Below are 72,089 nucleotides of genomic sequence, written 5' to 3'. Positions count from 1 at the left end.
TGTGTGAAGACAGTAGTAAAAAAATGATTTTTTAGTGGTCCAGGATGTGGCACAGTGGATAAAGCACTGGGCTCTCAAGCATAAGGTCCCAAATGCAATCCCAGCAGGACATGTACCAGAGTGATTTCCGGTTCATTCTCTCTCTCCTCCTCTTTTTCATTAATAAATAAATAAAATCTTTTAAAAAATCTGTCATTTAAAAAAATGATTTTTCTCAAGTTTGAAACTGAGATTAGAGGAGGGGTGCACCGATGAGTTTTTAAAGAAAGTTATTATAGGGAGTTGAGTGGTAGCGCAGCAGCTTAAGTGTAGGCTGTGCAAAGCGGCAAGGACCAGCTTAAGGATCCCGGTTCGAGCCCCTGGCTCTGCACTTGCAGGGGAGTCGCTTCACAAGCAGTGAAGCAGGTCTGCAGGTATCTGTCTTTCTCTCCCCCTCTCTGTCTTCCCCTCCTCTCTCCATTTCTCTCTGTCCTATCAAACAATGACGACATCAATAACAACAATAACTACAACAGTAAAACAAAGGCAACAAAAGGGAATAAATAAATAAATAAATATTAAAAAAAAGAAAACTATTACATTTTAAAAGTCCTTTACATACCCCGATGTATCAGTGGAAAGTAGTTCAGGAGAGAGCACACAGAACTGTAAGGCAGAGTTCTACCAAATTCCCTTCCTCTGCCTCTGAATCTCACTCTCACCTTTTGTTTCCTTCAAGTGTCTTTAGTTCCAACAGTATATCTGTCTGTGGCATGCAACCCCATGGAATAGATTTTATTTTTAAATTATTTCATCTTATTTTATTTATTTTATTGGATATAGACAGAGAAATTGAGAGAGGAGTTGGAATGGAGGGAGAAAGAGAGACACCTGCAGCCCTGCTTCATCACTTGTGAAGCTTTTCCCCTGCAAGAGAGGACAAGGGGCTTGAACCCAGGTCCTTGAGCACTGTAATGTGTGCACTTAACCAGGTGTGCCACCACTCAGCCCTGGAAATAGATCGTTACTTTGAGTTTTGTTTCTTTTATTTCAGAAAGAGAAACTGTATCCATGTTTCTGGGTTTTATTTTTAAATAAAACTTTATTTTATAAAATTGTAATACAACATAAATTGTATTTATAAAACCAAAACCTGGGGCTGGGTGGTGGCACACCTGGTTGAATGCATATATTAAAATGCTCAAGGACCTGGGTTCGAGCCCCTGGTCCCCACCTGCAGGGGGAAAGCTTTTTGAGTGACGAAGCAGTGCTGCAGGGGTCTCTCTGTCTCTCTTCCCTCTTGATTTCTGGCTGTCTCTATCCAGTAAATAAAGATAATAAAAAAATTCTTTTAAACCAAAACCTCACATATCCATGATTTCACTCCTCTGGGCTGATGTTTTCATTCAGTTAGAGAAAGAAAGAGAAAAAACAAAGCACATGTTGTGCTGTGTCACAAATACTGTGCGGGGGCTCACAACAGGGTCTTGCTCACTGCAAAACAGATGAGTGTTTTACCTGTTAAACTATCTCTTGGACCCCAGTTGTAAATTTTTAGCAGCTACTTGTATAGAGTTCCTTTTCAACTACTTGCAAAATAGAGATTTATTTGTAAATGTGGTTAAAATTAAAAGCAAGGGTAGGGATATAGATAGCATAATGGCTCTGCAAACAGACTCTCACGACTGAGGTTACAAAGTCCCAGGTTCAATGCCAGAACTGAGGTTCAATGCCAGAGCAGCTACTTGTATAGAGTTCCTTTTCAACTACTTGCAAAATAGAGATTTATTTGTAAATGTGGTTAAAATTAAAAGCAAGGGTAGGGGGATAGATAGCATAATGGCTCTGCAAACAGACTCTCACTACTGAGGTTACAAAGTCCCAGGTTCAATAAACCAGAACTGAGAAGTGCTCTAGTAGAAAAAAAAAATAAAGGCAAGATTTTCTTTAGTGTCTAGTCTGAAAAGCTACGTGGATTGAAATTTCTTTTAGTATAGCATTATTTATTGTTTGAAATAAGTTTTCCTAGATGATACTTTCACCACTTAAATAACCATCCACCTCTGATATAACCTGATTTCTTCAGCAATCATTGCTCCTGAAGATAAACAAAACACCAACAAGCCTTGCATGCTTTTCTTTAGAAAAATTGACATACTGAGAAATAAAAGTATCTGCATAATGATTACCAAATATTTCATTATCAAATGAAATACAGGTGGATATTCCTGGTTTAATTGTGTCTCTCACCAAAAGTGCTGAATTTCTGATACCAACGCTTCAGTGTTTGTTTAAGAAATACAGGGTAAGGGGCCAGGTGGTGGCTCACCTGGTTAAGTACATGTGTTACACTACACAAGGACCCAGGTTCAATCCCCTGGTTTCCACCTGCAGGGGGAAAGCTTCACAAGTGGTGAAGCAGGACTACAGGTGTCTCTCTGTATCTCTACCTCTTACTTCCCCCTCCCTTCTTAATTTCTCTCAGTCTCTCTCCAGTAATAAATAAATAAAAATATTTTTTTAAAAAAGAAAGAAAGGGTCATTGCAGATGTCATCAGCTAAGAAGAACTCATTCTAGATAGAGTAGGGTGGACTCTCATCCAATATAGCCAACATTTCTTATACTTTGTTATTGCCGCTTTTGGAAGTTAATAAAATAGAATATCCAGTGTATGCTTGCTATGTCAATTTATTAACCATAGCAATCTAAAATTACTTTTATGATATCATTAATAGGAGAACAATGAACTGTTAACAAATTCAGAGGATGTCATCATGACTTCAAAAAATCACATTAGATTGTTTTTCTATGAGGGTCTGTCAATTTTGCTTAACAAATCAAGGTGTTTTTGACTAGGAAAAGCCATGAGTATGGATCAAAGGAAATTTCCTATGAAGCTTGTGGGAGGTGTGGGGGGGGAAGTCACTCTAAATTACAGATCTAGGCATTGTTAATACTCTCATATTTTCCTTGCTGACTGGCCCTGACCCTGTTTTCATGGCTGCTTTATCTTGTCTGTATGGTAGCCCTACATCTTTCCACCTACAAGTCCTGAATTCTTGTCCAGCTGCCTGAGGAAGTGCAAATGACTGGGCCCTGCCCCCTTACTAGCTTATCCTGAGAATCTTCTAACCACTGAGAATACTTTTTGTCTGAGTTTTGTGTTTACTCATTGTTCTAGTACCCTGTCAAAGAGTTCATTTAGCTTTTGTTTACTTCTCTTTATTCTATAAAACAAATGAACAGGTTCCCGGAAGATGGCGGACTGAGAAGCTGCTAGTGGCTTGAGCTCTGACCACATCTCCTGGAAATGGTAGGGTTTTCTGCCTTTAGTAGGCCAGTCAATAAGGGGTCCTAGCGGTAACACCAAGGAGGTGACTATAACTTAATTTGGGTTAAGAATTAGAGTAGGAAAAAAGGGGGAAAATTTTTTTTTCCTTTTAATTTTTAAGCATACCTCCTCCCCCTTGCCCCTCCCCTGATAACCAGTCCCTGGGGACCAGCTCCTAGCAGGCTCCCCTGCTAGGAGCTTCTGTCTTTACCAAATTCCTGTCCCACCAGGGAGTATCATTCATTCTAAGTCTATAGCCTTCTGAAACCTCTGGCCTTTTTGCTTTCTAAGTAGCCAACCCCCCTACCTCACCCCGCATAGCTAATTAAATAATTAAAAATGAATAAATTAAAAAAAAACCTTTCCTTTCACTGCTCTTTTATGACTGTTCTTATCTTTTTCTTTTTTCTCACTCTTTATTTTTTTCTTTTTCTCATTCTTGTCATCCTTTCTTCCTTAATCCTACAGCTTCCAAAGCCACAGCCCCCAGCCCCCACATCACCAAACAGTGTGCTTTTTTGAATTCACTGATACACATTTGGGAATTATTTTGGGGAAGAATTCTGACTCAGTGTGGACTCTCACTGCAAGTGTCTCTGCTCAACTTCCCTTCCTCCTTTAGCCACCCCTAGAATATACAGTGGATAGTAGATTTGCATAACTGTCTATTTCAGCTATCCTTGTCTAGTCCTGAAGTTTTTTTTTTTTTTTTCTCATTCTTAACAATCAGCTGCCTCTGATCACAAGGTTTGAGGTAATCTGGGACAGGATTTTTATTTTATTTTACCCTGCTATATTTTAATATTAATATTATATAAAGGCATATATCTTCCCCCCCTTTAGGTTGATCAGAACTAACTCTTAGCATATATTTCATTGCTAGGGTAGTGGGCATCTTATCTATTGTGGGAGGAACTTGTCTCCTTAATCCTACTTCCTCTACAGACTCTTCCCTCCTTCCCCCTCCTAGCTAATCAAAAAAATTAAATTAAATTAAATTAAAAATAAAGTAATCAAAAATAACTTTCCTTTCACTGCTCTTTAATTACAGCTCTTTTTCTTATCTTTTCCCTTTACTCTCTCTTGTCCCTTCATTCTTTTACTTTCTTTTTTTTTTTATCTTGTCATACACTTCTTCCTTCTTCTTTGCCTTTCTGAATTTGTGAGTTATTTTGGGGAAGGAATCTGACTCAGAGTGGACTCTCTATGTGTGTATCTCTGATCTAGTTCCCTTTCCCCTCTTGTTACCCCTAGAATATACAGTGGATAGTAGATTTGCATAACTGTCTATTCTTGCTATCCCTTCTTTCTTTTCTCTTTTATCTTCACTGGGATTTGGTTACTATTTTTTCATGGACTGGAGAAATTGGCTAACTGGTAGTGATTAAACTGCTTCAATACTTGCTTCAGTTGCTACTGTAATTCCTGAGGTTGGTGAGTGCAATTGTCATAAAGGTATTTAGTACAGTGTTGCTTGTACTCAAGACACAACAACTGAGGAACAACAGAGCATATTAAAAAAAAATAAACACATAAATCAAAAAAATGGGTAGATCAAAAACAAATAAAATGGCTACTCCAATGAATGAAGACAAGAGCCCAAAAGAAACTACAAATCAGCCAGAAGTAACCATAGATAAGAAAAGTATGCAAGCAATAATAAACTTATTAATCACAGAAATGAAAACAACATTGGAGGAAAGGAATGGCAGTATTAGGGAAACAACAGTTGAGACCCCCAAGGAAAATACTGATTATCTTGAGGCAATTAGAGAACTGAAAGCTGAAATAGCTGTAATGAAGAAAGAAGCTGAGGCAAGGGAAAGCAGACTAACAGAAGCAGAAAACAGAATTAGTCAGACAGAGGATGAGTTAGAGAAAACGAAGAAAGAGGCGAAAGAGCTTAAAAAGAGATTGAGAGACACTGAAAACAACAACAGAGACATATGGGATGATCTCAAAAGAAGTAACATTAGCATAATTGGCCTGCCAGAGGAAGAAAGAGAGGAAGGGGAAGCAAACATTCTAGAGGAAATAATAGAAGAAAGTTTCCCAGACCCGAATAACAGAAAGGACATCAAGATTCAAGAGGCCCAGAGAGTACCAAACAGAATCAACCCAGACCTGAAGACACCAAGACACATCATAGTCACAATGAGAAGAAGTAAGGATAAAGAAAGGATCCTAAAGGCTGCAAGAGAGAAACAAAAAGTCACATACAAGGGAAAACCCATAAGATTATCTGCTGACTTCTCCACTCAAACTCTAAAAGCCAGAAGGGAATGGCAAGATATCTGTCGAGCCCTGAATGAAAAAGGGTTTCAACCAAGGATACTATATCCTGCTAGACTTTCATTCAGACTAGATGGAGGGATCAAAACCTTCATAGACAAACAACAGTTAAAGGAGGCAACCATCACAAAGCCAGCCCTGAAAGAGGTTCTAAAAGACCTCTTATAAATAATAACATCACTATAATACTTGCAATATATCAGGGCAAACATAAAAAAATTTTTTTTATGAACAATGGCACTACAATACATTAAATCCATAATATCAATAAACGCCAATGGCTTAAACTCACCGATCAAAAGGCACAGGGTGGGGGGATGGATCAGAAAACATAACCCAACCATATGCTGCTTGCAAGAATCCCATCTGTCACAACAAGATAAACACAGACTTAAAGTGAAAGGATGAAAAACTATCATACTGGCTAACAGACCACAAAAAAGGGCAGGAACAGCCATTCTCATCTCATACACGATATATTTTAAATTAAATAAAGTAATAAAAGATAGGCAAGGACATTACATAATGATTAGAGGATCATTCAGCCAAGAAGACTTAACAATTATTAACATCTATGCACCCAATGAGGGACCATCTAAATACATTAAACACCTACTGAATTTCAAAAATACATCAATAGTAATACAATAATAGTGGGAGACTTCAATACCCCACTCTCAAACTTAGACAGATCAACAAAGCAGAGAACCAATAAAGATACAAGAGAATTGAATGAAGAGATTGACAGACTAGACCTCTTGGATATTTTCAGAGTCCTTCACCCCCCAAAACTGGAATACACCTTCTTTTCAAATCCACATAACACATACTCAAGGATAGACCACATGTTAGGACACAAAGACAGCATCAATAAATTCAAGAGCATTGAAATCATCCCAAGTATCTTCTCAGACCACAGTGGAGTAAAACTAACATTTAACAACATACAGAAAATTATTAAAAGTCACAGAATTTGGAAACTAAACAACATACTCCTTAAGACCCACTGGGTCAGAGACTCACTCAAGCAGGAAATTCAAATGTTCCTGGAAACAAATGAAAATGAAGACACAACCTATCAAAATATTTGGGACACAGCTAAAGCAGTACTGAGAGGGAAACTTATAGCCATACAGTCAAATATTAAACAGCAAGAAAAAGCTCAAATGAATGACCTTACTGCACACCTCAAGGACTTAGAGGAAGAGGAACAAAGGAACCCTAAAGTAACCAGAAGGACAGAAATCACTAAAGTTCGAGCAGAAATAAACAACATCGAAAATAAGAGAACCATACAGAAGATCAATGAAGCTAAATGCTGGTTCTTTGAAAGATTAAACAAAATTGACAAACCCCTAGCCAGACTCACCAAACAAAAAAGAGTGAAGACTCAAATTAATAGAATTGTAAATGATTTAGGAGATATCACAACTGACACCATAGAAATCCAGAGAATCCTGCGAAACTTCTATAAAGAACTAGACGCCACCAAGCTAGAGAATCTGGAAGAAATGGAACAATTCCTAGAAGCATATGCCCTTCCAAAACTGAACCAAGAGGAACTACAAAATCTAAATTCACCAATCACAGACAAAGAAATTGAAACTGTTATTAAGAATCTCCCCAACAACAAAAGTCTGGGACCAGATGGCTCCTCAAACAAATTCTACAAAACTTTCAGGAAACAGTACCCATACTTATTAAGCTTTTCCATAAGATTGAAGAAACAGGAACGCTCCCTTCCACCTTCTATGAAGCCAACATCACCCTGATACCAAAAGCTGATAGGGACAGAACAAAAAAGGAAAACTACAGACCAATATCTCTGATGAACATAGATGCCAAAATATTAAACATGATCTTGGCCAACCGGATACAGCAACATATCAAAAAGATTGTTCATCATGACCAAGTGGGATTCATCCCAGGAATGCAAGGCTGGTTCAACATCCGTAAATCAATCAATGTCATTCACCACATCAGTAAAAGCAAAGCCAAAAATCACATGATATTCTCAATAGATGCAGAGAAAGCCTTTGACAAAATCCAACACCCATTCATGCTCAAAACTCTACAAAAAATGGGAATAGATGGGCAATTCCTCAAGATAGTGGAGTCTATATATAGCAAACCTACAGCCAACATCATACTCAATGGACAGAAGCTGAAAGCATTCCCCCTCAGATCAGGGACTAGACAGGGCTGTCCACTGTCACCGTTACTCTTCAACATAGTATTGGAAGTTCTTGCCATAGCAATCAGGCAAGAGAAAGGCATCAAAGGAATACAGATTGGAAGGGAAGAAGTCAAGATCTCACTATTTGCAGTTGATATGATAGTATACATAGAAAAACCTAAAGAATCCAGCAGAAAATTACTGGAAGTTATTAGGCAATATAGCAAGGTATCAGGCTACAAAATCAATGTACAAAAATCAGTGGCATTTCTTTATGCAAACACTAAACCTGAAGAAGAAGACATCCAGAAATCACTCCCATTTACTGTTTCAGCAAAATCAATCAAATACCTAGGAATCAAATTGACCAAAGAAGTGAAAGACTTGTATGCTGAAAACTATGAGTCGCTACTCAAGGAAATAGAAACTGATACCAATAAATGGAAAGATATCCCATGCTTATGGATTGGAAGAATAAATATCATCAAAATGAATATTCTCCCCAGAGCCATATACAAATTTAATGTAATACCCATCAAAGTTCCACCAAGCTTCTTTAAGAGAATAGAACAAACACTACAATCATTTCTCTGGAACCTTAAAACACCTAGAATTGCCAAAACCATCTTGAGGAAAAGAAACATAAATGGAGGCATCACACTCCCAGACTTTAAACTATATTATAAAGCCATAATCATGAAAACAGCCTGGTACTGGAACAAAAATAGGCACACAGACCAGTGGAACAGAATTGAAAGCCCAGAAATAAATCCCCACACCTATGGACATCTAATCTTTGATAAGGGGGACCAAAGGATTAAATGGAAGAAGGAGACTCTCTTCAATAAATGGTGCTGGGAAAACTGGGTTATAACATGCAGAAGAATGAAATTGAACCACACTATCTCACCAGAAACAAAATTCAACTCCAAATGGATCAAAGACCTGGATGTCAGACCAGAAACAATCAAATACTTAGAGGAAAACATTGGTAAAACACTTTCCCACCTACACCTCAAGGACATCTTTGATGAATCAAACCCAATTGCAAGGAAGACTAAAGCAGAAACAAACCAATGGGACTACATCAAATTGAAAAGCTTCTGCACAGCCAAAGAACCTATCACACAAACAAAGAGACCCCTCACAGAATGGGAAAAGATGTTCACATGCCATACATCAGACAAGAAACTAATCACCAAAATACATAAAGAGCTCAGCAAACTTAGCACCAAAAAAGCAAATGACCCCATCCAAAAATGGGCAGAGGAGATGAACAAAACATTCACCTCAGAGGACATCCAAAAGGCTAACAAACATATGAAAAACTGCTCTAGGTCACTGATTGTCAGAGAAATGCAAATTAAGACAACACTAAAATACCACCTTCTCCTGTAAGAATGGCATAAATCAAAAAGGACAGCAGCAACAAATGCTGGAGAGGCTGTGGGAACAGAGCAACCTTCCTGTATTGCTGGTAGGAATGTAAATTGGTCCAGCCTCTCTGGAGAGCAATCTGGAGAACTCTCACAAGGCTAGACATGGACCTTCCATATGATCAGTAATTCCTCTCCTGGGGTTCTACCCCAAGGACTCCATAACACCCAACCAAAAAGAGGTGTGTACTCCTATGTTCATAGCAGCACAATTCATAATAGCTAAAACCTGGAAGCAACCCAGGTGCCCAACAACAGATGAGTGGCTGAGAAAGCTGTGGTATATATACACAATAGAATACTATGCAGCTATCAAGAACAATGAACCCACCTTCTCTGACCCATCTTGGACAGAGCTAGAAGGAATTCTGTTAAGTGAGCTAAGTCAGAAAGATAAAGATGAGAATGAGATGATCCCAATCATCAACAGAAGTTGACTAAGAAGATCTGAAAGGGAAACTAAAAGCAGGACCTGACTAAATTGTAAGTAGGGCACCAAAGTAAAAACCCTGTGGTGTTGGGTAGACATGCAGCTTCCTGGGACAGTGGGGGCTGGCAGTGAATGGGAGGGATGGGGTGGGAGGGCTGGGGTCTTTTAGTGTTTATGTACACTCCTAGTAAAATGTAGTCATATAAATCACTAGTTAATTAATATGAGAGGGGGGAAATTAATTGTATGTCTCGAAGTTTTTTAAAACACAGACTGAGTCTTTTTAATATATAGGCTGTGTATTTGATATGCGGACTCTCTCAAAAGCCTAGACCAAGTAGATCAGAAGCAACCAATAGCACAGCTATATACAAGATACTGGGTACTGTACAGCAAACCCTAACAAAAGGAATTTTCAAAGTTAACCCAATTACCAATAATGTGATGATAACATTAACTATCGATTGTCTTTTGGAACCCTAAGACAGCAGGAACCTCACATCTCCACTATAGAGTCCCTAGTTCCCCCAGTCCTGGAACCCTTGGATAGGGCCCACTTTCCCGTATGCCTCTCCCAATCTATATCAAATAATATTGCATCCGCCGACCACAACCTAACCAACACAACGATTGCCACCTCAACATGCTTCACTTCAGACTGTGTCCAGAGACGTCACGTATGGAATGACAACCCTTCAGCTTCATTACTCGGGTGAGAGCTTTCCTTTCATAGTATACTCTAATTTCCCAAAACCTAGATATACACCAGTTTCTGTGAGAGAGAGCATATGTTCACACGTATCCGTAAACTACTGCAAAATATATACCTGAAAGCAGAAGTACACTAGAGTTTGCAGTGAGTACCTCCCTAATACTTCCTCTCCACTATTCCAAGCTTTGGGTCCATGATTGCTCAACAATTTGTTTGGCTTCCTATGTTAACTCTCTTTTCAGTCACCAGGTTCCAGATGCCATCAGGATGCTGGCCATGCTTCCCTGGATTGGAGACCCCACTAATGTGTCCTGGAGCTCAGCTTCCCCAGAGACACACCCTACTAGGGAAAGAGAGAGGCAGACTGGGAGTATGGACCGACCAGTCAACGCCCATGTTCAGCGGGGAAGCAATTACAGAAGCCAGACCTTCTGCCTTCTGCAACCCACAATGACCCTGGGTCCATGCTCTCAGAGGGATGGAGAATGGGAAAGCTATCAGGGGAGGCTGTGGGATATGGAGATTGGGTAGTGAGAATTGTAAGGAATTGTACCCCTCCTACCCTATGGTTTTGTTAAATAATCCTTTCTTAAATAAATAAAAAAATATATATATATTTTTTAAAAAAAGCAAATGAACAAGAAAAATGTTTCCACTTACATATGAGAGATCTAAGATTTTTGACTTCTCTCACTAACATGGTCCTATTTCTTAATCTCATTAACTAAGTTTGGAATTGTTTTAATTTGACATGACAAAAAATTGTTAAGCAAAGGTGGACCTTGGTTAAAACCACCTACAGGAGTAGTATTTATTTATTTATTTATTTATTTATTTATTTATTTATTTCTAAAGTGAGTTTATAATTAGACTCCAGAATAAATTGATGATACCTCTACTATTTCTTTTGCAGTTCAAGTTTTTATTTTACATCTTAATTATTTTAACTACTTTCCAAAGCAGTTTTTTTTTTTTTTTGGTCTACCCACATTCTTTCTCCCCAGCCACCACATTCTTGCTTGTATTGTTTGCCTAAATAATCCTTTCATCAAATAAGTTCTTTATCAAATGATATTTTGAGTAGGGAATGTTTGCTTTTAGAGCCATTTTAAAATTGGATGACTAACTGTGGAGAAGGAGACACTGTCTTACTGCTGGCTCAGGATTAAGTCAAGAAAAAGTCAATGATTGAATACAAATTTGGGCACTTGCTTCTTAAAATATTCACTACACAATACTGATTTCTAATTGTTTCTTTTCAGACATTAAAATTTATGTATTTCTGTATACTGAACTTTCCATAACTAATATATATCCAACTGTTGTTATATACCTTGATTTCTTGGGAATTTAAGAAATGTTAAGTAAATATTGAAAATATATAGAATTGGTTTTACTCTGCATTTTAATACACTTGATTTCACCCATGGGGGGTGTAGTTGGGGAGCCCAGAGTTCTGCAGCCAAGAGAGTTTAACACTTTGGAAGTGCATTAGATGAGGAAAACATACCTCTAAAACAAACAGTTCTGTAAAACAGGAAAACCTTTTAGAATAACAATGAAAACAGATGAGACGGAAGTTCTTTTTTGTTTGTTTGTTTTTTATTATTTTTTTATTTAACAAAGGAGACATTAACAAAACCATAGAATAAGAGGGGTACAATTCCGTACAATTCCCATAACCCAATCTCCATATCCCATCCCCTCCCCTGATAGCCTTCCCATTCTCTATCTCTCTGGGAGTATGGATCCAGGGTCATTGTGGGTTGCAGAGGTTAGAAGGTCTGGCTTCTGTAATTGCTTCCCCGCTGAACATGGGCATTGACTGGTTGATCCATACTCCCAGCCTGTCTCTCTCTTTCCCCACCCTACTGGAGAAGGAAGTTCTAATGGAGAACAAACAATGGATGTGATGATGAGTAGCATTAGCACTGAAATCAGGGAAGTTGAAAATGAAATACACTTAGATGCAAGTGCTTATGATAGATTGAAAAATGAAATTGGGTAGTGGTTTCTTTTGCTGTGAAGAAGCTTTTTAATTTGATGTAGTCCCATAGGTTTATACTTGCCTTAGTCTTCCTTGTAATTGGATTCGTTTCATTGAAAATGTCTTTAAAATTTATGCGGAAAAAAGTTCTTCCAATATTTTCCTCTAAGTATCTGATAGTTTCTGGTCTAACATCCAAGTCCTTGATCCACTTGGAATTTACTTTTGTATTTGGTGAAATACAGTGATTCAGCTTCATTCTTCTGCATGTTTCAACCCATTGTTTCCAACACCATTTGTTGAAGAGACTCTGCTTTCCCCATGTAATAGTCTGGGCCCCTTTGTCAAAGATTAGATGTCCATAGGTGTGGGGCCTCATTTCTGGGCTTTCAATTCTATTCCACTGGTCAGTGTGTCTGTTCATGTTCCAGTACCAAGCAGTTTTGATGACAATGGCCCTATAATATAGTTTGAGATCTGGCAGTGTGATGCCTCCGGTTCTGTTCTTTTTTCTCAAGATTGTTTTGGCAGTTCTAGGTCTTTTCTGGTTCCAGATAAACATTTGTAGCATTTGTTCTATTCTCCTAAAAAATGTGCTTGGGATCTTGATGGGGATAGCATTAAATTTGTAGATGGCTCTGGGTAATATATTCATTTTGATGATGTTAATTCTTCCAACCCATGAGCATGGAATATCTTTCCACTTCTTTGTGTCTTTTTCAATTTCTTTGAGTAGTGACTCATAATTTTCAGTATACAAGTCTTTCACTTCTTTGGTTAGGTTTATTCCTAGATATTTTATTGTTTTTGTTGCTATAGAAAAAGGAACTGATTTCTGGATTTCAATTTCTTCTAACTTAGTGTTTGCATAGAGGAATGCCACTGACTTTTGAATGTTAATTTTATAGCCTGACACATTACTGTATTGCCTGATGATTTCCAAAAGCTTCTTGCTAGATTCCTTAGGTTTTTCCATGTATACTATCATTTTATCTGCAAATAAGGAGAGTTTGACTTCTTCTCTTCCAATCTGTATTCCTTTAATTCCTTGCTCCTGCCTGATTGCTATGGCAAGAACTTCCAACACTATGTTGAATAGTAATGGTGATAGTGGGCAGCCCTGTCTAGTACCTGATCTGAGTGGAAATGCTTCCAGTTTTTCACCATTGAGTATGATGTTGGCTGTAGGTTTGCTATATATAGACTCCACTATCTTCAGGAATCTTCAGCAAAAGAAACCACTACCCAAATCAAGAGACCCCTCACAGAATGGGAGAAGATCTTTACATGCCATACATCAGATAAGAGTTTAATAACCAACATATATAAAGAGCTTATCAGACTCAACAACAAGACAACAAATAACCCCATCCAAAAATGGGGGGAGGAATTGGACAGAATATTCACCACAGAAGAGATCCAAAAGGCCGAGAAACACATGAAAAAATGCTCCAAGTCTCTGATTGTCAGAGAAATGTAAATCAAGACAACAATGAGATATCACTTCACTCCTGTGAGAATGTCACACATCAGAAAAGGTAACAGCAGCAAATGCTGGAGAGGATGTGGGGTCAAAGGAACCCTCCTGCACTGCTGGTGGGAATGTCAATTGGTCCAACCTCTGTGGAGAACAGTCTGGAGAACTCTCAGAAGGCTAGAAATGGACCTACCCTATGACCCTGCAATTCCCCTCCTGGGGATATATCCTAAGGAACCCAACACATCCATCCAAAAAGATCTGTGTACACATATGTTCTTGGCAGCACAATTTGTAATAGCCAAAACCTGGAAGCAACCCAGGTGTCCAACAACAGATGAGTGGCTGAACAAGTTGTGGTATATATACACAATGGAATACTACGCAGCTGTAAAAAATGGTGACTTCACCGTTTTCAGCCGATCTTGGATGGACCTTGAAAAAATCATGTTGAGTGAAATAAGTCAGAAACAGAAGGATGAATATGGGATGATCTCACTCTCAGGCCGAAGTTGAAAAACAAGATTAGAAAAGAAAACACAAGTCGAACCTAAAATGGAATTGGAGTATTACACCAAAGTAAAAGACTCTGGGGTGGGTGGGTGGGTGGGGAGAATACAGGTCCATGAAAAATGATGAATGAAATAGTGGGGGTTGTATTGCTAAATGGGAATCTGGGGAATGTTATGCATGTAAAAAAAAAAAAAAAGGAAGAAGAAGTAGAAACGCAAAGCAGAAATTGACTGAGTTTGGAGTATGGCACCAAAGTAAGAAAGCAGAAGTATACTAGAGTTTGCAGTGAGTACCTCCCAAATACTTCCTCTCCACTTTTCCAAGCTTTGGGTCCATGATTGCTCAACAATTTGTTTGGCTTTGTATGTTAACTCTCTTTTCAGTCACCAGGTTCCAGGTGTCATCAGGATGCCAGCCAGACTTCCCTGGATTGAAGACACCACCAATGTGTCCTGGAGCTCAGCTTCCCCAGAGACCCATCCTACTAGGGAAAGAGAGAGGCAGACTGGGAGTGTGGACCGACCAGTCAACGCCCATGTTCAGCGAGGAAGCAATTACAGAAGCCAGACCTTCTACCTTCTGCAACCCTCAATGACCCTGGGTCCATGCTCCCAGAGGGATAGAGAATGGGAAAGCTATCGGGGGAGGGGGTGGGATATGGAGATTGGGCGGTGGGAATTGTGTGGAGTTGTACCCCTCCTACCCTATGGTTTTGTTAATTAATCCTTTCTTAAATAAAAATAAATAAATAAATAAATAAAAAAAAAAAGAAAAATGAAATTGTCAAGCGAATGTTCTGCCTTTCTTTGTTTTTTGTTTATGTTGTTGCCTTTCCATTGTGGTATTTTGCTTTGTACAAATGGTTTATATTTGATACTGTCAGGTCTTTGGTTTTATTTATTTAGATCCTATATATAATGTCATCATCCTGAATTTATCTTTCTACTTTTTACTTAGTATCCTTGGTATAAACCCCTCCAGCTTCATACATGTATGTCAAGTTATAGATAATAGCATATACCCTAAGGATATAGGAAAATAGATCATGCTCATGAGTGTGTAGAATCCTTATTTTACAAATAACCATCTTCCACCAAGCACTGATATATTTAATGTAATTCCTGTCATGTTTCTAATGGCATTTCTCTTTTTTCCTCTACAACCATTTGCTGGGGCTCTCAACCTATGCAATACTTTCAAGCCTGGTAGACACTCCCCTCCTTCCTCCCTTTTCTTTTCTTTCTTTCTTACTTTCTTTCTTTCTTTCTTTCTTTCTTTCTTTCTTTCTTTCTTTCTTTCTTCCTCTCTTTTTTTCCCTCATAGAAAATAAGAGACAGAAAGAAAAAGAGAAACATCACTACACTGTTCCACTGTGTTCATGATCCCATTTGGTGGGATCTCATTTGGTGACTGGGGATCAAACTAAGATCCTCTCAGTGGTAAATTGTGCACTTCCCTGCAGTAACATTTCTAAGGAATTGGGACAATAACTAATGGATTTTGTTTGAAGCTTCTAAAGGCCCTGAATTTCTAAAGCAGTTCTGAGAAGAAAGATCAAGAATGGGGACAGCACCTTCTCAAGACTCACTACACTGTGGAGTATAGAAGTCAGTAAAGTGAGGCACTGGAATAAAAATAGATATACAAAGAATGACACAGAATTGAGAGCACAGACTGAAGTCACATATTTATGGACACTCTGTGACAAAAAAGAAGAACATTAAATGGCAGAAAGGAGAGTTTCTTCAATAAATGGTGATGGGAAAACTGAAAAGCCACACTCAAAAAGATGAGACTGTCACTATCTAGCACCACACATTAAAATTCACTGAGTTATGAATCATGTGGAAATGTCATTAAGGAATAGGTTCTGATTCAACATCATGTGGATTCAGATGCTAAACTTTTTATGTTTCCAGATAATAATTGTGCATATGTTCCAAAGATTTTGTTGTGGAAGCAAAACATTGAAATAATTTCTAGATATAAATTAAGGAATTGAGAAGTCTCCAGTCACAATTATATAGATACATAAATTATATTATGCACAGCATAACCTATTATAAAATATATGAATAAATTTTATATGTGTATACCATCATAGTATTGTGCAATATAATTATATAGTTTGCTAGTTGTTAATAACAGTTAAATCTATTTTAACAGATATTAAAATTACATAATTATATATTGTTCTATAATTATTATAAATGTATATCAACATTTGGGTTAATAAATACATTAGCATTATATAATATTTTATTGTATAATACTCTATAAGCAAATACATTTCAGAAGAACTGCACAGTGCTGTAAGTTTATCAGAATAGCTTCAAGCTACTTTAGTAACATTTTTTCTGTTTTGTTTTGTTTTCTTTTCTTTTCTTATTAGTGATTTAATATTGATTTACAAAATTATAGGATGAGTATAATTCCATAACATTTCCACCACCATTCTGATTTACCTATTCCCAATATTAGGTACAAGAAGATTTGATTGTATATCATATTGATATGAATATTATAGTGAAAGATCATGGACATTAATAATAATGTTATTAACAAGATATTAAATTCAATGAGATGTTTTATCTTACTTTACTGGTCAGTATAAGTTAATGGTTTCAAAAATATATTCCAAAAATAGTAATAAATGGAAACTTGCTGTCATGTGTTCAACAGTTCATCTGTTAAATTTTATACTTATTTGATCAGAATTTCAGTTTTAGAGCAAGACAACTATATTACAAAGACATTTCAGTTCTGATGGCATAACTGGCTTCTGCAGTAGCCTTTGTGAGTTTCCATATGACTGACTTGAGTGTTTTACTAGTGTGATTTAAATGCAACTAATGTGTGATTAAGCAGTTCATTGTCAGGCTGCATTTCATAAATAAGAATTGATTCTCACTGAAGAATAAATTCCTAGAAAAATATGTATTATACTATCTATCATGGGAACACCTATACGTAGTTTTCTTCCTCCCAATAATACTGTTAAAACAGAAAGACTGAAACTTCAATCAATGCTGAAATTGGAAGATATTCCAAAATATTAAAGCATTTTACATCATTTAATGGAGCAGCACTCTTGGAAAAAAAGAGAAGAAAAGTTAATATATCAGGTACATACTTCTAGATATAGTACAAACATGGACAAAACTCACGTTTGATTTCACAGGATAGATGTAAGTTCTTGGGTAACTAATAAACTGTTTTTTTAAATAACCTCTTAAAATGGCTTAAGAGATATTTGCTGCACTAAAATTCCAATAAATGAAATTTGATAATATTTCTTTTGTGTTTGTAAAGAGAAATCTCTATTCCTGTGGCAGCCTTGGAAGTGCCTTAATAGAGTGCATACCTAAACTACATAGGCAATTGAAAAATATTGCCTGGACTTGAAACTTGGAACAAGGAAGTACTCAAGGTAAATGGTCTGATATAGACAAGTTATTTATACTTCAAAACACACCAAATGAAAACCAGTATAAAAGAGTATTGAGGTTCTACCAAAAAAAAAAGTCACTCTACTCATCTGTAGAGTGGTAGATCAGTGGACTACAGGGGTCATGCTAAGTGAAATAAATTAGAAGAAGGTAATAAACCAGATAACTCATTCCAACATGGATTTGGTTTTTGTGTTTTTTTTTTTTGTTTGTTTGTTTTTTAGATCAAAGTAAAGAACAGATAGAACCAAACCCTGTCCTGGAAGGTTTTACTATGGTGAAGACAAGGACTTATTAGTGTGAGAACAACAGTTAAACCCTTAGCACTGCTTATAATAGAGTGACGCTTTGCGTCTTTCTCGCTTTAATCAATATATATCTTAAGAAACAAGGCTCTAAAGTGAGATTGCCAAAGGAGGATGAGGGGGATTGTAGAGAGAAGCTTCTGTGGTCTGCAGAAAAGAAATTGACATCTTTGTTGTGGACATTATATAGTGATACACATTTGAAGAGAGGTAACGTTTACCTAAAACAGTCTTGTATGTCAGCATTACCCCAATAAAAATATATCTTCATAGTTAAAAAAAACTATAAGTAAAGTAGTAAAAGGTAAAGTTTGTGTTAGCTTACAGGGATGAGTGCAAAGAAAGACATAACCTGCAAAGAAAAGAAAAGTAGAGCATGTAGGGGTAAAATAGTCCATCACGTGAGAAAGGCAAAAAGGAAGACAGATTGACAGTTTTGATTACTGAGTTTATAAGGCTCTTACAAAATGGCACGCGGAATAGCAATGCCGAGTTTAATAAAATGTTTGGAGGTTACAGTGAAAGGTAGCTGAGTCTGGTTGCATAAGAGACTTAATAAAAGGGAGCCTGAATTGAAATTGTGCAGATATTGTGACCTAGGTATAGAAGATGATGCTGAGTCGAGGAAAAATCCTCTCTAAACAGAGTTCATCTTACAAATAATCATTGCTCACTCTTTTTTTTTTTTTTAGGAAAATAATGATTTCCAGGACAGTTTTTGCCACTTAGGTACCATTTCTGATCTGCAGTGAGCACACAATTCCCATCATCAACCTAGGTCCTCCTCTTCTTCTTCTAGCGTTTGCCCTTCTTCCATAGCCAGTCAACAACATCAGGTTGAGCCTGATGTAAAGTTTCGTGACCTCCTTTGAATCTGGAGAGGTGGCAGTCGTTGACTATGTGGGTCATAGTCTGTCTGTAGCCACAGGGGCAGTTCCGGTCGTCTCTGGCTCCCCAGCGATGGAACATAGTGGCGCACCAGCCATGGCCTGTTCGATAGCGATTGAGGAGGGCCCAATCATAACGTGCTAGGTCAAAGCCGGGCTGACGCTTGCAGGGGTCTGTGATGAGGTGTTTGTTCTTGACCTCAGCTGACTGCCAACTCTGTTTCCAAGAGACTGGAACAGAGAAGTTCAATGTAGGCATAGGGGACCAGATTGGGTGATGAGACGTCAAGCGCTGGACAGGGTGGGCGAAGATATCCATGTAGATTGGCAGGTCCGGTCAAGCATAGACGTGGGAAATGAACTTAGATGATGCTGCATCCCGACGAATATCCGGTGGGGCGATGTTGCTAAGAACTGGCAGCCATGGAACCGGGGTGGAACGGATGGTTCCAGAAATTATCCTCATGGAGGAATATAATTTGGAATCGACCAAGTGGACATGGGGGTACGGAACCATACTGGGGCACAGTATTCTGCAGTGGAATAGCATAATGCCAGAGATGATGATCGTAGAGTGGAAGCACTCACGCCCCATGAGGAGCTGGCCAGTCTTGCAATGATGTTATTCCTCGCGCCCACCTTTGCTGCAGTTTTTATGAGATGTTCGTGAAATGACAGAGTGCGATCGAGAGTAATGCCAAGATAGACTGGCTGGGCTTCATGCCGGATTCTCGTACCGCCAAGCTGCACATTAAGCTCACGCGAGGCCGAGGCATGGTGTAGATGGAAAAAAGATGATACCGTTTTTGCAGTGCTAGGGATTAGTCGCCATTTTTTACAGTAATCAGATATCAGAGACATGTCTTTCATGAGTGTTTCCTCGAGGATGTCGAACTTGGATGCCTGAGTTGCACAGCAGATGTCATCGGCGTAGATGAACTCCTCCTCTGGTGTAATGTATTTGTTCTCCAAGATCCACTAAAAATCTTCCCTGTCTCCCTGGTTTGCCAGTCCCTTCAGTTCTTGCTGCAACAGACAATGCCTCTGTCCAATCTTCATCCTTTGTTTTGCTTTTTTTCTCCTTGTTTATTAAATTCACCTCTAAGTGAGCTCATCTGATATTTATTGTCCTTCTGGCTGCTCTAAGCATGATTCCTCAAGTTCCATCCAAGATGTTCAGACTGAGGACTGCTGCACTAGATAAACTATAAAAATGTATAGTTTCTGGTGAATATTTTCTAATAACCCAAATTAAACTATTCAATAATACCCTTATATAAAATTTCACTTCATTTTAGCAATATTTGTACCTATAATTTTATTAAAAATAGAGAACCAATTCACAGATTTGCAAAGAAAACAGTTTTCAATAGATGAAAGATAGGACAGATTATAGATAAACAGGTAAATTAGAAATAGAACTTTAGCAAAAAGCTTTTCCCCCCAAATACAGTGGTCAAAGTTTGAAATGCAGGAACATTGTCAAGCCAAATCACAGATGAAATGAAAAAGTGTTAAATAGAATGAATTATTATAACAAGGCAGTCTGTTTCACAGCTTTAATTGTGTAGAAGATATATAAAGTATTTAGAATAATTGGTACAGATTTTATTATGTATAAAAATAGAAACAATGTAGATGAATTAGTAGGTTAGTAGAATGGTAATTATCCTGGCTCCCCACCTGCAGGAGAGTTGCTTCACAGGCAGTGAAGCAGGTCTGCAGGTATCTATCTTTATCTCCTCCTTTCTGTCTTCCACTCCTCTCTTCATTTCTCTCTGTCCTATCCAACAACAACAACAACATCAATAACAACAACAATAATAACTGCCACAATAAAACAACAACGGCAACAAAAGGGAATAAGTAAATAAATATGTATTTAAAAAAGGTGATTATAAATGAATTAGTGACAGGACTTGTTTTTCCAAATAATACAAATAAAATTTTACTGAAGAGGTCTTTATCTTCTAAAATTCAAGCTTTAACTTTGAGTAACGATAAGCATAATTATTTAAAAGGTTGATATTTATTTACTCAAGGCTTAGAAAGGTCTCTATGTTATCTTATCCTCATAGAAAACAGACCACATCCCTGTTTAGCATGTCATTCACTTTCTACAATGGTTTCTTTTTCTTTTGTTCTTACATTTTTTATTTATAAAAAGGAAACATTGACTAAACCATAGGATATGAGGGGTACAACTCCACACATTTTTCACCACGAGAACTCTGTATCCCATCCCCTCTCCTGATAGCTTTCCTGTTCTTTAACCCTCTGGGAGTATGGACCCAAGGTCGTTGTGGGATGCAGATGGTTGAAGGTCTAGCTTCTGTAACTGCTTCCCCACTGAACATGGGTGTTGACAGGTCAATCCATACTCCCAGGCTGTCTTTCTCTTTCCCTAGTGGGGAAGACCTCTGGGGGAGCAGAGCTCCAGGATACATTGGTGGGGTTGTCTGTCCAGGGAAGTCTGGTCTGCATCATGCTAGCATCTGGAACCTGGTGGTTTAAAAGAGTTAACATACAAAGCCAAACAAATTGTTGACCAATCACGGACCTAAAGCCTGGAATAGTGCAGATGAAGATTTGGGGAGTGGGGTGATCCCTTTTGTAGATAGCTAGTAGGCATATTTTAGTTATATTCCAAAGGGCCTGTGGCTATACTAGTTTTTTTTTTTCCTTTTTCTTTTTTCCCCTGACTCTGAAATCTGATATGCTGGTGGATCCAAGTTATTGTCTGGGAAGATGATGTCATGGTTGGAAAAAGGACCAGAAAGTTGGATCAGGGAAGAGAGTAGCTCCCTAATATAGGAAAGGTATATAAATATTGTTGACTATAAACCCCATCAATTTGATGTGATCTGGGGCCCATAAACAGCTTAGGAGACTATGCAACCTCTGCATCCCTCAATGTTGGGCATTATGCCCTGCTCCATCATTGATACTATGGTCTGTTTACATAATCATTGTTTTGCCTGAGACCCACTGGGCCTGCAGGTTATTGGTTTATCCCATTGATTAGAACCTTCGCAACAGCTGCTATGGAAGATTTCTACTTTAGCACTCTTTTCTTTTCTCCACCTCCTCTCCTAGCCATTTCCTTTTCCCACTTGCCACCTCCGGTTAAAGAGATATATAAAAAGTGTTGTCTTTGATCAATAAAGGCATTGCATTGTGTTTCCCATTCAGCCACAAGTTCTTGGTCTCTTCTCTATCCAGTGAAGGTAGCCCAGCACCTCTAGATGAATCTGAGCTCACATTCTATAGTCATGAGTAGGAACATTATAGGCTGTCCCAATATTAGCCCATCTACCTCAGGTGTAGCATACAGTATATTGTCCATCCTCTATTTGGAGGATGTAACATTCTCTACCATTGTTGATTCAAGTTGAGGGCTACGTCCTATGGGGGCACACAAAGGGGTATATTGTGTTGTTCCTGCTAGCAATGACCAGTAACAATGAAGAGAGGGATTTATTCGAGGTCTAGGCCCATCAAGTCTGTTTGGGACTATCAGGACCCACTGAATAGGGCCCCAGCTGATGGGGGATGGTCTGATAGTGACTAAAAAGTCATTGTTAAAGTATGCCAGTCTCTTGATCTTAATTCACCTTTTGCAGTCCTTGCTTTGCTAAGGTTAGCTTTGGAGTGAGTGAGAGAACTGTGATAGGAAGTAGGTAAGGAGGGTATCTAAGTCTAAGTAGACACTATTTCATTATGAACTTTATACTGACTCACTACAGACTATTGTGCATTTTTGCTTTCAGGTATATATTTTGCCCTAATTTATGGATACATGTGAACATATGCTCTATCATATGAGACCTGGTCTATATGTAGGTTTTGGGACTTTGTTAGGAAGTGAACCTACTGGAATGGAATTTGAGAATACTATGAAAGGAAAAGTCTCATCTGAGTAATGAGGGGGAAGGATTGACATTGCATGCGTGATGTCTCTGGAAACAGTCTGAAGTGAATCATGCTGAGCTGGTACTCATTGCGTTGATTAGATTTGGATCAGCAGATGCAATATCATTTGGTATGAACTGAGTGAAGCATGCAGAAAAGTGAGCCCCACCCTAGAATTTCCAGGACTGGGGGAAATATAGGCTATATAGAGGAAGTGGGAGGTTCCTGCTCTCTTAGAGTTTAAGAAGGAAATAGCCTATATATTAAAAAGATTCAGTTTGTGTTTTGAAAAACTTTGAGACATACAATTTATTTTCACCCTCATATTAATTAACTAGTGATTTATATGACTACATTTTACTAGGAGTGTATATAAACACCATTCCCACCACCAAAAGACTGTGACCCATCCCTCCCACCCACTCCCAACCCCACTGGCCCAGGAAGCTGCATATCTGCCCCGCACATCAGGGCTTTTACTTTGGTGCCCTACTTACAATTTAGTCAGGTCCTACTTTTAGTTTCCCTTTCAGATCTTCTTAGTCAACTTCTGTTGATGAGTGGGATCATCCCATACTCATCTTTATCTTTCTGATTTAGCTCACTTAACATAATTCCTTCTAGCTCTGTCCAAGATGGGTCAGAGAAGGTGGGTTCATTGTTCTTGATAGCTGCATAGTATTCCATTGTGTATATATACCACAGCTTTCTCAGCCACTCATCTGTTGTTGGGCACCTGGGTTGCTTCCAGGTTTTAGCTATTATGAATTGTGCTGCTATGAACATAGGAGTACACACATCTTTTTGGTTGGGTGTTATGGAGTCCTTGGGGTAGAACCCCAGGAGAGGAATTACTGGATCATATGGAAGGTCCATGTCTAGCCTTGTGAGAGTTCTCCAGATTGCTCTCCAGAGAGGCTGGACCAATTTACATTCCTACCAGCAATGCAGGAAGGTTGCTCTGTTCCCACAGCCTCTCCAGCATTTGTTGCTGCTGTCCTTTTTGATTTATGCCATTCTTACAGGAGAAGGTGGTATTTTAGTGTTGTCTTAACTTGTATTTCTCTGACAATCAGTGACCTAGAGCAGTTTTTCATATGTTTGTTAGCCTTTTGGATGTCCTCTGAGGTGAATGTTTTGTTCATCTCCTCTGCCCATTTTTGGATGGGGTCATTTGCTTTTTTGGTGCTAAGTTTGCTGAGCTCTTTATGTATTTTGGTGATTAGTTTCTTGTCTGATGTATGGCATGTGAACATCTTTTCCCATTCTGTGAGGGGTCTCTTTGTTTGTGTGATAGGTTCTTTGGCTGTGCAGAAGCTTTTCAATTTGATGTAGTCCCATTGGTTTGTTTCTGCTTTAGTCTTCCTTGCAATTGGGTTTGATTCATCAAAGATGTCCTTGAGGTGTAGGTGGGAAAGTGTTTTACCAATGTTTTCCTCTAAGTATTTGATTGTTTCTGGTCTGACATCCAGGTCTTTGATCCATTTGGAGTTGAATTTTGTTTCTGGTGAGATAGTGTGGTTCAATTTCATTCTTCTGCATGTTATAACCCAGTTTTCCCAGCACCATTTATTGAAGAGAGCCTCCTTCTTCCATTTAATCCTTTGGTCCCCCTTATCAAAGATTAGATGTCCATAGGTGTGGGGATTTATTTCTGGGCTTTCAATTCTGTTCCACTGGTCTGTGTGCCTATTTTTGTTCCAGTACCATGCTGTTTTGATGATGATGGCTTTATAATATAGTTTAAGGCCTGGGACTGTCATGCCTCCATTTCTGTTTCTTTCCCTCAAGATGGTTTTGGCAATTATAGGTGTTTTCTGGTTCCAGATAAATGATTGTAGTTTTTGTTCTATTCTCTTAAAGAAGCTTGGTGGAACTTTGATGGATATCGTGTTAAATTTTATATGGCTCTGGGGAGAATATTCATTTTGATGATATTTATTCTTCCAATCCATGAGCTTGGGATGTCTTACCATTTCTTGGTGTCATTTTCTATTTCCTTGAATAGTGACTCATAGTTTTCAGTATATAAGTCTTTCACTTTGGTCAGGTTTATTCCAAGGTATTTTATTGATTTTGCTGCAACGGTGAATGGGAGTGATTTCTGGATGTACTCTTCTTCAGATTTAGTGTTTGCATAATGAAATGCTACTGATTTTTGTACCATGATTTTGTAGCCTGATACCTTGCTATATTGCCTTCTTCTTCTTCTAGCATTTGTCCTTCTTCCGTAGCCAGTTAACAGCGTCAGGTTGAGCCTGATGTAAAGTTTCGTGACCTCCTTTGAATCTGGAGAGGTGGCAGTCGTTGACTATGTGGGTCATAGTCTGTCTGTAGCTGCAGGGGCAGTTCGGGTCGTCTCTGGCTCCCCAGCGATGGAACATAGCGGCGCACCGGCCATGGCCTGTTTGATAGCGATTGAGGAGGGCCCAATCATAATGTGCTAGGTCAAAGCCGGGTTGACGCTTGCAGGGGTCTGTGATGAGGTGTTTGTTCTTGACCTCAGCTGACTGCCAACTCTGTTTCCAAGAGTCTGGAACAGAGAAGTTCAGTGTAGGCATAGGAGACCAGATTGGATGACGAGATGTCAAGTGTTGGACAGGGTGGGCGAAGATATCCGTGTAGATTGGCAGGTCCGGTCGAGCGTAGACGTGGGAAATGAACTTAGATGATGCCACATCCCTAAGAATATCTGGCGGGGCGATGTTGCTAAGAACTGGCAGCCATGGAACCGGGGTGGAATGGATGGTTCCAGAAATTATCCTCATGGAGGAATATAATTTGGAATCGACCAAGTGGACATGGGGGTACGGAACCATACTGGGGCACAGTATTCTGCAGTGGAATAGCATAATGCCAGAGATGATGATCATAGTGTGGAAGCTCTTGCGCCCCATGAGGAGCTGGCCAGTCTTGCAATGATGTTATTCCTCGCGCCCACCTTTGCTGCAGTTTTTATGAGATGTTTGTGAAATGACAGAGTGCGATCGAGAGTAACGCCAAGATAGACTGGCTGGGCTTCATGCCGGATTCTCGTATCGTCAGGTTGCACATTAAGCTCACGCAAGGCCAAGGCATGGTGTAGATGGAAAACAGATGATACCGTTTTTTCAGTGCTAGGGATTAGTTTCCATTTTTTACAGTAATTAGTTATTAGTAATTAGTTATTAGTAATTAGTAATTAGTTATTAGGCTATATTGCCTAATAACTACCAGTAATTTTCTGCTGGATTCTTTAGGTTTTTCTCTATATATAGGATCTTATCATCTGCAAATAGTGAGAGCTTGACTTCTTCCTTTCCAATCCATATTCCTTTGATTTCTTTCTCTTGCCTGACTGCTATGGCAAGAACTTAAAATACTATGTTGATGAGTAATGGTGATAATGGACATCCCTGTCTAGTCCCTGATCTGAGGGGGAATGCTTTCAGCTTCTGTCCATTGAGTATCATGTTGGTTATAGGTTTGTTGTATATGGACTCCATTATCCTGAGGAATTCCCCACGTATTGCCTTTTTTTGTAGTGTTTTGAGCATGAATGGGTGTTGGATTTTGTCATAGGCTTTCTCTGCTTCTATTGAGATAATCATTTGGATTTTGGTTTTGATTCTATTGCTGTGCTAAATGACAGTGATTGACTTATGGATGTTGAACCAGCCTTGCATTCCTGGGATAAAACCCACTTGGTCATGATATACAATCTTTTTGATATACTGCTGTATCCGGTTGGCCAGTACCTTGCTTAATATTTTGACATCTGTGTTCATCAGAGATATTTGGTCTGTAGTTTTCCTGTTTTTAATTTTTTATTATATTTATTTATTTTCCCTTTTGTTGCCCTTGTTTTTTTTCATTGTTGTTGTTATTGATGTCATTGTTGTTGGATAGGACAGAGAGAAATGGAGAGAGGAGGTGTGTTGGGCTACTGTCGTGAGAGAGATGACCCAGGAACCAAGATCCTGGCGGTAAGACAATTCAAATCTTTATTCATGTGAGTGCCCCATATTTAGGCAGGAATGCAGTGGCTTAAGCCATGTGGCGCAAACCACAATGTCCAGTGGCAGCCTCTCAGTCTGCATGCCCGCACTCCTGGTTGGGACATGGAAGAAACAATGGAATGCTATGTATGGCTTGACAATACCATACATAGTTATGAGAGGGGTGGAGAAAGGCAAAGGATGCTGGGAATAGTATGGACCTCCCCAGCAACTGTTGCTAGGGGTTCAAGTAGTAGGATTAGCAATACCTTGTGGGGAATTAGGAAGTAGACCTTTAGTCATTTGTAAGACAAAGCAGAAGATTGATATGTAGATAATAAAAGGATAGGCCATAGTATCAGGGAATGTAGGGTGGTTCATGAGACAGGGAGAGGATGGATGTCCCCTCAAGTCAAGCCCTGCCAAGCTCAACCACATCTTCACAATTTCCCAACAGAGGGGAAGACAGAGAGGGGGAGAGAAAGATAGACACCTGCAAACCTGCTTCACCACCTGTGAAGCGACTCCCCTACAGGTGGGGAGCCTGGGGCTCGAACCGGGATCCTTACTCAGGTCCTTGTGCTTTGCACCATGTGCACTTAGCCCACTGCACTACTGCCCAACTCTCAGTTTTCTGTTTTTGTTGTGTCCCTATCAGCTTTTGTTATCAGGGTGGCTTCACAGAAGGTGGAAGGGAGTGTTTCTGTTTCTTAGATCTTGTGGAAAAGCTTTAGAAGTATAAGTATTAACTCCTGAAGGTTTTGTAGAATTTGTTTGTGAAGCCATCTGGTCCAGGACCTTTGTTGTTGGGAAGATTCTTAATAACTGTTTTGATTTCTTTGTCTGTGATTGGTGCATTTAGGTTTTGTAGTGCTTCTTGGTTCAGTTTTGGAAGGGTATATGTTTCCAGGAATTCTTCCATTTCTCCAGATTCTCTAGCGTGGCGGCATATAGTTCTTCATAGAAGTTTCACATGATTTTTTGTGTTTCTGTGGTGTCAGTTGTGATCTCTCCTCTATCGTTTACAATTCTATTTATTTGAGTCTTCTCCCTTCTTTTTTTTTTTAGTGAGTCTGGCTAGGCGTTTGTCAGTCTTTTTTAATTTCTCAAAGAACCAACATTTGGCTTCATTGATCTTTTGTATGGTTCTCTTATTTTCTTTTTTTAAAAAATATTTATTTATTTATCCCTTTTTGTTGCCACTGTTTTTTTTTTTTTAATTATTGGAGTTATCGTTGTTGTCATTGGATAGGACAGAGAGAACTGGAGAGAAGAGGGGAAGATAGAGAGGGGGAGAGAAAGGAGACACCTAATGACTTGCTTTACCACCTGTAAAGTGAACCCCTTGCTTCCTGAAATGTGATCCCTAAACCAGTCCTTGCACTTTGCACCATGTGCACTTAACCTGCTGAGCTACCACCTGACTCCCACTTCTCTTATTTTTGATGTTGTTTATTTCTGCTCTAATTTTAGTGATTTCCATCCTTCTGGTTGTTTTAGGGTTCCTTTGTTTATCTTCCTCTGAGCCCTTAAGGCCTGCAGTATGGTAGTTTATTTGAGCTTTTTCTTGTTCTCTAATATGTGATTTTTCTATGGGGACAGTCTTCAGCTTTGGAACAGGAACTGCAAGTGTCTGAAGCTTCACTCCAGCCTCACCTCTCATCTAGATTGCTGTGAGTGTGGAGGGCAATTTGGAATTTAATTACATATCAAAAGTCAGAGAGAATATAAAAGTGAGAGAAACGTTGTCCCTGTTGTCCCTTGAGCTCTCAGTAATCCACCATGAACCCAATGCCCTCCAGGAGCAGTGGATTTTTAGTGGAGGCACCAAGCCCCAGCGATAACCCTGGAGACAAATAAAACCAAAACAAACAAACAACATATATATATATATATATATATATATATATATATATATATATATATGGAACAATGTAGTATCTGTAAAAAATGACATTTGTTTGCATTTCTACACAGGTAATCCAGCCTCTGCTTCACACAGATTTCTTTTGTGACCTTATAACAGCACATCTAGAAGAACATTGAATGGTTGTCTCACATTCAGTCGATTTCTCCTCTATTTCCATCATCAAGAAGACATAAGTGAGCTCTGCTCTAGATCCTTAGGATAGAAGTCCTGAACAAGGGTTACTCCACTAGCTCCCTCCATTTCCTCATCTGTGATTCATCAGTGATCAGCCAGAGCTTGGTCAGTTGTGCTTTACCCGTCACACAATTGGTGCTGCTGTTGCAAAAGTGGAGGAGAAAGACATCCTTGCCTCAGGGCCAGGATTCTAGTTCCCAGCAGATCCAATAGTCTGAACAGCTGAGTGCTCAGGATATTGGGCTGTTTTAGTCCTGCCAGGGAAAAAAAAAAAAAAAAAAAAGCTGTGCTTCTCTTTATCCACCTAATTCCTCACTGCAAAGGACCAGGTGATTCCTCCATTTAGGAAGTTCAACCCCAAGAGTAAAAACACTTCCTGCCTGTAGGGTTCAATTTGTGGGAACATCTGGCAGGATGGGGAGCCTATAGCTCTGCATTCAGACAGGACTGTTGAAGTCCCTGAAGCTAATTGGAAAGTGAGAATCCAGGCTCTACCCCATGCCCCAGGGCCAGACCTTTCCTGAGCTGCTGAGAAAGGAGGGACAAACTGAAACACCTGTCTGGACACACATGGTCCTCTTAGGTGATATTTGAACCTCTTTTTACCTTTGTCATCACCTTGTAAAAATGCTACCTGTGTTATTAAAATTCCTCTGTTCTGACATTGACACAGTATGGTAACAGGCCAAGACCACCCCTTTCCCAAATGTCCACGCCCTGGAGTCTTGACAAAGCAGTCATTGGCAGCCCCTTTCCAGTAGTCATCTCTCAGGCAGTCACCACCAGGCAGTCCATCTTAAATGCAGTCCCCCTCCAGCAGTGAGCGGAAGAGTTGCCCACTATCTATTGGAGCTCCTGCTGTCTTCATAGGCCGCATCATGCTGATGGAGGAATGAGCCTGGTCACAGCTGTGTGTGCCCCTGGTGGGGGGTTCATCTTACCTGAGTGCACATACTTCTCTGGAGCAGGATGAAGGGTCCTCTTCATTCCCCTGCTGTCTGCAGGATCTACCCACCTAATGCTTTGTCCTGGGCTCCTGCCACAGGCACTCTGGTCCTGTTGCTTGGTACTGACTCCCCTATATCCAAACTCCTGATCAAACCTGGTCTGGATTGCACTGGTCTCGTCCATGTCTCTTGTAGGAGAGTCTGAAGTCCTGAGGTTGGTTGGTGTTCCAGAACAGCTCAGCAGATGATGGGCCAGGGCTGTGCTTTCGTTCCTTTCCTGATTTTTTTAAAAAAGATATTTATTTATTTCCTTTTGTTGCCCTTATTGTTTTTATTGTTGTTATTTTCGATGTTATTGATTGGATAGGACAGAGAGAAATGGAGAGAGAAGGGGGAGACAGAGAGGGGGAGAGAAAAACAGACACTTGCAGACATGCTTCACCACTTGTGAAGCGACTCCCCTGCAGGTGGGGAAACGGGGGCTCAAACCAGGATCCTTATGCCAGTCCTTGGGCTTTGCACCACCTGTGCTTAACCTGCTGCACTACTGCCCAACTCCCCTAATCTTCTTCCATCTCAAATGAAAAGGAAGAACGTCCATCCAGAGCAAAGGAACTGTAGCAGGCGAAACTTCAGTGGGGGTGGATAATAAGCCCACAACTAACATCATCCTTGAGGAGGAAAAACTGAAAGCTTTCCCCCTGACAGCACACCTCTGAAACACATTTAATGCTTTGCCATATAAGCTTCATTCTGTGCCATGCACCAAGATTTTGTCTCCACCATGTTCTCCACCAACATGTAGAACAAAAAGACCTGGGTTCAAGTTCCTGGTCTCCACCTGCAGGGGGAAATCTTCACAAGCAGTGAAGCAGTGCTATGGGTATCTCTCTTCCTATCTTCCCTTTCCCCTCTCAGTTTCTCTGTCTCTATCCAATAAACACATAAATTAAAAAAGAAATCAATGACAAAGAAACAAATCTATCACTTGAAAAATATATACCCATCAACAATCCCATAACCATTGGGGGAGAGAGAGCTGGAAAAGGAATTGACTTCTTTTGTTTTTGCCTCCAGGGTTATCACTGGACCTTCGTGCCTGCACCACGAATCCACTGCTCCTGAAGGGCATTTTCCCCCTTTTGTGGCCCTTGTTTATCATTGCTGTTATCATTATTGTTGTTAGTAGTATTGTAATTTTTGTTGGATAGGACAGAGAGAAATGGAGGAGAGGAAGACAAAGCAGGGGAGAGAAAGACACCTGCAGACCTGCTTCACTGCCTGTGAAGTGACCCCCCCTGAAAGTGGGGACCCAAGGGCTGGGAGACCCTTAGGCCGGTCCTTGCACTTCACACCATGTGTGCTTAACCCGCTGCATCGCCACCCTGGCACCCAGAAATTGACTTTTTAAAAAAACATTTATTTTATTTATTTATTCTCTTTTGTTGCCCTTATTTTATTGCTGTAGTTATTGTTGTTATTGATATCATTGTTGTTGGATAAAACAGAAATGGAGAGAGGAGGGGAAGACAGAGAGGGGGAGAGAAAGACAGACACCTGCAGACCTGCTTCGCCACCCATGAAGTGACCCCCCTGCAGGTGGGGAGCCGGGGGCTCGAACTGGGATCCTTACACCGGTACTTGCGCTTTGCACCACCTGTGCTTCTTTTGCCTCAACTTCTTGGAATGTGTAATCGGTCTAATCAACATGACATTCGAAGAAGCTGAATCTATTTATTTGCACTACAGCTAAGTGATGTTCGCCAAGGCTGGTGTGAATCACAAACCATCTCTACATCTGACAGCTTCCTTCTAGGTTTTAAAACTAATACAGTACTTAGTTTACCTATCTTAAACATTTTATTATTATTATTACTGAATAGAGACAGAGAGAAATTAAGGGGGAAGACAGAGAGGGAAAGAAACAGAGAGAAAACCCTGGTTCCCACTTGCAGCAGGAAAGCCTTACTAGTGGTGAAGCAGTTGACTTGAACCTGGGTCCTTGTGCACTGTAATGTGTGTCCTTAACCAGGTGCACCCCATCTGGCTTCTCAATTTTTCTTTAACCCAGAGAATTTCTAGCCTCAGGCTAATGGTGGTGCAGGGGGACTAAACCAGGGCATGAAGCCAGCCTAGGTCTTGAATGTCTTGAGTTGGGCTGCTGTCTCCCCTGCACTGGACATGTGCTGACACCTGAGGACCCTGAGGTCAGGGAGGTCTCAACTGGGAGCCTAACTCCCCAGGACTGTGAAGTTTCAAGCACAGCCTTGACCTCACCCCTCCTGGGTACTGTCCTCAGGGACATACCTCTGGGGGCTGCAGGGACTCATCTTCATCTGGAGTTCAGCCTGGCTGGGAGTCAGGGTCAGGACAGCCTGCCCTGGGGCAGAGCAATCCCTTTTGGGCCTGAGTTCCATCCCTAGGTGGCTCCCAAATTTAGCCCCTGTCTGTGCTAAGGGGCTAATTAGGTCAAGGCTGACCTAATAAGTGGGAAATACAGCTCCCCAGTGACTCACATCTGCGCAGGCATCAGCAGGCACAAATGTCCTTGCTCTCACCTATCAGCAGCACCATGCTCAGCAGCCCCTGGGACTTCTGGGGTCTCAGGCATTCAAGTCTGCTCTAACAGATTGAGCTTTCCCCCCACCCCTTGTAGTAATATTGACAGACCAAATATGTGCCTATCAACAGAGGACTGGATACAAAATTTATAGGGGGACTGGGGAGAAAGCATAATTGTGATACAAAAAACTTTGATGCTTGAGGCTCTGAAGTCCCAGGTTCCATCCCCAGGATGGAACAGCTGAGCAGTGCTCTGATGTCGATCTTTTCCTAGAACATACACTGAATAAAATACTACTCAACAATTAAAACTGATATTTTGCATTTTGGGAAAATATGGATAGAACTGCACGGGAGTATGCTTAGAGGATTAAGGAGGTAAAATACAACTATCAAATGCTTTTTTTACATGTACAATATAAAGAATTGAATCACATGGATTTGGGGAAAAAATGTAACCAAACTGTCTTTAAGACTTTGTGAGGACTATGGTGGGTTTCATCAGGATTGGCACAGGAGTTTGGTGCAGTGTGGACTGCTCCCATGTAGCTTTATAATCATGAAAACTACTATGAAATAACTAGTATAATAAAAAAAAAACCCAGCATCCTGACAGACTTCTACAAAGCACTACTTTACACTATCAAATTGGAAAAACCAAACAATCCCATTAAATATGGCAGACATAACATATTACAAAATGAAATCAGAAGAAACAGCTATCTGAACAGGCCATAAATGGCTGAATTTGAAATTCAGAATAACTATAAGACTACTCTTCCTCTGAAATTCATAATAAAATTATAAAGATTCTACTGTTCAAATGCACTATGTCACTTCAAGTATCACAGGAAAAGGGGAGCCCTTACATGCATTCTAACCCCCCTCCACCACCACCTAGAGAGAACTGTGAGTCAGTGCTGTGAATGGAGGAAGGAGAAGTGAAGCTCGACATGTGTAAAAGGTAGAAACTGCTTGTGAAAACATCTGAGGATGGTCTCTCTGTTTATTTATAAGTCTTTCAGGGCCTGGTGGTGGTGCACCTGGTTAAGCGCACACAGTGCAGTGCACAAAGACCTGGGTTCAAGCCCCTGGTTCCTATCTGCAGGGGGAAAGCTTCATAAGTGGTGAAGCAGGGCTGCAGGTGTCTCTCCTTGTCTCTCCCTCTCAACTTCCTTCTCGCATCTCAATTTATTTATGTCTCTATCAAATAAGAAATAAATACAGTTAAAAACATTTTTAAAGTCTTTTCAGACCCTGCTTGTCCAGATGTCCTGTCATGACTGGGTCAGTCCTGCTCAGTCACATTCTCCTACAGAATCCACTGTCACCTCACCTGCAACTTCATGAGTTCTGAGTTGTGCAAATGTCCAATAACTGTTTAAATAGACTGAAACCTGAAACCTCTACAATCTTAGAAAAGAGTGTTACCCTAGTGGCATGATAGTAAGCAGATGGATTTATTTATAAATGCCCTGTTTTTGTTGTTTCTTTTCTTTTTCTCTGTTTTATCTGATAGGACAGAAAACAGTTGAGGGGGGGAGGGAGAGGCAGAGAGGGACAGAGAAGGAGAGACACCTGCAGACCTGCTTCACTGCTCTTGAAGCCTCCCCACTGCAGGTAGGGAGTAGGGGCTTGAACCTGGGTTCTTGAGCATAGTACTATGTGAGCTTAACTAGGTATGTCACCACCTGGCCCGTTTCATAGTTTTTACCTGAACGTTGTTCAACTATAGCCTATGGTGGTGAGGGCAACTGAATTTGAGACTTTGGTGCCTTTAGCATGAGTGTCATGATACATAACCACTGTGTTCTCTCCATGCCCTGCCTGACTCTGCCTTTGACCTTAAAGAACAAATAAACATGTCAGTGCTGTGGAGTATGAGAACCTCAAGCAAAAATGGCAGCTTGTTTGATGTCTAAGTAGAAGCCCTGTCTCCCTCATGGCTGGCTGTCTTCTTCTTGCCTTCACCTGCAGTGTTATATCCCAACATCTTTATTGTAGAGAAAGGGTGAGAGCTCAGAAAAGTGCTGAGGGAGTAGAGAAGATGACTATCTCCTGCTTGAGGAGCCTTGTGGTAGCACAGCTGGTAGCAGAGGTTACAATACACAAGGCCCCAGTTCAACAACTCTTCCTACCCACAAGGCGGAAGCTACTTCAGTGGTGAAGTAGGGCTATAAGTATCTTTCTTTCTCTCTTGCCCTCTAACTACCCTCCCCCCTCTCAATTTCTATCTTACAAAGTTAGTTATTAAAACACAAAGACAAAATAATTTTACAAGTTGATTCCTGGAAATACTGGCACTTACTTGTACTTTGTGGCCCCAGAAGCCTCCAGGCCTCCTGAGTCGCTGTGCAGTCTAGGCTCTGATGTACTAAAGCTGGGGGGGAGCAGGGACCCAGTTGCAACCGTATTAATTTGTAGATGGGAACTTCCAGCTCATTTCTGAGACTCTTCTATGCAGGCTCCTACACTAAGTTGCTAAGTTCACTATCTCTCTCTGTCCATATAACAGATATTTACTAATTCCAGGTGAGAGAAACAGAGAAACAATGAGGTGAGAAGCAGGAAGGGAAAAGCCAGAGCAGCTTTGCAGCACCTGTTACATTTCTGTAACAGATGAACCTGGGAGTCTCAGGCACACATGCCCTGTGCTCTCCCGGTAGAGCTATTTCACCAGCCCCTCTGACTGTGGATATAAACAGTGAACCAGTAATGTGTGGAAATGGAGGTTCTGGACACACCACAGTCAAATGAACAAGGTGGCAAATACCCTGTATATTGCAGTGCTATGTCGTCCCCTTGTGGACACAGGGTAGAATGCATTCTCGCAGCTAAAACTTCATATTCTGGTCCCCTCATGCTAGTCCATGATAGATGCTTGCAAAAACACTTTTATTTCCAGCTTAGATATTTTCTACCATCATGCATTGGTACTCCTTTTTTACCTCCACTGCTACCCATTCTTTCCTTTTTCAGATTCCTTTACTGTGGTGTAATATATCACATCCAGTCCAAATTACATCTTGTGCCTTCCTTTTCTGTCCTTGTTTCTTTTTTTTTTTTTAAAGTTATTTTTTGTTTAAGAAAGGATAAATTAACAAAACCATAGGGTAGGAGGGGTACAACTCCACAAAATTCCCACCACCCAATCTCCACATCCCACCCCCTCCCCTGATAGCTTTCCCATTCTCTATCCCTCTGGGAGCATGGACCCAGGGTCGTTGTGGTTTGCAGAGGGTGGAAGGTCTGGCTTCTGTAATCGCTTCCCCGCTGAACATAGATGTTGACTGGTCGGTCCATACTCCCAGTCTGCCTCTCTCTTTCCCTAGTAGGGTGGGTCTCTGGGGAAGCAGAGCTCCAGGTCTGTCCTTGTTTCTTAAATTCCACCCATAAGTGAGATAATCTTCTTTTTTATCCTCCTCATTTTGATTACCTCACTTAACATGTTTCCTTTGAGGTAAATCCAAGATGAGGCAAAGGAGATGATCTCACCATTATTAACAACTGATTACAAATATACATACATATGTATATGTAGACATACATATGTGTATATATATATATGCCAACTTTCTTATTCAGCTATCTGTCATTGAAAGAACAGATCACATATATTTCTTGATCTCAAATGATATCACAGAGTGATTGTAATAAACCTGCCTGGAACTGAAACAAAAATAGACACACAGACCAGTGGAATAGAATCAGAGTGTATACATGAGCTCCCACAGCTATGGACACTTCATAAAAGAGTTGAAGCTATAGAGAAAACTCAGGGCCAGGCAGTGGTGCCCCTCATAGAGAGCACACATTATAGTGCACAAGGACCCAGGGTCATGTCTTCAGTCCTCACTTGCAAAGGTGAAGCTTCATGAGTGGTGAAACAGTGCTGCAAGTGTCACTCTTTCTCTCTCTCTCTCTATCTTTTCTTGTTGTCTCACTTTCTTTCTCTATCCAGAATAAAGAAAATAGTTTTAAAAATAAAGAAAACATATTGTGTAAAAAGAGAAGAAAAAAGGAAGAAAGAAAACCTAAGCAAAGGTGGTGGGCATCTAATTTTGTATAATATTATTAGGAAAACATTCATGAAATAGAAGATAGAAAGGCATTATACATTTTGGTTGTTAGCCTTTTGTATGATGTATGGCATGTAAAGATCTTCTCCAATTCTGTAAGGAGTCTCTTTGTGTGGTGGTTTCTATTGCTGTGTAGAAGCTTTTCAATTTGATGCAGTCCCATTGGTTTTGGTTTTTGTCTTCCTTGCAATTGGACATGTGTGTGTGTGTGTGTGTGTGTGTGTGTGTGTGTGTGTGTGTGTGTGTGTCATTGAAGATGCCTACAAAACTTAGATGGAAAATAGTTGTGTTAGTATTTTCTCTCTCTCTCTCTCTCTCTCTCTCTCTCTCTCTGTGTGTGTGTGTGTGTGATTGAAGATGCCTATAAAACTTAGATGAAAAATAGCTCTGTCAATATTTTCTCCTCAGCTATTAAGAATGATGAATTCACCTTTTTCACCTCATCATGAATGGAGCTTGAAGGAATCTTGTTAAATGAGATAAGCCAGAAAGAGAAAGATGACTATGGAATGATCTCACTCATGGGCAGAAGTTGAGAAATAAGAACAGAAAGGGGGAAATACAAAGTAGAAATTGGACTGAATTTGGTACATTGCACCAAAGTAAAAAACTTGGTGGGGGTGGGTGGGTGAGAGGAGAGGATACGTTCAGGTCCTGGTACATGATGGTGGAGTGTTTTGCAGAAAAATGAGAAATTTTACACATATACTATCTGTCGTTTTCGACGGGTTAGGTTGTTTTCGCTGGGCTGGCTTCACGGGCAGGTAACAGACGACCAGGGACTCATAGTTGAGCTGTAGGCAGTATCTCTTTATTCATGCAGGACGCAGCACAATCTAAGCCGAGCTGAGCTAAACTAAAGGTAAAGTACTCTATAACTCACAATGCTGTCTTTATATATACTTGCCAAGTAGGGTGGAAACAGGGTGTGACATAGAGAGGGTGGAGAGAAAAGTGACTGGTGACAATCAGAGTGTGACAAGGAGAGGATCAGGGTGTGACAAGGAGGGGGGGTGGAGCAAAAACATATCATGAAACAGTGGGGATTGAACCAATGCCCTGGAGGGAGGTGCTTGTTAACAGCGGTTATATAAATAGAATGAAGTGGTTATGTTAATAGAATAGTGTTAAGCAGGGGGGATTTAAACCAAATGAAACAGAAGGGGTCTCATGCATACCAACAACTATCTACTGTATTTACTGTAAACCATTAATCATATACATATATATGATTACACACAATATAGTGTATCTTATATATAATGTATAAATTACTGAAGTGTATAAAATAATATAAAATTTAGAAAAAAGTAGATAAAATCTACAATAAATATTATAATCATTGTGTTTGAACCCCTGCCTTCCACCTGCAGAGAGGCTTTACAGGTAGTGAAGCAGTTCTGCAGGTATCTATCATTCCCTCTCCATAGCCCCATCACCTCTCAGTTTTTTTTTTTTGTCCTATCCAATAAAAATATTAGAGTCAAGTAGAAGAGGGTCACCAGGATTATTAGGGCTAAGCATTGAAACTACTAATGGATATTCCCAGGGGCTAGTTTTCTTTATTCCTCCCCTTTTCTCATTTTTATTAGATAAGACAGAAAGAAAAATTGATAGGGGAGAAGGAGTTAGAGAAGGAGAGAGAAAGATGGACACTTGCAGACCTGCTTCTCTGCTCCTGAAGCTTCTCCCCTGCACTTGGAGAGTGGGGCCTCCAATCTAGGTCTTTGTGCTTGGTAACATGTATGATCAACCGAGTATGTCACAACCCATTCTGTGAGAATCTATTAAAAGAAATAAAATACGAGACTATCATAATTCTAAGTAAGTAAGTAAACATAGATTTTTAGAAATCTGATAGAATACTCAAATATGTAAATCAAGAGACACCCAGCCAAAATATATCATTCCTGTGTGTAAATTTCTAAGTCAGTTATAAAGAAAAAAAATTAAAGGCTTCTGAGAAGTAAAATTAGTGTCATACCAAAGAAAACTAATCAGGTTATTAGTAGAATTCTTAGCAGAAGCTCTACAAATTAGGAAAGAGCGAACTGATATATTTATAACACCATAATATAAACAGGTTATAAGCCAAAAATACTTCACTCTGCAAATTATCATACAAATGTGATGTTAAAAATTTTTCTCTACCCCACCTGCAGGGGAGTCGCTTCACAGGCAGTGAAGCAGGTCTGCAGGTGTCTGTCTTTCTCTCCTCCTCTCTGTCTTCTCCTCCTCTCTCCATTTCTCTCTGTCCTATCCAACAACAACAATAATAACTACAACAATAAAACAACAAGGGCAACAAAAGTGAATAAATAAATAAAATAAATATAAAAAAATTAAAAAAATTTTTTTCTCTGAGTCAAATGAAAATTAATAGACTTCATCATGAAGAAAAATGAAGAACTAAAGCTGAGGTACAGAAGGCTTCACTGTTACTTCTACCAAACTTCCATGCAAGGTCTAAGACCTATTCTCAAACTTAAATAAAAATATCAGAGGAGGAACATTTTATTTTATTTTTTAAAATTTTTTTATATTAAAGAATTACATGTCAACAGGGGTTTGAATCCACACCATTCCCACCACCAGAGTTCTGAATCTTTAGTCTCCCCACTGCAATCTACCACAGTTCCCCTAAAGTTTTAGACGTGGGGAAAACATCTACAACTATCTGTTCACATTTATATATAGTTGCCCTTTCTTTTCCTGATTCAATCCTCTCTTTCCTTCTAAGACACTCATGATGTCATAACTACCTCCATATATCCCTCTCCCTTTTTTTTTTTTTTTCTCTCTCTCTGGGCGCTGATGGAGCTGGAGTGCAGAGTCCTCTTATCTTCATCCTGTCACTTCTCTCCCACTGGGAGTATGGATCAAGGTTGTTTTTGAGGAGCAGAAGATAGGAGTTCTGGCTTCTGCAGCTCCTTCTCCACTGAGCAGGGTGTTGACAGGTTATTTCATACCTCTGTTCTGTTTGTATCTTTCCCTAGTGGACCAGAGCTCTGGAGATGTGAGGCTCCAGGACACATTGGTGAGGTCGTCTGCCCAGAGCAGTTGGGGTGGAGTCATGGTAGCATCTATAGCTTGGTGTCAGGAAGGTGCCATGACCTAAGCTGAGACAAGATGGTTAATGAACAGGAACCAGAAAGTAGGATCAGAGCAGATGAGATTAGGGAATTTAGGGTAGAAGAGAGCTAGGAGAACCATTTTAAGCATGTTCCTGGGGCATACAGCTATAGAAGTTTTGCTTGAGTTTGGTAGCTAGCCTGAGGTTGGATGAGAATATTGTCTGAGAGAAAGGTGTCAGAGTGGAGAAAAGGGCTAGAAAGTTGGATTAGGGAAGGGAGTAGCTCCCATTCTTATATAAAATAATTTTGTGGCTAAAATTAACTATTTACCTCTATCCACCTGCTCAAGGGCACATATGTAAATGCATATTTACATTTAGTGCCAGAGCCTCTGTAACCTCTAAATCCCTATTGGTCTGAGCTTATAGCTCATGGTCACATCTGAGGAACATTGCAGGCTGCACTCGTTTCAGGACCAATTTTTTTTTTCAAGTGGCAGGGTAGGATACCCCCATCCTCCCTTCAGAGACTGGGGTTATCTCTACTGTCATTGCTTTATGGTAGAGCCAAGGCCCTGAGAGAGCTCACAAGACACTGTTCCTTATGGAAGTGACCAGTGGTAGTGGAGAGAGGGATACTTTAGAGGTCAAGGCCCATCATATGTGTATGGAAATCCAAGGATTCCCTAACTAGGACCCCAGATGATCAGATGGTGTGATATTGACCAAACAGGCTATTTTTAAGTTGGCCAGTCTCTTGCCCTTATCCAGCTTTTGCAGTCCTTTATCTGATTATCTTAGTTTTTTTCTCAATTGTTTAAGCATTGAATATCATTTGTTGAGCCCAGCTAGAGTTAGGTTTTAGGGATCTGTCTTCTTTGGGCCTTTCTTCTAGGCTATCCTGCTAATTTGGTCTACATCCAATCAATTTCAGAATTTATGATGCCTTCTTTAGACACTTCAATTATTAAGCACTTTGACTTTGAGTTATAGGATTACCCCTTGTTTATAGATATGTGTATACCTGTATCCAGTACCCTAAACCCTGGCCTACTCTGGTATCTGTTACTTAGTTAAATGACATGCCATCAAAGTTGGATGTAGGTAGTCCCATGTGTCAGGAAAGGTCTCACCAGATTTGAAGTTTTTCGAGGTTGAATTCTAAAGCTGGTATCTTTGGTTGCAGTCCACAGTAGGATTTCAATAGTAGCATAATGTGGGGTGGCAGCACTAGTAGAGATTTGGATGAAGTTGACAAAGTTGGTAGGGCAGTAAGAAATCATAGAGAAGGAATTTCTTAATCTCTATTAAGGAAATTCAAGAAGTATGGGTATATCCTAGAGGTACTAGGACTAGGAGAAATGCGGGTCTTAAAGAGGATGCAAGGGGTTTCTTATACTCTTAGAGTTAAAATATCAATAGTTAATTATTATAGCTTCCTTCATTTTCATTTCTTCTGACCTATCTTTTGCATAAAGAAATGACACGGATTTATAGGTATTGATAGGTATTCATTTTGTAGCCTGCTACTTTATAGAACTTACTGATGATTTGCAGTAGTTTTTTGGCAGAGTTTCTGGGGTCTTCTAGGTATATCAACATATCATCTGTGAATAATGAGAGTTTAACTTCATCCTTTCCAAACTGGATTTCTTTGATATCTCTTTCTTGTCTGATTGCTATGGCAATGACTTCTAGGACTATGTTGAATAAAAATGGTGAAAGTGGGCACCCTTGTCTAGTTCCTGATTTTAAGGGAAACACTTCAATTTTTCCCCATTGACTATGATGTTAGCCATGGGTTTATCATATATATCTTTTATTATGTTAAGGAATTTTCCTTCCACTCCCAGTTTCTCAAGGACCTTTATCATAAATGGGTGTTGTACCTTGTCAAATGCTTTTTCTGCATCAATTGATAGAATCATGTGATTTTTATCTTTCCTTTTGCTAATATAGTGGATTATATTTGTTGACTTATGGATGTTTGTTAGTCATTATGCAAGGTCTGCTGCACTGCTTGATGTTGTGGTCTATTTACATAATCACTGTTTTGCCTGAGACCTGCCCTGCCTGCAGGGCATTGGTTTAATCCCCACTGGTTAGATGGGATTCATGTTCTTTCCCTTCTCTCCACCCACTTTCCCACCCACTTCCTTTTCCAGCCGTCCACTTCCACCTCAGAAGATATAAAGGCAGATTCTTTTCTGATGAATAAACACATTGCATTACATTCCCGCTTAGCCACGAGTTCCTGATAGTCTCTCTCCCGCCCACGAAGCTAGCCCGGCAGATGTTGAACCATCCCTGCTGCCCAGGGGTGAATCCCTCTTGATCTTAGTGGATTATTCTCTTAATATGTTGTTGTATTCGATTAAGCAAGATTTTGTTGAGGATCTTTGCATCAATGTTCATCAGGGATATGGATCTATAGTTTTCTTTTTTGGTGGGGCCCTTTCCTGCTTTGGGGATCAGGATGATGTTAGCCTCATATAATGTATTTGGGAGTGTTTCCCCTTCTATTTTCTGGAAGAGTTTGAGGAGAATGGGTGTTAGTTCTTTGAGTGTTTTGTAAAATTCACTAGTATATCCATTAGGACACAGGCTTTTGTTCTTGGGTAGGCTTTTGATTACTGTTTCAATTTCTTTACTAGTGATTGGCCTGTTAAGTTTCCTCTTGGTTCAAGGTTGGTAGTGGGTATGACTCTAAGAATGTGTTCATTTCTTCTTAGTTGTCAAATTTGGTTCCATACAAGTGTCCATAATATTCTTGCATAATCTTTTGAATCTCTACCTCATCTGTTGTAATATCTCCTCTTTTATTTTTGAGTGATTTTACTATAGCATTCTCTCTTTTTTTCTTGGTGAGTGTAGCTAGTGGCTATTTTATTTATCCTTTTAAAGAACCAGCTCTTGGTTTCATTAATCTTCCGAATGGTCTTGTTTTCTTTTTTTTATTGTACTTATTATGTCGTTGTTGTAGGAGAAACAACAGAGAGAAATGGAAAGAGGATGGGAAGACAGAGAGGGGGATAAAAAGATAGACACCTGCAGACCTGCTTCACTGCCTGTGAAATGACTCCACTGCAGGTGGGGAACCAGGGGATTGAACCGGAATCCTTCTGCTGGTACTTGTGCTTTGTGTCACTTGTGCTTAACCCACTGTGCTACCCTGTTTTCATGTTTTCTATTTCATTGACTTCTGCTCTGATTTTGACTGTTTCCTGTGTCCTGCTGACTGTTGGTTCTTTTTGTTGCTCCACTTCTAGTTGACTGAGGTGGGTTGTTAGATGGTTTACTAGTGATTTCTCCTGTTTATTAATGTGAGTCTGTATTGCTATGAACTTTCCTCTCAGTACTGCCTGCTGCATCCCATAGGGTCTGGTAACTGGTTTCTTCATTTACATTGGTATCGAGATAATTCTTAATTTCTTTTTTGATCTCTTCAATGATCCATTTATTGTTCAGAAGCATATTGTTTAGTCTCCAGGATTTGGGGAAATCTTTTCCTTTTTTGGTTGATTTCTGGCTTCATACCTTCGTGGTCTGAGAGGGTGCAATTTATAATTTTAATATTTACATATCTGTTTAGACTGTCTTTGTGGCCCAGCATGTAGTCAATCCTTGTAAATGTTCCATGTGTACTTGAGAAGAATGTGTATCCACTACTTTTGGGATGGAAAATTCTATATATATCTACTAGGTTCATTTCATTTATGGTTTCATTTAAGTTCTCTGTTTCCCTATTGATTTTTTTTGTCCAGATGTTCTGTCTCTTGCTGTGAGTGGTGTATTGAAATCTACTACTATTATTGTGTTGCTATGTCTCCCTTGAATTCAGTAAGTGTTTTATATATTTGGGTGATCCTGAGTTGGGGGCATATTTATTAATGATGGTTACATTAGCTTGTGGGATTGATCCTTTAACCATTATGTAATGTCCTTCTCTATCTTTGATTACTTTCTTTGCCTGACAGTCTATTTTATCAGAGAATAGGATAGCTGTCCCTGAGTTATTATCCTGGAACTCCAACCTTTTATATTCAGGTTTTGTTTGTCTTTTCTTTGGATGTGTGTTTCCTGAAGAAATATAATGGATGGATCCTGTTCTTTAATCCATTTAGCTACTCTGAGTCTTTTGACAGGTGAATTTAGGCCATTAACATTTAAGGTGATTATTGGTATATGTGGTTTACTTATGTCCATTCTGATTTTTGTTTTGAGTTTATTTAAATTGTTGAGTCTTTGCCGATCTGTTTCTATCTAACCTATTGTGTGGATGAGTTTCTGTAGTGAATTCCTCACTGATTTTTCTTGTGTTTTCTGTAAATCTCTGTTCCCTGTTTTGTTTTGTGGTTACCATGTGTGTAATAACTAGCATTGTGTATCTAGAAAGGTCTTTTTTTTTTTAGTTGATCTTGATTAACAAACATTTGACAAGTCTTCTTTGTCTTTTAATTCCCTCACCTATTTGCTTGTTGTTCTTTCCTATTTTATTGTGTTTTTGTTTCTAGTCTACTGCTGTTCACCTTGCCGAGAACATGTATTCCTTTGCTTCCTCCTTTCCTGTAAGACTCCATTCAGTATTTCTTGCAAGGTGGGGTTGATTGTGGCAATTTTTTTTTTTTTTTAGTTTTTGAATATTTGGGAATACCTTCATTTCTCTCTCATACTTGAAGGATAATTTTACAGGATACAAAATTCATGGCTGAAATTCCCTCTCCTTTAGTGCCTTGAATATGTCATTCCACTCTCTTTTTGCCTCTAGGGTTTGTGAAGAAAAATCTGATGAGAGTTTCTTTACCCTGCCTTTGTCACATTTAAGCTAATCTCTGGCAAATAATTTATGTCTAGTTTTAGTTTTCTAATGTTCAGTGTAGACATAATATTCACTCATATTGCTATTGAAAGGGTTTATAATTTAATATTCTAGGTGCTCAGAACAGTGCTTAGCACTGACAAATGCTATATAAATTGACATTTTTATGCTATATAAAAGATACATTATTAATAGTAGATGAAGCATTTTGCAGAAGAGAGTCACAGAAGGGTGGTCTCCTGCATAACTATATTCTACTCACAGAAGAAATGATTTGGAAGTAAAAGATTTGAAAAATTCTGTATGTGAGGTACTCTAGAGAGTTTTTGATTTAAGAGAAAATCCTATATTGCTATATGTTTCAATCTCTATTGATTATTATTTGCACTTAGAAGTAGTCAAAATTTTCTGAATTGGAAAATCCACAATATAGACATCAATTCTGTATAAATTTAAGTCTATTGAAAAAATTTACAAAGAAAAATGATGAGATTAATATTTTTAATATAACAGAATGAAAGTTTTTGAGAATGCAAATTCTTCAGATTTCACTGATTGTTATAGCAGTATCTGAAAAAGAAATATAAAATATTTGTTTAATTGCAAATACAGCAAAAACACTTTTGTTGCTTTGTGATTTTGATGCAATTTTAGAGGATTATATTAAATAGTGAACAACAGATTCATGTTACAATTAAAGCATATGTTTACAAGACTCATGCTTGAAGTCTTCTGATAAATATTCTTGTACCAATTCATTTAAAAAGAGTAATGCTAATTCAAGATTATAATTTATTTGCATGCATGTACATGTTCCACACATTATTGTGTGGATACCAGGTTCAAGTAACCACTACTTCTTGATACTAAATAATTTGATATACTTTCTTCTCTGCCCCAGAGAGATATTTCAGAAAAGTAACACTCATTTACCTGTCATGAATGAAGTAGTTAATACAGTATAAAGAGGGGAGTTGGGCTGTAGTTCAGCAGGTTAAGCGTAGGTGGCCAAAGCACAAGGACCAGCATAAGGATTCCTGTTTGAGCCCCCAGCTCCCCACCTGCAGGGGAGTCACTTCACCTTCACAAGCTGTGAAGCAGGTCTGCAGGTATCTATCTTTCTCTCCCCCTCTCTTCCCCTCCTCTCTCCATTTCTCCCTGTCCTATTCAACAACGACGGCAACAATAATAACTACAACAATAAAACAAGGGCAACAAAAGGGAATAAATACAGTATAAAGAGAAATACAAATGCTAAAAATGGGAATTTAAAAAATGTATGTTACCTAAATTAATTCACTATACAATATCTCTCAATCTTACATAGTCATAAAAGGATTAAGACACAAAAGAATATAGTAATAGAATCTAAATGAAAAGAACAAAAATAAAAGGGAGTCAGGTGGAAGATCAGTGAGTTAAGCACAGGTGGCGCTTGGTTGGAGCCCTGGCTCCCCACCTGCAAGGGAGTCGCTTCACAAGCTGTGAAGCAGGTCTGCAGGTGTCTTTCTCTTCCCTTCTCTGTCTTCCCCTCCTCTCTCCATTTCTCTTTGTCCTATCTAACAATGATGACACCAATAACAAAAACAATAAATAACCACAACAACAATAAAAAACCACTTTATTAAATTTATTTTTTAAAAAAGGCCTTTTAATGTCCTTGACAATAGCTACTATCTACAAATATCATCATGAACCCAGGGAAGTATTTCAACTGGTAGAAGAGTAGATTTGCGTGCATGAGTTTCCCTGTTTGATCTTAGGGGGCAGTGTGCACTGGAGAGGTGTTCTGACTTTTCTTTTTTTCTGTATCTCATATGAAACTCTCTGATAAGAAACAGGCATCACTGAGAATACTGTCTGCCACCACATTTGTTTTTCAATTTTTTATCTACCTAGTGATGCCACCTCAATAGGGATGCTAATGTAACAGCTTTACTGATAGTCAAAGCCTCGACATTTATCTGTCTTGTGAATTTTTATAATAGTGAAATTAGAACATCTGGGAAATTATGGAGGGAATGAAGAAATGAGAACTCAGAATGGAAGTGATTAGATTGTGCGCTTAGATGACTTTTCTGACTAGGGTTTTTCTTTTCAAGGCTGTGTTGTGGGTATGGGGGCAAGATTGAGGAAGAGGAGGTGGGGACTGGAAACCTCAGGTCTGATTCATTTATTTTTTATTACAGTGGTTCTGTATGTAAGGCAAAGTGTTTCTCTAGGAAAGAGTGGTGGCTGAATAGATAGCATACAGAAAGGTCAGTGAGAACTTTTTCAAGTAATGAATCCTCTTATCCACGGTCATCACCCTTTTCCCAAAAAAATCTCTTCCCTATATTGATCATTTTTATTTTTAAGTTTTTAATAAATCTTAAATTATTTTATTTGATAGTACATTGAGAAATTGAGAGGAAAGTGAGAAGCAGAAGAAGGAGGAGAAGAAGAAAAAGACATATTTGCAGCATTGCTTCACAGCTTGTGAAGTTGTCCCTCTGCAGGTAGGGTCTAGGGTATTTGAAGCTGGTTTCTTACATATGATAATATGTGCACTTAACCAGGTGCACCACTGCCTGGTCTTTCCATATTTATTTATTTATTTATTTATTTATTTATTTATGTATTTATTTACCAGAGCACTGCTTATCTCTGGCTTCTGGTGGTTCCTGGCAATAAAGTCTTAGACCTCAAAGCCTCAAACATATTTTTTTTCTTTTCTGATCTTTATAATTTTTTTTAAAAAACAGAGCACTGCATAGGCCTGTTTTGTGGTGGGGACTTTAGAGCCTGATCCTCCAAAAAAACAAGTATTTTTTGCATAGAAAAAATTTATCAGTATGCTATCTCCTTAGTGCTCTTAGCATAATTATTTTTCAATATGCAAGCCATAATCTGAATCAATCTAAGGAAGAACTATCTGTGCAAAAAATTTGTGCCCAAATCCCTCAAGTTTGTCATTTGAGAGGATTAGGAACATAGACTGCATCAACTTCCTGTGCCCCACCTTTTCATTTTCATTAATAACAATAGATTCAAAAGTGACTTCGAATAGTTAGACTCATTCTATTTAATGCGTGATTCTTAAATCTCATTATTATATAACTTACAGAAGCAGATTCATGTTGATCTTTTCTTTAGAAACTTTCATTTCTTTTCCTAAAAAATATGTATATATTAGACATCGTAAAATGATTTATTTATTTATTTATTTATTTATATTTATTTATTTAGAGCATGCTTCAGCTCTAGTTTATGGTGGTGCTAGGGATTGAACCTGGGACTTTTGGTGCCTCAGGCATGAAAGGACTTTTTGCATAACCATTATGCTACCTCCTCATCCCACTGTGTTTTCTTTTAAAGTATTGAACCTGTCTTTTCTGACTAAGACATTGTTTAAACATTTTGTCCTAATGACCTCTTCACAGGTCATATTCAGAACACTGTATTGCCATGCAGTTCAACTTTTGGAAGTGCAGAACTGGTCAAATGGCTGCTCCGGGTTGGACTCTAAGCTATTTAGCAGTGTTTTTAAGTAATCTTCTTACCAAGTCCTAAGTCTTTTTTGTTTATACTATCTAACATTTCCTGTCTCCCACCAAGTGAACCATTAGTATGTACTGGTAGAATAAAATTGCTTAGTATCAAAGAAACCCACTGAATAAGCAGGTTGACAAGATCCTGAACCCTGCAAGAAACAAGAAACCCTTTATCAGAAGTATCTAGCTAGGGGGGAAAGAACCAAGCTGTCAGATGTTTCCCTGAGAGAAGGGTATGGCCTGTGTTTGAAGACACCTCTCTAAACTCTGTTTAGCAGCACACTTTTTTTGCAAAGAGTGGTTAAACACACTAAAACTGAATTTGGAATGTAAAAATAATGTCAAAGACTCACATTCTCCATCCAGTTCATTTAACAGTAATAATGGGGAATACTCAATGATTTACAATAGGTTTTGCTTTATGAGGACATTCAAGAGTGCCCATCAAGTATGGGAAGATCTTAAAACAAACACCGGGCAGATTATTTGAAGGCCCTGGGGGCCTCCCTGCTTGCTCCTCAATCTTGTTCTGGACCAACCCCTGCCCTACCATTCTGTATGTATCAATGTCCAAAATACATTTACAGGGAGAAAGAGGTTAATTTGAATAATAACTTCTGCCTTAATTGATGATTTATAGAGTAATTCAAGGAACTTTCCCATAGTACAAAAGTTAGTGTCTGGCTTCCTGTGATGACTTACAGGAGCCAAATAAAGAAAATGAATCCTGGGACTACCTTTACATACTGCTTGGAGAATTTCTAGATCTTAGTGTAGGGAAATGAATGTGGGAATCCAGTGGAAATAAAGTGTAGATCACACACACACACACACACACACACACACACACACACACACACATAATTAATTTTTTGCCAGAACACAACTCGGCTCTGGCTTATGGTGGTTCTGGGGATTGAACCTGGAAGCTTAGAGCTTCAGGCATGAAAACCATTTGCATAACCATTATGCTATCTCCCAATGGCTGGAATTTACAGGGCAGAACACTTGAGATGAAACACAGTGACAAAGACATATATCACATTTTCAACTCAGTACAGACTATTCATATGAAGATGCTATCTGAGGCAGCCAGGTTAATAATCACCTGAAGGCAAAATGTGTTAATATCTGGTGCTCACACAGAGCGAGGAAATGTGTTTGATCTCATAAATCAGAATAAAAGGTCTTAAAATTCACAGAGAATAGGATTTAGTACTCAGACTGGCTTGATTTCTATGGTAGGAAAATTAACCTTATTAAAAATGTCCCATTCTTTCTTCTAGAAAGCTTAAGACCACTGCATCTTAGGATAAAGCTCACAAATATATGTATGGAAAATGTAATGTTTCCTCATCAGATCAAAATATAATTAGTAGACACTTTCAGTCACAGTGAATTGTGCTCTCATTTGTGTCTCAAGTAGAGCTGTTCAAAATGCTTCAGCTTGTATATATATTCTGTTGGGGGAAATTTACTTTATTCCATCCTATACGTATCTTATGCATTACAAGGGTAAGGGCCAGGTGGCCTACCTGAGTAAAAGAATTAGAAGATTGATGTTCTGGGACGGCAGGATTGCCTGCCGGAGGGTGGAAGATATTGCGTGTGGTCACAGAGGGTGTGATTGCAGAGAGCTCAGCTTCATCAGGTTCATTGATAGCCATATCAGCAAATTCTCCTGTAGCAGGTGATTCTGTCCTAGATTCGACTTGAGGTTCATAGGGTGGAGGTGGAGCTGCATTCTCTGAACCAAAAGGTCCTACAGCCGAACTAGGGGGTAAGCCATGGACAGAAGCCCCAGCAGAAAGAGGAGGGGACAGCCAGGTAGGTAAGGGGATTTTAGGAATGTTGTAGACAGAGGCACCAGGATTATTGAGAATCCAGGGATATGAGGCTACTCCTGTTTCAGGGTCAGGATGCCCAGGATAATTAGGAATATTTTTTTTGGGAGGATTGAAAGGAGAGAAATCATTCTCTGGAACTGGATAAGGATTACTCAGAGATGGGTTAATGGGGTAACGATGGCGGTTGTAACCCTAAAAGACAAACAAAATAAATCAGTTAATGTCAATTGTGTCTATTTTATCTATAATTCACGTTATCACTAAAATGATAAATGAAAGTTTGTTTGTTTTGGGGTAGGCCCAAGAGGACTGGCTGATCAGCTGTCATTTTTGTTGGTGCAGAGATTGAACTTGGAACCTCTGGGGCCTCTGGCAAGAAGCGCTGGTGCACTACACCCAAGAGTTATATATATATATTACAAATTCCCATGGAGTCTTTCATTAGATTAATGTACTTCCATAATGTCTGAAATAGGAACTAATGATTCTTTTCTTAATTTTAAAAATTTAACCAGAATACTGGTTGGTTCTTCCCCTCTTTCTTTTTTTTTCTTTTTCTTTTTTTTAAATTTAACTAGAGTACTGGTTGGCTCTTCCCCTCTTCCTTCCTTCCTTTTTTTCTTTCTTTCTTTTTTTTTTTTTTGTAGTGGGAGCCTCCCTCAGACATGAAAAAAAATTTTTTTGCATAAACTTTGTGCTATCTCACTAAGCTAGAACTAATCATTCTTAAAGAAAACTGAATCATATTTTGGACAGGCAAATCAGAGTGTTACTAAAACAAGAAAGACAAAATAAGAGAAAAGAAAAAAACAGAAAAGAGGAAAGGAAAGGAAAGGAAAAGGGAAAGGAAAGGGAAAGGAAAGGGAAAGGAAAGGGAAAGGAAGGGAAAGGAAGGAAGCAATTGCAGACCAAGGCCATGCAAGCTTGGTCAGTTCAAACACAGAAAGAATGTTTGCACAGTACAGTTTTAATATGGTTAGATCTCCTCTGCGTCAGCAGCTCAGTGCACTCAGTGCCCTCCTGCTCTTTAAAGTGTTTCCCAAAGCTTTCACTTCTAGTTATCCGTCCTCAGCCTTCATCAGAGCTTTTCAAAGTCATCTATCTCAAAATCTTATTAAGAAGGAGAGGAGCCTGGACCTGCATCACCGATTGACTTTCTATTTACCATTGAGATATTATTGACTATAGTTGACAATACTGCTTGTATATTTTGAAATTTCTAAGAGTAAACTTAAAATTTTGCATCACTGAAAAGTGATGCAAAATTAATCGTATGTCTGTGCTTCAAATGAGAAGACTATTAACAGCTCTTCTCTGGCTTAGTGTGATGCTGTTGATTGAGCCTGGGACATTGGCGCCTCAGGCATGGAAAGTCTTTTGTGTAACCATTGTGCTATCTCTCCAGCTCCTTATTTACTTTTAAAACTTCATTATTTCTTTTTGTGAATAACCATCCTCTTTTCTTCTAATTGTTTTACATATGGGTAATATGTGGGTGTAGGACTGCCAGCCAAATATGGAAGACTTTGCAGATAATCAAGATATTTCTTGATCTCACAAATATGAAATTTCTTTCTTTTTTATACAAATTTTTAATTTCTAGGTGCAACAATAGAGGAAAAAGATGAATAAGAAAACATTCCATTTAAAATCTCATTAAATAAAGTAAAATGTTGGGGAGTAAATTTAACAAAAAGATGAAAAAACTTATGTGCTAAAAATAGTAAGACAATGTTTAAAAAAATGGAAGAACACAGTACTACTTATAATTTATAAATACTTACATTTTAAAATGCATCAGACTTCATTTAACATTTATCATTATATGCTATACAGTCCTAACCATCTTTTGCTTTTCAGTCACATATTCCATATGTGAATTTACACCCAGTCCTCATATTGGTTTGAAAACGTTGCCTTCTATATCAATAATATTTTCTATTGTATAAAATTTTATTTTATATATGTAATAAAATTTCACTTTAAGGAGTTTAACTGGATAAGTGGCAGTGAAAAAGAGACTATAAATATGAATAAAAATGTCAGACTTACAAGGATAAATATACTTATATATGTATATTTTAATAGTCCATTAAACAAAAAAAAACCTATTCTGAATTATTTAACACTATTAGAAAATTCCATTTAAAAATTAATGATATAAAATGCATTTTACTGTCATAAAAAAGTACAAATAAGTATGGATATATTTTACCTCTTCATTGCTTGAGAAAAATTTCTGAAACACAAAATAGTGTTGGTTTTAATTTCACACCACTAAATACATCTTTCTTTAGAGTTCTGCCTATACTCATAGTGACTATAACTGACAAAACATTTTTGACTAACTTGGAATTTCCTCTCAAACAATATAATTGCTTACCTTGTTTACATGTGACTTGGTAGACTCAGCCTATAATTTAAATACATTCTTACAATGTAGCTATACACTAATCGAGTTTAATCCTACTAATTCCAGAGTTACTGCAGTATAATTAAGGTTCTTAGACAGGAAAGTGAGCATTTTTGATTTACTTCTATAGCAAGAAACATGTCATCAGGTATTTTTAAAATTAGGTTCTATTGTGTTTGTTACAAAGATCTCCAGTTAATAAACAAGCCTTTACAGTATAACTTCTCAATAAATGTAGATTGTTTCTCAGGAATTTGGGGGTAGCTTAGTTTTTTTGTATTATTAATTTTCTCTTTTATTTATTTGGACAGAGAAAAATTGAGAGGAAAGGGGGAAGGAGATAGATAGATAGGGAACTGCATTGTTACTTTACTGTTCATGAAGCTTCCCTCCTGTAGGTGAGGACCCAGGGCTTGAATCTGTATCTTTGTGCAATGTAATGTGTGTGCTCAACCAGGTGTGCTGCCGTTGGCCTCTTAAGGTAGTTTGGTTTTTAAGATATACCTAAAACTGCCCATATGCTAAACATTGGAATCTTAGGTAGGTACTGGAAATCACAGATAACATTTACTTGTTTATATTAGATTGCTACATTTCCCAGCCAGTTATATGTCCTCATTAAAATTTAACATTGTATGTAATAAATTTTCCAGTTTTAGTCTGTTTCTCTGAACCACTGACTAAAAAGGTTTGTTCATGTTTATATTGTCATAATAACTGAAGGTCTAATGTATGATACAAATTCAGCATGTTCATAGACTCTCATGGTAATGATTTGCTCTATGATCAAAGAACCTTAGATTTTTATGATTAAAATCCTAATTCGTAAGATAATTGAAATAGCAACTAGAACTGTTTTTATTTTCAAAATCTTTCTTCAGATTTTTTGCTATATATTTAATGGTATTTGATCAAAAGTGTATATAATCAGATGATTATCTCCTGGCCTTGCTCTGCTAGATCGGCATGCTTATTTATTGAACACTTGTGGGTAGATAAAAATATAATTTTTTAAGAGACTGTATTTAATAACGAGAGAAATAAGAGAAGAGGGAGAAAGAAAGGACAAGGGTATCACTCTAGTACATTGCTGGCTCAGATCAAACTTGGGACCTGATGCTTGAGAAATCAGAACTTTATCCACTGAGCCACCTTCCAGATTGCAAATTTAACTTTATTAGCATAATTTTGCCAACAAAACTTTAGGCAAAAATTGTAACTGAAAATTTAGTATCAGTCTATGATGTGCCTAGTTCTCACTCATCTAATTCTTTGGGCCTACTTTCCCTGCTAGCAGTTCCTAAGTCATGTTTACTTCTGTTCTAATCTCTGACACAAGCAAAGCCTCCTTGAATTTATTAACTTGTTTAGTGAACTTAAAGCACTGTCATAAATTTTTATAGATGTATTAAGAGGATATAGTGTTTTTTTCAGACTATAAAGGGAGTGGATTTATTTAATATTTTTATTTGAAGGAAATAAAAATTTTATAGTAAATATGTCAACTGCATTAGTTTTTCATAAACAATTTTCTGCCCAATAAGAAGTGATCAATAGCTCTAATAGTTAAAAAGAGTCACAAAATTTCATTGCAAAGAAATTAACATTTTAAAATATAAAATAGTCTTTTAAAAAATATTTATTCATTTATTTCCTTTTGTTGCCTCTAATGTTTTATTGTTGTAGTTATTATTGTTAGTTATTGATGTCATCGTGTTTGGATAGGACAGAGGGAAATGGAGAGAGGAGGGGAAGGCAGAGAGGGGGAGATAAAGACACCTGCAGACCTGCTTCACCGCTTGTGAAGCAACTCCCCTGCAAGTGGGGAGCCGGGGTCTCGAACTGGGATCCTTACTCTGGTCCTTGTGCTTTGCACCACGTGCACTCAGTCACCCAACTCCTATAAAATAGTCTTTAAGGTAAAATCAAATTATATAGAGGTTATATATACAATTTCTGTATATATAATATACAAACACAAGAGGACCTATTGAAAAAATACCTGATCACAACTATATAGAGATTAAAGTGAAAAGGTTCTTACCTCACTAACGAAGTGGAAACGCTTCTAAAACAGAAAAATATTTCGTTGTGGGTTATTTATTTGAAAACAACAGTACTTAGATGTCAATATTACTGAAATTTCTAGTCTTATTAGAATAGCTTATTTTGAAATATAAGTCATTAATAAAGTCGTTTATTACTTTTAATATATATATATATATATATATATATTTGTTATCAAGGCAGTTGGCTCATAAATTTTTCCTTTGGCTAATGATGTTTCATTTGTAATTTTCTACATGTACATCAATTTTTTACCATCTGAAAGCTCATTCAGTTCTCATTCACATATCAAATCTTGCTTTTCTCTGATGTTTGCTGTTTGTCTCTGTGTGCAAATGGTCTATTGCCACCTTTTCACAGTTGAAGAACTATATATTTGCTTATCCACCAGTTAAGTGTCAAAATATTTGATGAATTCACCAGAGATTATGAAACAGCGTAAGACATACATTAAAATATAGTCTTGGATACTTATCATGTATGGTTGTGGGCATTTAGAGATCAATTTGGGTGCTTGTGTTTTAATATTGACAGAGACCAGAACACCACTTTACATTTTATTTGTTGCAAGGTATTCAACTTTGGGCCTCCTGTTGTGCAAGGCATGTGCTCTATCACTGAATCCCTCTCTGAAACCCAGTTACACCTAGTTAATTTTAGTAGGTAGAATAATGTATTCAAATTTTCACAGGATGATAATAATTATCATAATGAAAGTTGATGATATAAAAGAGCATCTAAGTTTTTACAGTGTTAATTCTCTGTTGGCAATTTGCTTAATTCTCTTAAACTTCAACAACATTCTATGGACAAGGATTCAAACATTTATCCTTTTATGAGAGTATATTTAGTCCATGTACTGGCTAGAATCAAAGATTTTCCATTATCAATTTATTACATTAGACTGTCAACTATGTATACTGCATTGTAAATCACATATATGTACATTTATTTTACTGTCAAGCTTATTCTTGTGACTCTACATAAGTATCTCTAACAATGACACTTCAGTAGGAGAGAAAATCCAGTCCAACTTTCTCTGATTTCTAGACATAAACTGTGATAAGATTCTGCTTTTTTTTTTTTTTTTTGGTAATCTACTTCTCCATTTAATGCATTTCTTAATGCACATTTTCTCTTTTGCTTATATATTTTCAGATAAAACAACTTCATGAAATATTTTGATTTTTAAGTTTGTTTTGAAATGTTTGGAAACCGAAAAAACATCTGTCTTGAAATGTTTGGAACAACGAAAAAGTCTCATACCTACTAGCATGTCTCTCAGTTGTATTGTTAACACTATAGTCACTTATATTAACAGAAATTCTTGTCTACAAATACTTGATGGTTATACTACTGTCACAATTTTAAAAGTTGATTTACTCACCTTCTTTGCAAAAGCCACACAAAGAATGCAGGCCCAAAGTAAAAGCTTCATTTTGACTGAGTCTGTGAACATAAGCAGAATTAATTGGTTATTTCAGGAAATATGTAATATATTGCTTAGTGCTAATCTCCTAGAGAAAGTACAGAATGTATGTGGAACAGAAAATTTTGTCCTACTTAACTATATAGTCAGTATGACCTAATGAAGTGACCCTAAAGCCAAATTTATCTTTTTTTTTTTTTTTTGGCAGGTATACTTCAATAATTAATTGGCTTCTAACTAAATTTCTTTAAGTGGAAGTCAGCTTATTTAGTTACCTAGGGACATGTTTTGCAACTAATTTGTCTTGGAGGCCTTACCAGGAAGCCACATTGCTTAAAAGTAGACATTCTATGACTGCTTGATTGAAATTTTCTTTATGTAGATCCAATGGGAGATTGGTATCCAAATATTCCCTACTTGGAAAAACTTTAGTTCTCAAGTTCTTACCACCATGCACGATGGCATAAACCTTTAAAGTCCTGGCTGCTAATTCTGTTTCTCATCTCTGAGTAGCAGAGCTGTTAGATATTTAGGTGTGTATTTTTATTGTGTTACTTTTCTTAAAATGTGCACATGATGATAATAGTAGTAGTAATTATAATAAGAATTAATATTAAGTAGCATATGGATTCCTTCTACACCCTGTTACATTGCTCAGGAGTTTATATTATTTTCTTAATCTTCAATACCATTCTATAGACTACATGCCATCCATTTATAATGAAAATATAATAATTTAAACCCCATGTTGAATATTAGAATTAACAGCTTTTGCTTCAAAAACATAACTAATATTCATTATTGATAAAATGGATATACAAGGACATTATGGCATTATTTGGTATCTTAAAATGAGAAAGATAAAAATGCTTCAAGTGTCACCTGCTTTTCTTCAGAGATACTTGTAAGAAATCCTTAAATTAATATTACTTCTTCTGTTTTGAAACAAATCAACATCAAATCTGAAAAAGAACAATGAGTTTAATGTTTTTTCTCTATTTTTTTTAAAAAACCATGAAAACAATTTATCCCCATATGTTATGAAAGTACAAGCCATGTAGACACGCTAGGAAACTACTTCCCTAAATATACTGACAGTGTACAAGAAAGGTTCCCTTGTTTTCACATCTCCAATATTAACACTTCCATTGTTTTTGTTGGCAACTGTTTATATTTTCTGGAGAAATAACTTTTTGTATCCTTCCTTCCTTCCTTCCTTCCTTCCTTCCTTCCTTCCTTCCTTCCTTCCTTCTTTTCTTCCTTCCTTCTTTTCTTCCTCTCTCTCCTTTTTCTTCTTTCTCTTCTTCCTTCCTTCCTTTCTTTCTTTCTTTCTTTCTTTCTATCCCTCCTTTCTTTCTTCATTCCTTTCTCTTTCTTTCTTTCTTTCTTTCTATCCCTCCTTTCTTTCTTCATTCCTTTCTCTCTTTCTCTTTATTTCTTTCTTTCTTTCTTTCTTTCTTTCTTTTTCTTCCTTTCTTTCCCAATCAGGGTTATTGCTAAGACATAGTAACTGCATGACTCAAAAATTCTTAGTAGCCATGTTTGATAGAGGGTGTGAGATAGGGTAGGAGAGAGAAACAGGGAGAAGAGACAACTACAAAGTTGCTGCATTGCTCGTGAAGCTTCCCTCCTGCAGGTGGAGACCAGGGCATGGTTGTATATACACTCTACCCAATGAATCACCAGCTGGCCCCCTCTGTTCATATTTGCCAATTATTTTTTGATTGAGGTTTATGAGGCCTTTGTATATACAGGGTATTGACTCCTTGTTAAATGCATGACATGTAGTATCTTCTCCTATTCATTCAGTAAGGTTTTTTTTTTTTTTTTAGTTTTTTTTTTATTTAAGAAAGGATTAATTAACAAAACCATAAGGTAGGAGGGGTACAACTCCACACAATTCCCACCACCCAATCTCCATATCCCACCCCCTCCCCTGATAGCTTTCCCATTCTCTATCCCTCTGGGAACATGGACCCAGGGTCATTGAGGGTTGCAGAAGGTAGAAGGTCTGGCTTCTGTAATTGCTTCCCCGCTGAACATGGGCGTTGACTGGTCTGTCCATACTCCCAGTCTGCCTCCCTCTTTCCCTAGTAGGGTGGGTCTCTGGGAAAGCAGAGCTCCAGGACACATTGGTGGGGTCTTCAATCCAGGGAAGCCTGGCCGGCATCCTGATGGCATCTGGAACCTGGTTTGTTTGCTTTTTTAAAAGCTTGGACCTTGCACATGCATGAATTCACTGCTCCTGGGCCACTCTTACATTCAGGTAGAGAGACAGAGAGAAAGCGAGAGATGCCACAGAACTGAAGCTTCTTCCAATACCATACCCTTTCCCATGTGGTGCCAGGGCTCAAACCTAAGACAGGCATGTGGCAAGGAAGGCACCCTACCCAGAGAATTCTCTCTCTGATCCATTATAGAAATATTTTTAATTTGATTTGCCCAGTGTTTTATTTGCTTTTCTTCCCCTTGTGATTGGAGTCAAGTTTCCAAATCTATTTCTAATGTTATGGGGCATACTGCCTATGTGTTCTTTTATATTTACTTATTTACTTACTTACTTACTTACTGGATTGAGATAGAGAAATAAGGAGGAAAGGGGAAGACAGAGAAGGAGAGAGACAGACAGACAGACATCTAGTGATGATAAAGCTCCTACTCTGCAAGTGGAAACTGGGGGCTTGAACCCATATCCCTGCACATTATAACATGTGCAATCAACCAGATTTGCCACTGCCCAGACCTTTTGCTTGTGTGTTCTATACGTATTTTCTCTGTCTTTAAAAAGTTTATTTATTTGTTTATTTGTTTATTTAGTTATAGCCACCAGAGTATCACTGGGGTTTGGTGCATTCATGACAAATCCACTTCTCCTGACAGCCATCTTTTTCTTCCTTCATTCTTTTCTTCCTCCCTTTCTTAATTCTTCTTAAAATAGAGAGAAATTGAGAGGAAGAAGGAGACTGAGATAGGATGAGGTACACGTAGATCACTGCTAAACTATCAGTGATATATGTTAGTGCAGGTGGGGACTTGGGGGCTTGAATACAGGTCCTTGTGCATGGTAAGGTGTGCACTCTATTGAGTATCTCACTGCCCAGCTCCCATATTCTATATATTTTATGATTGAAATCATACATCCAAAGATATACTCTGGAGAAAGGGAAAAAGTCTCTTCAGTAAATCATGTTGGAAAAGTTGGATGATCCTATGCAGAAAATAAGAGTGGATAACTAAAACTATACAAAAAAATTTCAAAATCCCTCACACGTTATTTTTAACTACCAGGGTTAGTAAAGGTCTCCTTACCTGTCTGTTTCCACTGTTCCTGGGGGAATTTTTTTTTTTCTGAATGGAGCATAAGAGGATAAGAAAGAGAGGAGGGGAACAGAGAGACTTCCCCCCTGAAGGTGCTTGCATGCAGTAGTTAGGTGTTTGAACCCTATCCTCATGCATGACACAGTGTGCTTTACCAGGTCAGTCATTTCCTGTCCTCACATCACACTTTGTATCAGATGCCACAGCTCAGTCATGAAATATCCTCTGTGACATTGCAAATAAGACAATGAGACATCACTTCACAACAAATATGGGCGAAGATGTGGAGAGAAGAAAACCCTGACAAAATTGTTGAGAGTATAAATTGATTCATCTATTCTGCAAGGCAGAGTGAAGTTGCCTCAGAAAATTAAAAATAAAAATGCCACACACACACAAGATCTTTTTATCCCACTTCTGGGTTACAAAAACAAAATATTAATTCAAATATAGATGTTTGTTGCACAATGACTCTAGAGTGTGTTGTGCTTGGGAAATAAGTCAAATGTAGACAGACAAACACTTTATGATTTCATTCATATGTGGTATATGGAGAATGAAAGCACTCCGCTGAAGAAATATTAGATCATGTGGTGCTTGTCAGAAAGGAGGGGAGAGGGCGTGGGTAAAGTTGGTTAAAGGGGCCAATTATATAGTGTCAGATAAAAAAGGACTTTTATTAATGAAGGAGGAAGAGGGAGAATTAGGAAGAGGAAATGGAGAAACCAAATTAATGGAGAAAAGGGATGCTTTTAATTCACTCAGTAGATAAAGCACAGTCCAGAAAAGAATCAAGTAACTTTACTTTTCTTCTTCTCTCCCTCTTTTTCCCCCCTTTCAACATCTCTCCTCTTCTTCTCTCCAACTTTTCTTCCCTCCTTCTTTACCTCTCTATTTTCCACCCACCTTTCTGCTTTGCCTTCACTTAGTTATTCAAACAACAGTTATTGATTATTGTTATTTAGTCTAGAGAATATGGAAAATGCACCCTTGTGGATAAGAAGCTAGGGAGGTGGTTCAGTGGTAGAGTGCAGGACTGGCATATTGGAGGTCAGAAATTTGATTGTCAAGCACAGTATATGTTGGAACAGGCCCTAGTTCTCACTCTCATAACTAAATACTTAAAAAGAGTAGTCTAGGTACAAAATTAAAATGAGGCCCTTGGGCTTAAGAAAAGAATGTTTAAAAGTGAGGTCCTTGGAATTTGAAGTTCAAAAGATAATACCATTTAGTATGGGTGTATGAATGATAAAATTGCCTGTAAACTTAATTAACTCTATTTCAGACTATTACAATAAAATGAGCATTATTAATTCCATTATTTTGTAATTCAACTGAATAGAAAAATCTGTGGATTCTGTTTAAGAGTTGATAATAATGGGCATGAATAGTACACGCAAAAAAGAAAATCCATTGTTAATCAAAATCCACAAAAAGGGTGATTTTTAGAATCCCGATGGACTACCATTTAATAATAGAAGGGAAATATGATAAATGTTATGCTCCACTTTAATTTTAAACTATACTAAAATTTTAGGTCTAAATTGTATGGATTAACTTGGGAACCAATTTAAATGCCAGGTAACATGTGTGCTCAACCAGGTGCACCACCACCTGGCCCCAGAACTGGATAATGTTTTAACTACTTAGTGATTCAATTGAAACCACTTACATATTGTCCCTAATTTTGCTTTCAAGTAATGTAGGGTGCCAGTAAATAAAAAAAGTTATTCAGGAGTTATTTGGTTATATCTGTATAAATCTGGGGATCAAAACATCAGAACTGAATATAAAGAATTAGAAGAGGTTTTGAATTATTTAATTGTATGTGGGACTTAAAGTTACTAACGGTGATGAGTTCATGTAGAAAAATCTATAGTCAGAAAAAGATGTTGTAGAAATCAGCCTTAGAGAATATTGTTCGTATAGCAGAAAGTTCTTTTAAAAGAAATAGTCATAGATAGAAAATTATTGAAATTAGCAGGAAGTAAATCTTTGTCCAAATACAATAGTTCCCTTGGGGGTAACTTTTTTTTTCTGCTACATTTTCTTCATAACAGTAATAGTTAAATAACATCATAGTAATATTACTAGTTTTAAGTTTAATTCAGACAACTTTCACACTACTGTTCTGCCTGTTTTAGATATTATCATTATTGGTTTTGCTACAATTAACATCATTAAAACAGATAAATTCCAGAAAAAATTAAAGCACTGAAAGAATTATAACTTTTGAATTAGAAGATGTTTTTACTTTGAGAGTTGTACAGTTAATTAAACTCATGTTCAGATTTAGATCAAGTTACTTGGATTGCTATTTAGAGTGATAGTGTCTGGGTTTGCTGGACTAAACAGTGTCTGTGACACAGAAAAGGAACTTGTTTTATAGTGAGATTCAGAAGCTGAAGGAGAGTGGAGGAAGGCAAATAACTTCTGACAACAAGAAGTTTGATAAGCAAGTAGGTCTCCATGGTGAACATACTTACGAAAGCATACTTACTTCACGATTCAGGTTCAGCTGCTTGGGGTGACCATGGAATCTGAGTTCATGACAGGGAGCTGGTTTCCAGGTGGGAAAAGGGAAGAGGTATATAAGCTATGAAGTCAACAGTACAGATAATCAGGGCTGAAGTCTGCACCTTGAAAGAAAGGAGCCGAGGCTGATAGGGAATACAGAGGACGGAACTCAAGAGTGTTAAAGGATAGAATGTTCATGAAGATAAAGCAAAGTTCTTTAGTTACTACCTGCCCCACCCTTTCAAAGGGTGTGTCATGTTAACTCCTTCTGATAAATTTACTATTCAGCCTGAAAAAAGAAAAGAAAAAAAAAAGATAATGAAGAATGGAACACAGGGGTTAAAGTGTTGGATTATTTTATGAAGTCAAAGAAAATACCTCCTATTTTCAAAGCTTTCACTAGTTCAAGGCACTTATAAAAGACATATCTACAAAGTCCCTTCCATGTGAAAAACACTTCAAGTGTCTTTGTATCACAACTGATACTTAATACAAACATCTAAGTTCAAGTAACCATTTATTCCTTTCTTCCAGATTGATTTTTCTTTTTTAAAAAAATAACATTTTTATTTATTTGATAGGTCAGAGAGGAATTGAGAGGGGAGGGAGATATAGAGAGGGAGAAAAAAAAAAGTCACCTGCATCCTTGCTTCACCACTTCTGAAGCCTTCTCCTGCAGGTGGGGACCCGGGGCTCAAATGTGGGACCTTGTACATAATGCGTATGCTCAACTTGGTGCTCCACTGCCTGGCCCCCTTTTATTTCCCTTCAACTTTTCTCATTCCTCAGTCTTCTTTAAATACGTTCAACCTCTTACAGTTTGCTCTTATAAGCTGTGCATGAACACACTTCTCTGCAATATGTTCTTACCTTTTTTTTTTTTTTTTGTGATCTGGTGGCTTGCTGTCATATTGGCTTGTTTTAACTGTCACATTGATACTCCTGGCTGTGAGGGTCAATACCCAGTACCACCATAAGCCAGAGCTGAGCAGTGTTCTAGTCTCTGTATACTTCTCTGCATCTCTCCCGTTAAAATAAAACAATATATATATATATATAAAAAATGAATTGGGATACTGAGTAAAAATGTTCACAATTATTCTATTCGCATTCAAAACAGAACCTTTCATGCCAATTAATTTTTCTTTTTTTTTTTTTTTTCTACTCAGCTCTGGCTTATGGTAGTGTGGGGGGTTAAATCTAGGATCTGAGAGCCTCAGGCATTAGAGTCTGTTTACATAACCATTATGCTATCTCCCCACCCATCAACTAATTTTCTTTCAATTATAGGAACTTGTATGTCAAATGAAACATGGATTTTCAATTTCAAACTATCATTAATATTTGTCTACCCCCCACTGTCTTCCCCCCCCGCCTTGATCCAGGGACTGAACATGGAACCTTAGAGCCTCAGGCATAACTACTGTGCCATCTCCCTGGTCCACATTAACATTTTTTAAAATTTCTTTATTGGGGAATTAATGTTTTACATTCGACAGTAAATACAATAGTTTGTACATGCATAACATCTCTCAGTTTTCCATATAACAGTACAACCCCCCCCCACATTAACATTTCTAACTGTGAAGTTTTACAGCAAATGAAAGTGTCTTATCTCTTTTAATGAATCAATGCACTTGGGGGGGAGTAGTTAACATATTCTTTTCAAAAATTTCAGATTGATCCAATGTAGGAAATGGAGGCAAAGTCTAGCAAACTGATAAACTGAACTACCTGTTTTGTAGTACATTTAAAATGAAGCCTAAGATTTCATTATGAATAATTTTTTTTATGTAAGTGGTCACCAGGGATTCAACAACTTCACTTTTGATTTGACTATTTTTCAGAGAGAGAAAGAGAAAGAGTCAGGGAGAGAGGGAAAGATACTGCAGTACTGAAGCTTCCTCCAGTGTATGTATTTAGGGCCAGGATCAAGCCTGGGCTGTTACACTATTCAAGTCAGCTGTTTTGCCAGCACATAACTGGTTTGTGAAATTCAGTTATCCTGCTTCACGACTCATGAAGCTTTTCACTTGCAGGTGGGAGCCAGGGTCTTGAACTTGGTCCTTATGCACTGTAATTTGTGCACTTAACCAGGTGTGCCATCATCTGGGCCCACATCATTCATTTTGTACAAGGACTTTCTTTCAGGTTAGAAACACTGAGATCCTGAAATCACAATAAGATCTCAAGGTATAGTCATCATTTATAAATCATTCCTTCATGAGAATTGTTTATAGACAATATAAATTTTGCAAGGGGTTTTCGTAGTCTAAAAAATATAAGTCATTATATTAAGATATATTACATTTTACATCAGATAAAAAGCAAGAGCCAGAGGCTAAAATTTTTAAGTCATCCAAAGAGATGATATGCTTTTCTGGAGGACTGCAATATTTAAAAATATTGAAATACTAGAAGTGTACATAAACACCATTCCCACCACCAAAAGACTGTTTCCCATCCCACCTACCCACCCCCACTCCTCAACAGCCCAGGAAGCTGCATGTCTACCCCTCACCACAGGGTTTTTACTTTGGTGGCCTACTTTCAATTTAGTCAGATCCTGCTTTGAGTTTCCCTTTCAGATCTTCTTTCTAACTTCTGTTGATGAGTGGGATCATTCCATACTCATCCCTATCTTTCTGACTTAGCTCACTTAACATACTTCCTTCTAGCTCTCTACAAGATGGGTCAGAGAAGGTGGGTTCATTGTTCTTGATAGCTGTGTAGTATTCCATTGTGTATATATACCACAGCTTTCTCTGCCACTCATCTGTTGTTGGGCACCTGGGTTGCTTCCAGGTTTTAGCTATTATGAATTGTGCTGCTATGAACATAGGAGTACACACCTCTTTTTGGTTGGGTGTTATGGAGTCCTTGGGGTATAACCCCAGGAGAGGAATTACTGGATCATATGGAAGGTCCATGTCTAGCCTTGTGAGAGTTTTCCAGACTGCTCTCCACAGAGGCTGTACCAATTTACATTCCCACCAGCAATGCAAAAGGGTTCCTCTGTCCCCACAGCCTCTCCAGCATTTGTTGCTGCTGTCCTTTTTGATGTATGCCATTCTCACAGGAGTGAGGTGGTATCTCAATGTTGTCTTAATTTGCATTTCTCTGACAATCAGTGACTTAGAGCAGTTTTTCAGTAGTCATATAAATCACTAGTTAATTAATATGAAAGGGGGAAAATTAATTGTATGTCTCAAAGTTTTTAAAACACAGACTGAGTCTTCTTAATATATAGGCTGTGTATTTGATATGTGGACTCTCTCAAAAGCCTAGACCAAGTAGATCAGAGGCAACCAGTGCCACAACTATTTACAAGATACTGCGTACTATACAGCAAACCCTAACAAAAGCACTTTTCAAAGTTAACCCAATTACCAAATAATGTGATGATAACATTAACTATCAATTGTCTTTTGGAACCCAAAGACAGCAGGAACCTCACATCTTCATTAAAGAGCCTATATTTCCCCCAGTCCTGGAACCTTAGGATAGTGTTCACTTTCCCGCATGCCTCTCCCAATCCATATCAGATAATATTGCATCAGCTGATCGCAACCTAATCAACGCAACGATTGCCACCTCAACATGCTTCAGCTCAGACTGTGTCCAGAGACTTCACGTGTGGAATGACAACCCTTCAGCTTCATTACTCGGGTGAGACCTTTCCTTTCATAGTATATTCTAATTCCATCTCAGGTAGTTCACTTTCTAACAAAGTCCCAAAACCTAGATATTCACCAGGGTCTGTGAGAGAGAGCGCATATGTTCACATGTATCCATAAACAAGTGCAAAATATATACCTGAAAGCAGAAGTACACTAGAGTTTGCAGTGAGTACCCCCCCCCCCCAACACTTCCTCTCCACTATTCCAACCTTTGAGTCCATGATTGTTCAACAATTTGTTTGGCTTTGTATGTTAACTCTCTTTTCAGTCACCAGGTTCCAGATGTCATCAGGATGCCGGCCAGGCTTCCCTGGATTGAAGACCCCACCAATGTGTCCTGGAGCTCCACTTCTCCAGAGACCCACCCTATTAGGAAGAGAGAGAGGTAGACTGGGAGTATGGACCGACCAGTCAACGCCCATGTTCAGCGGGGAAGCAATTACAGAAGCCAGACCTCCCACCTTCTGCAACCCACAATGACCCTGGGTCCATGCTCCTAGAGGGATAGAGAGTGGGAAAGCTATCAGGGGAGGGTGTGGGATATGGAGATTGGGTGGTGGGAATTGTGTGGAGTTGTACCCGTCCTACCCTATGGTTTTGTTAATTTATCCTTTCTTAAGTAAAAAATAAATTAAAAAATATTGAAATACTTCATTTGCTTTTCTTAAGTTGTATCAATGATGAGAATATTATACGTATAAATTATGATATTATACTATAAATGCAAGCAATGCCCCCAAATTGGTCCCCACAGCTACTGGAAAATAAATCCATCCAGATGATTTTACAATGCAAAATTGTGAAAGGAAGCATAGTGAGTACCCAAGAAAGAAATAGACCCATCAAATCTTTTTTTTAAAAAAAGATTTTATTTATTTATGAGGAAGACAGAAGGAGAGAAAGAACCACACATCACTCTGATACATGTGCTGCCAGGGATTGAACTCGGGACCTCCTGCTTGAGAGTCCAGTGCTTTATCCACTGTGTCACCTCCCGGACCACAGACCCATCAAATCTTAATCCAAATTTTAGTCCAGGCACATGTTTATGAGACAAAGGAAACAGTGTGCTAGAGAAAAACCAACTAAAAGTGAACTGAAGCATCTGTTTCTCTAAAACATCTTTAACCTCATTTCACGATAAAGTAGTCCTACATCCAAAATACTTAAACTAAACTTGAGGCATTATTCTAGTCTCTTGGCATATTGTACTTATAAAATTAATATTCTGTTAAGAGTTGCAGAAATACAAACAATTGCAAAGAGATAGCAAATATATAACAATAAAAGTGAAATATATATAGATTATGTTGTAACCTGAAAAGAAATGGGGTGGTGGTGGTGATGGTGGTGGTGGTACACTGGTTAAAGAGTACATAGTATGAAGCACAAGGACAAGTTCAAGCCCCACTTCCCTACCTGCAGTGAAGTGGTGAAGCAGGTCTGCAGGTGTCTGTCTTTATCTTTCCCTCTCTATCTTCCCCACCTCTCTCAATTTCTCTCTGTCCTATCCAAAAACTAGATAGAAAAGAAAAATGAAGCAGGAATAATGGAAACAATCTAGATTAATAAAGTTCATGATTTCTGAGAGTTACAAGTAAGTGCTGCTTTTATTGCACCATATGTAAAACACCATACTGGGAAAAATAAAAAGGAAATATTTAATGGAAAGGACTTTTTGATTTCCAGTTCCTGGAAGTGATGTTTTTATTTTGCCAATGGCCTTGGTAACTGAGGACTAACACACAAAGGTAGATTGGCCAGACAAGACCTTTTCTAGTTGTACCTATGACATTGGCGTCATTTCAATATTCTCATATAACTTCCTTCTGGCTCAGTATGAACCAGATCTTAGAATGAATATCAGTGGAATCTTTCAAGTACACACTACATATTGACCTGGATTTTCTAAGTGATAGGAAGCATATTAAGGATGTTCTCCTTCTTCATACATCTAGATATGAATAAGAGCTAGACAATGAAGAAAAGCTATTTTTAATAGCATCAATTACTTTAGAAGGATAACTAAGAGGTTAAAGACAGAGACCAGATTATTTCACTTATATGTATGATGTGATGACTAAAGCAAGGAGACTTGCCAAAAAATGAAAACCAAACTGTCCTTTGGACTTTGTGACAACTATGATGGCCATTGGGTAGCGGTGAGGGTAGATCTTACCATACATGAATATAGAAATTGCACCACTGAAATATTATAATTAAAAACATTTTTAATCACAAATAAATTGAAAATAAAAGGCTGCCAAGTTGTGCTTACACTATGAATATTTTTTCATTATTTATTTGATTTCTATTTATTTATTTTAAATTTATTTTATTTTTATTAGTGATTTAATAATGATTTTATCAAGATTATAGTAAAAGAGGGGTACATACAGTTTCCACCATCAGAATTCTATATACTCTCCCCTCCACTGGAAGCTTCCCTATTCTTTATCCTTCTGGGAATATGGAGCAAAGTTTTTAAGGGGTGCAAGAAGGTGGAAAGTCTGGATTCTTTAGTAGCTTCTTCACTAAACATGGGTGTTTACAGGTCCATCCATACCCCCAACCTGTTTCTATCTTTCCCTAGTGGGGCAGGGCTCTGGGGAGCTGGGGTTCCAGGACCCATTGGTGAAGTTGTCTGCCCAGGGAATTCACCCAGGTGGTGAAGCAGGTCTGCAGGTGTCTGTCTTTCTCTCCCCCTCTCTGTCTGCCCCTCCTCTCTCCATTTCTCTCTGTTCTACCCAACAACAGCATCAGTAACAACAACAAGGGCAACAAAAATGGGGGTGGGGGGATGACCATGGTAGCATCTGCAACTTGGTGGCTGAAAAACAGTAAGATATAAATCAGAACAATCCGTTTAACAATCACAATCCTAAAGGTAAAAGTATAGCAAATGATATTTGGGGTCTTCCTGTTGGAAGGAGATAGGAGGTCTATTTTAGGTATATTCCAAGGCATCCATGACCTTACCAATTTTTGACTGAGCTCCACAGCTAGCATGTAGGAAGGCTGGTAGTATTGTCTGAGAAGATGGTGTCAGAGTTGAGGAAAGAACTAGAAAACTGGATAAGGGCTGAAAGAAGCTATGAGCTTGGAATGTAAGCTCACACCTACAGGGATGCAGAGACTATACTGGTGCCTACGCTTATTATGAATAGATATAGGCCCTAGGTAGGATGATGGGGTTTACAGTTAACGGTATTTATATATTCCCATATTTGGGAGCTTCTTTCAGCCCTTATCCAGTTTTCTGGTTCCAGGACTGGGAGAAAAATGGGTTTTATAGAGAATGGGGAAGGGCCCTGGCTGTCTTAGAGTTTAAAAAGGCAATAGATAGCTATTGTTTATTTTTATTTTTTTTGGATAAGGACAGGTAGAAATTGAGTTTAATTTCATAACATAACCACCACCAAAATTTGTGCACCAACCCCCAAACCCCCCTCATAGCTCTCACAATGTTGGTGAGACAGTAGTTACTTTTTTTTTAGTTAGCTATATTCCACATGAGTAAAATCATCTGTTATTTATTTTTCACTTTTTAATTATTTCAGTAATTTTGATCACCTTCATTTCCATTCATTTTGTTCCAGAGGATACATAAGCACACCAATTTCACTGAGGAATAGTAGATAATCAGTACTAATCAAAAACATAAGTCTGCATGTCATTTTTTTCAAAAACTTTTATAATAGATTGCCTGAGGATTTTGCCAGTAGTAGCTATCCAGATTCTTGTTTTGAGTTGTTTTACTGGGGAGGAAGATTTATTCCTCCTGTGCACAGAGTATTGGCTTAAATTAAAATGGTTTCTCCTAAATCAAGGGGGTAGCTCAGCAGTTCTTATATAACTAAACTATCATCATGAACTTAACATCAGATCAATTTCTTCTTTGCTCAGGTCAGCATGAAATTTGTGCTCTTGTAATACCCTTATGTAACCCTGTGCCCAGTAGAATCCCCCACCAGTTAATATCTTTGGGACCCACCAAACATGAAAAAGACTAGTTATGCCCCCAATTTGAGGACTGGTTGAGAGTTTTACTGCTCTGTAGTTATTGGGCAATTGCTTTTCCTGGCTAGATTTCTATTATCAGTCTGTGAATTGTTCCCTTGTTAAAATGCTCCCCAGAGTTTCTGGGGACAAGTTATAGGCAGATTTTCTGATAATGTGGAATTCCTAGAATTCAAGCTTGCTATTGATTTTACTTCAAACCACAAAATTAGCATACTGATGAGTTCAGTATATAAGTGACCACAGAAGCAGACAGACGTTCATCCACTCAGCTTCTCCTTCACTTCCTGTCCTCCATCTTGGAGCAAAGGTAAGCATTACAGATAGAAATCAAGTGTATTCCTTTCTCCCTTTTACCGAGAATTAGTTTGAGGTAGAGGAATGAAATGATTTCTTAAACTACCAGTTTTTTATTGCCCTTATTGTTTTTTTATTGTTGTAGTTATTATTCTTGTTGTTATTGATGTCGTTTTTGTTAGATAGGACAGAGAGAAATGGAGAGAGGAGGGGAAGACAGAGGGAGGAGAGAAAGAGAGACACCTGCAGACCTGCTTCACAGCCTGTGAAGTGACTCCCCTGCAGGTGGGGAGCTGGGGGCTTGAACCCGGATCCTTAATACTGGTCCTTGCACTTTGCGCTACCTGTGCTTAAAACTACCAGTTTTTAAAAATAAGGGTTCTAAATAATATAATAATATCTAATGCTTATTTTAAACAGGTATATTAGAAAAATATTATATTAAAAGTGCTTCTTGAAGAACTGATCAGTCAAATTAAATAGAATTTTGCTTCTGCTTTCTCTAGTGTATGAGTGGGTGAGGATTCCTTTCTCTAAATCTCATCCTGAGATTTTTGTCTTACAAGAGAATTCAGGGTGGAGGAGGGTAGATAGTATAATGGTTATGTGAAGAGGCTCTCATACCTGATGCTCCAACATCCCAGGTTCAATCCCCGCACCACTATAAGCCAGAACTGAATTCTGTGTCTTTGTGAGATAGTTCTGGATCCTGTGAATTCTAGGATAAGAATGTAGTACATTTTAATTCAAATTTAATCGATAGAGACAGACAGGGAGAAATCAATGGAGAAGGAGGAGATAGTATACTTGCAGCATTGCTTTAGTCCTTGGCAAGCTTACCCCTGTAGGGAGGGACCAGGGGTTTGAATGCAGGTCTTTGCACATCGTGATGTGCATGCTCTACCAGGTACATCACTGTCTGACCTCCTTGCAGTGCATTTTTATCTTTGCTTTGAATTTAAAATTTTAAGTCAATTGAAAAAAGAACCCATGTCAGCGTTGTGGTTTAGTAAACTTGGTCTTCACTCTAAATTGCTGTCCTATGAGAGACTCTACATTCAACCTTTTGTTTTGCTTCATCTGAAAAAATTTATTATTTTATGTAGAGGAGAAAGAGTAAGACCAAAACTGTCCAGTATAGGCAGTGCTAGAAACAGAACCTGTGACCTCCTGCACATAAGCTAGTTTCTCTCAAATCTCAGTTTCTCTATTTCTAGTCAAATACGTATATGTATGTAGGTATTTTGTTTTATTTTTTAACAAGAAAGATAGGATCCAGGGAGTGGCGCACCTTTTAGGTACATATGTTACCATGCACAAGGACCCAGGTTCAAGTCCCTTCCCCCACCTGCAGGGGGGAAGCTTCACAAGTGGTGAAGCAGGGCTGCAGATGCCTCTCTTTTCCTCTCCCTCTTTCTCTCCCCCACTTCCCTCAGTTTCTCTCTGTCCTATCCAATTAAAAAACAGAATTATTATTTTTTAAAAAGGTGGAGGGTCTGATCACAGGGAGTTATGGATTCATAGTGCTGGCACTAAGCCCCAGGAGATCATCTTGATGGCATAAAATAATAATAATAAAAAGACAGAGATAGAGAGACAGAGATAGAGATCCCAGAAGACTGCTCAGCTCTATCTTATGGTGGCACAGGGAATTCAGTCCGAGACTTTGGTACCTGAGACGTGAAAGTCTTTTTGCATCATCTTTATGCTATCTCCTCCCTCTGCCCAGTAAGTATCTTTGGAAGAAAAGAATCAACTAATAAGTCTTTCTGTAGAGATGTATGTTTATTTCTGTCTTAAAAAAAAAACCTTACTGTGAATGAGATGAAAAAGAGTAAAGTAGGATAGAGCTGTTATCTGAAAAGACTTGGCTTGCTATGTAGTATGAATCTGACATAATAGCTAGCTATAAGGCACCATTGTCGATTTTGACTGTGATCATTTGATAAAAGTTCTACTTGCATTTCATACTAAAATGCATGTATGGCTATGATATGTTATCTTTGGCTTCTTTTAAGGGAAAGAAATCCTACCTAAATAGGACAATATTTTGGATTAACCACTGTGTTACCATTTACCCCTTCACAGGACTTGTTAGTCATGAAGGTCTTAATCCTTGCCTGCCTGGTGGCTCTTGCCCTTGCAAGAGAGGTAAGTGTGAGAGAAAAATCTCTAAGTTAGATGTAATGTACTTTCTGCCTGTATATTACCAACATTTTAAATGTACAACTAATAAAAAAAATTCCAACAGATTGTTTGAAAGCCATTTACACTCATCCACTCAGTGCCTCAGTAGAACCCCGCAGGACTGGGTTCTAATACTGGGTCTAATACTTCTTACACTATTTAACACCAGTTCCCAAATGAAGAACAGACCAACCAGTAAGAAATGGATAAAACAACAAGAAGAAACACAATAAAAAATTATTGGGTTGTCCATAAAGTCATGAAAATTTTTTCTATGCAAAAGTGCATCATGACTTTTCTTACAAACTGATAAAAATATTACTGAAAGAGTAA

The 72,089-nt window shown here is 38.3% G+C and overlaps 2 protein-coding genes across 3 annotated transcripts in view; one reads left to right on the top strand and one right to left on the bottom strand.

Annotated features, from left to right (window-relative positions):
- Positions 1–44,935: 44,935 nt before the first annotated feature.
- PRR27 (proline rich 27) lies at positions 44,936–61,726 on the bottom strand. 2 transcript variants are annotated; one of them, XM_060188613.1, is made up of 8 exons: positions 61,556–61,726; positions 56,620–56,699; positions 55,696–55,757; positions 54,286–54,309; positions 52,044–52,067; positions 49,517–50,020; positions 47,553–47,601; positions 44,936–45,018 (listed from the first exon to the last, which is right to left on the bottom strand). In XM_060188613.1, the coding sequence occupies exons 3-7, from the start codon at positions 55,744–55,746 to the stop codon at positions 47,590–47,592; spliced, it is 615 nt and encodes a 204-aa protein (XP_060044596.1). In that variant the 5' UTR covers positions 55,747–55,757; positions 56,620–56,699; positions 61,556–61,726; the 3' UTR covers positions 44,936–45,018; positions 47,553–47,589. The 2 variants fall into 2 exon arrangements, with proteins under 2 accessions (XP_060044596.1, XP_060044597.1); XM_060188614.1 differs by lacking the exon at positions 52,044–52,067.
- A 9,943-nt stretch (positions 61,727–71,669) lies between these two features.
- CSN2 (casein beta) overlaps positions 71,670–72,089 on the top strand; it is a 6,260-nt gene continuing 5,840 nt past the window's right edge. Inside the window, exon 1 of the mRNA XM_007523553.2 lies at positions 71,670–71,720. Coding sequence (XP_007523615.2) covers positions 71,670–71,720 — 51 coding nt within the window. The remainder of the gene's footprint in view (positions 71,721–72,089) is intronic.

The sequence above is a fragment of the Erinaceus europaeus genome, chromosome 3 (assembly GCF_950295315.1).
Source record: "Erinaceus europaeus chromosome 3, mEriEur2.1, whole genome shotgun sequence".
Taxonomy (NCBI): Eukaryota; Metazoa; Chordata; class Mammalia; order Eulipotyphla; family Erinaceidae; genus Erinaceus; species Erinaceus europaeus.
The sequence above is the reverse complement of the archived record's forward strand: the minus strand, read 5'-3'. Positions and strand labels throughout refer to the sequence as shown.

What these genes read in the sequence shown, in the direction of transcription:
- PRR27 (XM_060188613.1), bottom strand. Translation starts at nt 55,746, where the DNA reads ATGAAGCTTTTACTTTGGGCCTGCATTCTTTGTGTGGCTTTTGCAAAG. An exon ending in GTGTGGCTTTTGCAAAGAAG is followed by an intron (nt 54,310 to 55,695) that starts GTGAGTAAATCA and finishes TTTCTGTTTTAG; the next exon opens with AAGCGTTTCCACTTCGTTAG. An exon ending in GTTTCCACTTCGTTAGTGAG is followed by an intron (nt 52,068 to 54,285) that starts GTAAGAACCTTT and finishes TTTGTGTTTCAG; the next exon opens with AAATTTTTCTCAAGCAATGA.